The 72,089-nt window shown below is 39.3% G+C and overlaps 2 protein-coding genes across 2 annotated transcripts; both read left to right on the top strand.

Moving 5' to 3' along the window:
• The first annotated feature begins 16,788 nt into the window (after positions 1–16,788).
• LOC146002190 (odorant receptor coreceptor-like) lies at positions 16,789–20,943 on the top strand. Its single transcript, XM_083139907.1, has 4 exons — positions 16,789–16,885; positions 18,574–18,675; positions 19,703–19,858; positions 20,893–20,943. Exons 1-4 carry the CDS (start codon positions 16,790–16,792, stop codon positions 20,941–20,943), a joined length of 405 nt encoding a protein of 134 aa, XP_082996033.1. The 5' UTR covers position 16,789.
• A 4,337-nt stretch (positions 20,944–25,280) lies between these two features.
• On the top strand, positions 25,281–41,699 carry LOC146002189 (odorant receptor coreceptor-like). Its single transcript, XM_083139906.1, has 4 exons — positions 25,281–25,883; positions 31,204–31,502; positions 35,910–36,009; positions 41,655–41,699. Exons 1-4 carry the CDS (start codon positions 25,281–25,283, stop codon positions 41,697–41,699), a joined length of 1,047 nt encoding a protein of 348 aa, XP_082996032.1.
• Positions 41,700–72,089: the final 30,390 nt, after the last annotated feature.

Raw genomic sequence — 72,089 nt, 5'->3', positions numbered from 1 at the left:
AATAAAGTGTGATGTTTCACAATTTAATAAGAATTTTGAAGAAAACGCTTCTTACTTTAAAAAATAGGAAATGTGTAACACTACTAATAAAGTACAGTCTTGGTTTTGGATACAATATCTAATTCTATTTATTATATATTGTTGCTTATTGTGTTTGTATCACGTGTTGACATTTGTAATTGACCATGTTGGAAAATAAATTTTATTTCCGCAAATTGAAATGCATGTTTCTTACGCCACAGACATTAAAACTAATGTGAGACCTATGTTGCCAAATACAGTGGTGTGGTGGTTAATTCGACGCTGTGAGAAGTTTGTCAACGCAGGTTGTGCTTGCCTGAAGTGTATTGGAGCTTAGGTTACTACCTCCTGAGGACAGCTGCAGCAGCAGTGTTATTGTTCCCAGTTTTAACTCCCTCCCTTTCTTATTCTTTACAAGATAAACCATACAGGTACATGTTTTCTGTAAATTATCAATAGGTAAAATTTAATTCACTACTTTAAATCTTCAAATTGTGCAGATCTATTATATTCTATGGTTATGGCCAGAATATCCCATTGTCGAATAAGCATTCAGTAATTCCTGGGGCTGTTTACCCACTGTAGTACCTCGAGAATTACGTCGAATGTTCTTTTAATCGATATATTTCATTGTTTTACGTAATGTAAAAGTGGTTCAAGCTTTAGGAAAGCACAAAAACGGAGATATTTCCTGCCAAAGAATGACCCAAGTAAGTTAAAACCTGCAATTTCAGAGTATTTTGTGGCTTTTTATTAGTAAAAAAATGTTTGTATGCACCCTAAAATAGCGAGAGAACACGTCGAAAATAACTACCAGTACCAAACCTAACAACGTAAAATTATAGCTGCTGTAGTGGAACGTCGTTTGGGTGCTATATTCACTTGCGCTAAGCCTTTGGGCTGTTCTGCTTCACAGTAAAGTAACATGCTAAGGTAACAGATGTACTTTACTTCACAATAACACATTTTCGAGAGCTAAAATTAAATGATAACGTTCATAAACAACAAAATCTTCATAAACCATGCAAGATATTTCACTTTCTCTAGGGGTACAGAGGGTCAATGGTACCCTTTATTTTATCGTATACGATGATTAGGAGTTATGTCCTATTGTTGCGAACGTCTTTGTGGCAGATTTACAAAACGCGAATCTTGATTTCTTCCTGCACTTCACTTATTGGAGCGGAAATTGAAGACTAAAATTGGTAAACGCTGTAAGTGCCACAATAATTCAAACACCGTTTTCCACCTTAAAATGTGCAATGTGCCATGCTTTATAATGTGGTAAACCTGAAAATTGTCTGGTAGTCCTCTAAGTAGTTCAAACGGCGTGTAAAGAGATCACTAGTGTGAACGTTCTTACGGGCTGATGTGCGGAACGATGCGATTTCCCAACACTGTCGCTTTTGGCACTTAGTTTTCAATTCCTTACCTCATGGTCGTGGCCACAGCAACCTGCTATATTACGGTGCCTTTTTTCCTCAGCCTGCGGTTATCCACAAAATCACCTTAAACTGGTTTCGAATGTCTAAAGTGTCCAATAGGTATTCCGGATCATGGAGAACTAACTTTCACCATGATTTTTCGCCGGAACACGTGCAAACAAACACAAAATATTTTCGCTCCGGTTTCGATCACCAGCAACGTCTACAATCCAACTTTTAGATAACTAGATGTCCTTGGTATGCGCCGTCCTTTCTACGATCGAACTTCCGCCAGCACCAAGACACGTAACCGAAGTTAACACCTAACCGTTACAAATTCTTACAGGAGTGTGTGTCAAGAAGTGATTATCTACGCATTATGCACCACTTTTATTACTTTCTAGCTCAATATACTCAATGGCAGCACAAATAATCTGATGCTTTTTCAACCACTCCACACATGGAAATTTTAACACAACCATTCCCTTGGAATCCGTTAACATGTCCCTTATTACGCGTTATTCTTATAAGATTATTCGCACTGTTTACAAAACAAAAGTTTTATTACTCTCAAGTTTTCTACGAAAATAACTGAGAAAAAAGTAAAAAAGTAAAGTGTTCCCCTGTGCTTAGCACCACGCCATGAAGGCGTATAGGGGGTGTGGGGGTGACTGAAAAGTTTATAATAAATATGAAGATTCCAATTATTAAATTAATGAAGATTTCCTCCTTCCCTTATGTTTACTTAAACAGAGACATCTAGTGTGTAAATTTGACATCATACATTTGCGAATCTCATTGTGCTCGTAAGCTATTGTGCCCTAGCGTAATTGTTTGAACTACGCGTGCGTTAAGACAACGGACGAGCAAACCCAAATCACTAAAAGGCCTCCCCGATGGCGCAGTGGTAGCGTCGTCGCCTTGTAATCAATGGGTACCAGCGGAGGCACATAGAGGTTCGGATCCCATTTTAAGCTGTAGAACCAGTCCCGATTAGCCTTACTATGCATAAATTGGACTTAAAAACACCTAATCAACCAACCAATCAAATCACTAAATCAGTTCGCCAACAGTTGCTCATTATTTTGTCTACTAAATAGTACTTGAACATTAAAGGAAGTTTTTATTTCTGGAGTAATTATGACCAAGTCCATCATATCGGCTTGAAATTCAGCCACTCATTTATTTAGTTAATAAATTGAATGCATTTGGAAGAGTGATGACAATTTTATCAGAACTAACAAATTCTCTGTAGAGTGAAGCAAGATGGATAGGCGATAGGTCAACAATTCCTGTAGAAATATGGAAATTATAATTAGATCTGTTATTTTTCTTCGCAAATATATTGAATACATTTTTATAAATAACAAAAATTAATCAAAACAAATTAGAAATAACGATATTCAACCGATCTGGAGAGATATCGATTTGAAATTGAAAAATGGTCGGGATCGTGTGAAGTTAACTTCACCCATTTAATCTATTTTCTTAATAATATCCATGTATTGTACAGAACCACCGAAACGTTTTCCAGCTATAGAAAAGTACGAAGAGCTAACGACCTATACTCCGTCCCAGCTAACTGTGGAGCAGGGGAACGAAAATAAGTCTCTGCGCAAGTAGTGACGCGAGACGGCTCCACCAATAAACACTTGAGAGGAACGGAATTGCGTGGAGAGGGAGAAAGCGACTGAAGTTACCAGAATTCCCATCAGTGTATACTGCTTCTCTCTGGCCAATAGATTTCCTTCGCTTCTCTTTTGCGCAGCCTTGCTTCACAGTTAGCTGGGACAGGGTATAGCTAATTTTGGGGTGAGGAACGAAAATGTATCCAGCCATCTTCACACAGGTCACTTAATAGATTTCCCGAAATAATCTGTTGGAAAAGATGTGATTTCTAATGAATGAAATACATTCAATATTGACATGCGGGTTCTTGTATTTAATTATTTATGGTCCGGCCTCTATCTGTAATTTTTCTTTGAAAGATGAAACATAGGTACTCTAAAACTAACAAGCATTATATTACATGCTATTCATTCATGTTAACATTTAAACTTACACTGATTACGGTGCGGAACTTGCTATGAGATTTAACATCGACCCCCTTCCCTTCCACTCATTTCACAGCCTTTGTGTAATTTCAGTCTAAAAGAATGTGGTAGTTCCAAAGGAATTTCTGATAAAAGATTTTTCGCTTTGCATTTTAAATAACACATTTGCAAATTCTTTTGTCCGATCCATAATCGCTACTTACGAAAAGGAAACACGGCCTTTGCTGTGATTTCGAAGTAAAACAATGAATTTTTCAACAGTGTACTTTCCAAGGCCTATGAGGAGACGAGACATATCTCATTCTTGCGACTGTGTAATTCTTCAACTTGCTAAGGATGGATGCCAAGTTTAAGCCACGAGGTCTGGTAGCCATACTATGGCCAAGTATTAGAGTTATGCAGCTATGTGGATATCTTATATTGGATTTTTACACCAACAATAGCTCTTTCAGAGTAACAATGCGCGTAATTTTCTCTGTTGTCCATATGGCAATTGCTATACTCCAGTGTTTGTCCAGTGTTGCTGCTGCATTCTTGAACACTGAAGATTTTAGGGAGTTTGTTTTCGTCATATCATTGTCAATTTACAATATAAACACTGTTATCAAACTTTTGTCCATATCTTTGAGGAGGATGAATTTCTACAAATCTCTGACCTTGTGGGACGATATGGAGTTTCATCCTTTGTTTAAGGAGTCTGATGAAAGGTCTCGTAATAAGACGTATTCGGTAAACAAGAAACTTCTCGTGCTTTTCAACGCCATGGCAGTAGTGGATGGTCTTATATGGTGTGCATGGATACAAATCTATCCAGATATGAAGGAAATTGAAGATGGAAATTCTACCATTGTTGTAACATATCGAAGACTAATTATTGTTGGATGGTATCCCTGGAACATACACACCACGATAGGATATATAGCTGCGTTTAGCTTTCAGGTAAGAAAGCCATTGCTCTTGTCTGGTCTTTCGTCGGGCGGACTTTATGCTGGTAAGGGAAGTGGGGAGCAAGTAGACAACAGCTGTGGCGTTGAGAGTTACGACGTTCCGCGCATGTCGTTCTACAGGCTTCTGCGTTTCTTATCGCGCTGGATTGATCGCTTCCCCGCTCCTCACTTCCCTTACCAGCATGTAGGACGCCTGCAGTAAGACTGGACAAGAGCCATATTATATAATCTTCTTTCCACTTCATCTCTCTATTACTTACAGATATGTACTGGGTTTTCTGGATACGTACACAGCGACGACGTCAGTTAAATTCGATCGAGTGGTTTTACGGATAGAGGGATCCGTCTTTCGAGCTTGCTTTTCAATAATGTGGTTCCTAGAGAAAAGCTCTTCCATTTTCGTAGTATATCGTACAGGAGCACATCTTCTGAATTTCTGGGTAGAATTTGGTACGCGGCAGCTGTACCAATCAAAACCCTGTAATCTAACATGTACATGTAATGTAGCATGTATACATTACTAACATTTTTAGGTAAATATTGCGTTACACCCTCATGTGAAACAATAATGTTATGTTTAAAATATTACATATAAAACAATAGTTTTGTCATATTATGAAGTCAAATTTATTTGCATGCAATTTTGTAATTCAGTGGAATGTTTAAAACTTTCTGTTCTTGTTGTTTGGAGAAGTTAGTTCATTATTTTGTAGATGATGTAGTGAGGTCTTGCGGATAATTTATAGCTACTCGAGGAAATACAGTATCGCAATATAACATACACATAAACGCCTAGTACAATTGAGACAAACCAAATCACAACATATTGTAACAACATAAGAGCTGAAAGGACAACGTTCAAATTTAAAATCAAATTTTCTTTAACATTAAGCGCCAAACCTCATTTCACAAATTTATTGTCGAGGGCTGGGTGTTTCTGGAGACAAATGTTAGTGTGTATAATATTAATACACGCGGTTCCCTGAAAAAAAAAATATTAGAACGTTATGAGGCCATGTGCATCAAAATTATACACATTGATTTTATTTAGAATTACTTAATTTGCTTTCATTTTTTAAATTTTTATTAAGCAAAATTATACAACATGTAGTAAACAGTATATACTGGTATTTTATAATAGTCTACTGATAGTAATAGATTAACAAAATTCAATGTAAAACATATATAGTTTACATGTATGGTTGTGGGAAAAGTATGTTTTTATAAACAGTGCAAAAGAATGATAAAATCAAATGTCAAATATCAAACTTACAAAATAATATCATAAATGTATTTAAGTTCAGCACCTTGACGTAGTCACCTGCTTTAAGAAGAAACAGTCCAAACACATGAATTTCTCCTCCACACAGCCAGCACAGTTTGTGGTAACTTGCTTTGAATTTCTTGCTGCATATGCTCATCCATTAGTTTCAGCAAACATCTTGTAGCATGCAGATCCGCGTCCTCTTTTACTTCCAGCTTTCTTCAATACATGTGCACGTCCAGGAGAACTTCTCAGGTAATTGTTTCAGATTTTTGTGTGACGCCATAAATCAACAGAAGTGCCAAATTTTTACGGAAGTCTGTTATTTGTTCAATGCCTCCTGCTATCTTCTTGATAGTGGCCATTTACAACCGCTTTGTTGGTAGTTCAAATACAACTTTACTATACCACTTCACACTCTTTCTTATTGTTCTTGCGTAAGATGACATCTGATCTGATATATCAATAAACGATTTTGCTGTATTATATTCCAAAAATGTTGATGGTTTTCTGGTTATTCCTCGTTTGGTGGCCATCTCCATCATTTTTGGAACATCTTTAATAGTAAGGAAAAACATGTCTCTTTTGTCCCTCCATTTCCCAACAATAACTTTTGTGTTGCTTTCCAAAACTCTCGTTTCACCCTTTTTCAATTCCGCTTGCACAACTGCTTTCGGATTTATTTTTCTGGACTTTCTCAATGTTCATCTCTTTGTAGTTTGTTTGCCTGATTAGAAAAATTACCTATATCGGTTTCTACCTCATTAACACTTGGGGAAACACATTGTTCAATTGCTGTATCAAATTCAGAACTCACTTCACGTTTTCTTTTTCTGCCTGTAACATAAGTAAGCATATTATCAGAAGTGTCATTGTCACTACTTGGTATGTACTCAGAATCATCACCGTCACTAAGAGCACCCAGAACACTAGGTTCACTGATGGAGTTTTCTTCAGTTTCGATTCATCGTCGTATGTCATCGGAATTTGCCATTTTTCTTCAAAAAACAAATTTCTAGCTACAAAACAGCAAAGGCAAAACGACCAGTTACACAATGCTAATCAAATGAACAAAATTCTGAGATTCCCAGCATGAACTCCTGCCACCTGTATTGAAAATTACCGGACCATTGTTATAATTATATGCTTTCTTTAGGGCCAGAGGAAACTAAATCTGCATTCATATCCCTGTTATTTGTGCATATAAGTGATACACAGGGCCTGGAAAACGGACTTAAACCGTGTATCATTTTGATGCATGCAGCCTGGTGGTAAATTTTGCTACGTCCCACCTACACAAAATTACCACCTCTAAACACTTCAATTAGGAGGACGGCAAAAGTCTACCCATAAATGCTAACTTCTTACCAGTCGTTGAACACAGATTCTAGATATCTCAGGGCTTGCTGGGTAAAACGTGAACAACAGCTTTATATGTATATATATGTTTATTATAAACTTATAGTAAGAAAGTCTGTTAGCACACTAGTCTTTAACCTTTATCACTTAAGTGCATTTACATTTACCATACACGTGCATTCACCACTTCTGGATTCAATAGGGGGGAAGGGACCATTCAATTTATTCCTCGCAGTGAGGCGCCAGGGGGAGTATAGGGACCTAATTTTATTTAGGGCGCTGTTCGCTGCTGACGTCACGGGATCCCCTGTAAGAGAAAGTAGTATGTGCGCGGTACCCCCAACCACAGCTAGGAACTGGCCGTAGCCAGCCGGCACCTCCGACAAGCGGGCGCTGGGTAAAGGATTAAAGGATGCCGCGACACCCCCGGCGTTAGCTAGGAATCGGCAAGCCGACCGGTGTCTCCTGTAAAAGGGCGGCAGGTTAGGAAGGAGGTATAGGTGCTCCTAGACAAGCCAGGCAGGTAGAACCTGGCACCTAGACCGGGTAGTTAGGTTGCTGCTAGGCTCTTCTTCTTCTTTCTTCCTCCTTCCTTCTGGGATGGCTGCTAGGCTTCTGGCTGGATGGCCGGGTTTTCCCAGGATGTTTGCCAGTTGACATCCGGGAGCCAACTGAGCTCCGGTCTCGCTGCGCTGGGTTTTATAGTCGCGGTGGCGCATGGGTGGTGAAAATTTTAACTACAAATACGCGTTGCTAACTCATTTTTTTTACATATTGCAAACTTCGTACTGAGGAATATCAAGGTTTTGACATTGAGAAATCACTAGTGGGAAAATCACTAGATGCACGTGACAATATAAACTAAAACTGTGTGCATTCAGACAATACAATGGACATTTCCACTCATTTTTTTTACAACAATTGTAAAAACTACACCCTGGAAAAATGACCCCTGCAAGTTCTCGCGTTTCTCTGCGTCCAGTTTTAGGCAGAAACGAGACTTCCAATGTTGCGAGGCTAGCGTTGCGCTGAAAACACGCCGCCGCCATGTTAATACGTCACGCCTTAGAGAGGGCTCGTTTGTCGTCTGCTTCGAGAGTCCAGTTCCGGATGGGTAGCCCACGGTGAGCGAACACGTGCAGCAGTTTTACAAATCTGTACCGATTTAAATAATGGAAGAAGGAGCGATAGGAGAAAGGAAAACTATGCTTTGTAATGATCATTCTTCTATGAAATATCAGTGCTGCTCACGTGCAAGATAAATGAAAGGGTTCAGCTGCGTGTGTATTCTCAGGCCATGCGAAAAATATTGCTTATAAAATCGGTTGCTGATCAGACACTCAAAAATATTTTTTAAACTTATATTTATCGAAATTTACAGTAACCTATGTAGCGCAAAATAAGAATTTTCACATTCTTCACTTTATTTATAAAGCCTATTTAACTTTCTTTTCCATAAAGCAATTTCAGTTTGTGTTCCATTTCTGTTGCGCAAATTATGATCAAATATTTTTGTGCAGATAAGAGAAAATACACTGAGAAGATTACATTAGTTGCACAGTACATATCTATACTTAGTTTATGTATAATTATTACAAGGAAATAATATGTATAACCATGGGCGTATTTAAGGGGGATTCAACAGGTCCAACCCCCCTCTTTTTTTGTTCAATAAAATTACCAGATTTACCTGTTCTATCCGCTTGTTCATAGAAATTTCTTCGTACTTATTTCATTCTCTTAAATTAGAGACGAATAGGACGGGATACGGATGGGAAGGAAATTTCGTAATTCCACACACCAGATGGGACTGCAAACCAATGTCTGCAATTTCCTGAAAGTTTCGTAATTTCTGCGATAAGAAACTGCATTGAGACTGTCAAATCAGTAATTTTTCCCCCCTCGAGTCATCTTAAAGATATTTGGTTTTTAAAAACGCAGTGACACAAGATGAACAGAAAAGTATCAATACTAGCGTGACTTCGAGACTACATACACACAACTTTGTCGAGTCCAGCACCCCCTGCTCCCCAACAAGCTTCCAACCAGCAGTGTCCTGGATTTTTACTTACGAAATAAAGCAACCCTAATCATATCAAAAGTTGATCTAAGTTGCAATATATATTAACTGAAGAAAACTGTCATTTACTGCAGGAAATTAAAAAACACCGTACCTTTTTATACCGTATCACCTCTTATATTGCAGAAATTGGCGTGTAAACCAGTGTTCTGAAAGTATTATCTTAAAATTTGCGAAGAAAATATTATGACGAAAATAATTGTAATTCCAGAAAAGGCATTCCTATAACATTAAGTTCTTGCCAGTCAGAACCAACCTATGTATTCGCAATGGACAAGGCTGTTCACGTGTTCAGCCATTGACTGTTACAAGGTTTGCGTTGTCATCCTAATGGGAAAACCCTCTACCGAATGGCTGAATTATAGTAAATACTGCTATACTGCTAGGGCATAATTCATCTCCAAGAAATGGAGCACAGGTTTTTGCACTGGAAGTTGCAAGATACTTGTTTTACACAGTAACAAGTGAGTTTGCCGTCGCTTCCGCGGCTCATGCTTTGTAAGTTGACGGGACGAGCAGAAGCATAGGCAGAAGCTCTGCCTGCACGCATTTCTATGTGATGACGTCAGAGGACCTCGTGTCTGTGGAGATGACGTTTTCAAATCCGTGACGTAGGAGGTGAATTTCAGCGGTGTTTGAAGGCGTGTTTCTCGAGAACCAAAACAAATATCGCCGAAATATTTTGCACATCCCATGTTTGTGTCATTATCTGTACAATGAATGGATTTAAAACGTTTTTCATGTCAAAGTGGAAATGTCCATTAATAATGAGCCTCACAGGACTCTGCTATTCTAAACAACACGTTGAACAATGTAAATGACAATAATTGATAACATTAAAAAGAATATAGCGACCACGCAGGGTCTAATAATGAGTGAAGCTATTAAACATAGAGGTGGAACCGTTAACGTTTCCAGAATACATTTAAACTAAAAGCGTACGCCTCGCAGGGACATTCCGCTTAACTCTTTCATCCGATTAAAAAGAATATAGCGACCACGCAATGTCTAATAATAATTAAATGGCGACCAAGCAGGGTCGTTACAATTTATTCACGTATTAAAGCGCGAAGTTCAGCCTGTGGCTGTTCTCCCACCTAACCCAGTTTATATGTTAATCTCCTGTACATAAACCAAATAGAAGATAGAAAGATTGTTACATAGACAAATTTAAAATAAAGAAACACAAAGAGAGAAAAAAACACATTTAAGCACACGAACTTATACATACATACTAAACATTTCTGAACATTAGATTCACGACCCCATTAAATGTACGAATTAGATAATGTAATTGAAGAAAAGTTTCAAGATTAAATTTAGTTTTTTCTCTCCAGAATCCGTGTTTTCTTTGTGAGTATAGATTGTACTCATATAAGGAATTAACATAATTGGAAATTGAATGGAGTGCTGATGGACAATTTATGAAAAATTCTAAAGTATACTCCAAGTCTGAGGAGGCCTTATAGTAGACTTGAAATGTCCGTTCTTCCCCAATAAAGAATTTGAATTGGTTTGTTTCTTGTTTTAAGTTCACTTTATGCAGAGATAGGTTAATCGGGTCTGGACCTACAGTTTGTAGTGAGATCCAAACCACTTTGTGCCTCCAACGGGTATCGAACCTGGACCCCTTGATTACAAGGAAATGTTCTCCTGTAAGGAATAATGGTAAGTTTTACTATGATAAAAACAGGACAACGTAACAATTGTATACATTCTGTCTAGTGTTGGATTAGGCAACCTGTCACGCAGGACAGATGATTTTCTTTTTGACTGTCGACTAAAGTTTAATATACTTGTACTTACGTAACCACAAAAGTATTGAAAATATCTAGATACCAGCAATATGAAACACACGAAAATTCACGTCAGCTCTAGACGAAATTCTAAGCTGATGTAATTTTTCAAATTTGTAATATTACAGCTTTTTTTCGAAACGAGTGGAAAAATTGATAACATACCTTGCTAATATCAATTGTATGCGACAAAAATAACTTGAATGACTCAGGGTCTCTGTTTTGTGTGGGGCTGGAGGGGGCATCACAAAAACTTTTCACATCAGAAATGTAAAATATGGTGAATTTTTAAGGCAGAAATAATTCAACCTTGGCTCCATATGAATATATCGAGTTGTATGTTAGGAAACAGTTGTTACATAGATAAATCTACTACAAACACTAAAGTAATCGATAACTCTTAGACACAGATAGGTGAAATTTAAACGACTGAAATATCTACGTCGTTTGTCATAACTCAGTCTTAGTAACATCAACTAGTGCATGGGACTGTCAATGGAAATGAAACAATACAGGGTCAAATATTGGAATATCTTATCGTTCAGAATGTACAACAAAAGTTGCAAATATATAAAATTGGTGAGTGAAAAATGCCTAAAAATATGAACGTTACTCAACATATATTTTTTCGATTAACACTTTGCATTTGTTGAATTCAACAATAAAACCTACGGATTTCCCAGAAAGTATCATAGAAACAAAGATAATATATAGTATAGTTAACTATCACAGAATGTAACAAACAAATTAACCTTCTTGTCAATTCGTTCAAAATCTCCTTCATTAATAAAGTATCAACAAGTCGGTTCTAATGAATGCCCATGAAGTGTAACGTGGTATCAGTATTTTAACTCTCAGCGTTTTTCAACTACTCTTTTTTATTTTCAGTTATACTGGATGTTGTTCGTCATTTTGCAAATGACGACATTCGACATCACGCTGTGCTCATGCCTTAACCATATTTGCAACCAAATACGTCACTTGAAGGAGATTGTGGCGGAAGTGGTGGAATTAGGGAGTGATCAGATTGAACCAAAGGAAATTCTAGAACGTAATGATTATAGGGAATCAAGTGTGAGCGAAGTTTATGCAGTGGCATTGTACAACCCCAACACTCCACTGGATAGGAAATATCTCGTCCAATCAGCGATAGCATATTGGACCAAAAGACATCGAGAGACCATACGGTAGGTATGCATATTTGGTATTAAAGGGTTTAATGTATTTAGCATATTGTTAAAGTTATTTGAAGAAATAGTCAAAGTATCAATTTCAAGCACTAGCATATATTGTGTTTAGCGTACAAGAATATTACAGAATAGAGAAAATCGTACAAGAAAAATCAACGTCCATGCAGTCTAGACTGCTAACAAAGAATACTCGGTGATTTACCACACATACTATTCACCAACATTGATAAGTTCTACACTCAGCCACCAGTTGGCAGTACCAAACAAATACACATCATAGAATGCAGTGTTTCTATTATTCTTAACACTTCCTTCAAAACTGCATTGACAAAATCAACACACAAGAAAATAATCAGTTACATACACCAATTCCCTTTCTTAACATATTAAAGCGAACACGTTCTAATGGTTTTGTTAGCAGGTCAGCTAACTGTTCTTTTCTACTGATATGTTCTAGCTTAATGTCACAATTTAGCAGCCTTTCCGGTACATAAAAATGTATGACTTCTATGTGTTTTGACCTTTTATGATATTCTGGATTTTTAGGCAACTTCACTACACTAGCATTATCAACATAGAGGGTTGGCGGAGGATCCAACTCCGAAAGCTGTGACAGTTCTAATAAAAGTTGCTTCAACCACACCAATTCTTTTGCTCCTTCACTTTCATCAACTATTTCAGCTTCAGTTGTAGAAAGTGCCATCAACTTCTGCAATTGACTTGTCCAAGAAACTGCTCCACCAGCAAATGTAGCAACAATACCTGTTGTTGAACGTCTTGTCCTTTTGTCACCGGCGAAATCAGCATCACTGAAGACCTTCAGTTGTGAATTTCCTTTTTTGTATGTTATGCTAAAATCCACTGTTCCTTTCAAATATCTCAAAATACGCTATACATTGCTCCAATCCCAAGAAGAAGGTTTTCCTGAACTCTTGCTGCCTTATTAACTGCGAACGCAATATCAGGACGAGTTGCAGCAGCTAAATAAGTAAGACATCCTACTGCTTCACGATACGGAACCTTCCTCGTAACTTCTTCAGTATCTTCTACTTCTTCACGGCCTACTGGAGTTGACACAGCATTAGACTCAGCCATCTGGAATTGTGCCAGAATCCTTTTTTGTGCAAGCCTCCTGGCTTAAGGTAATCGAGCCATCTTCATTGAATTGTATTCTCATTCCCAAGAAATTTTCCAGTGATCCTACGGATATCTTAAATTCTCGTTGCAAATCATTTATGAAAGTTTCAACTTCATTTTCATTGCTTCCAATAACCAGTCCATCATCAACATAAATTGCTACATACAGTACATTCTCACTGTGTTTTTGATAAAAGAGACATGGATCAGCTGAACTGTTTTTGAGACCAGTTTTCTTCATAAATTGCATGAATCTCTTATTCAAACAACGTGGAGCTTGTTTTAAGCCATACAAACTTCGTTTCAAACAACAAACACGCCCACTTGCATCATCAAATACTTCTGGCTGTTCCATATACAAATTTTCCTCAAGTATACCATTTAAAAATGCAGTCTTTACATCAAACTGTTTTAATTTCATTTGTTTTGAAGCAGCCAAAGCCAACATCATTCGAATTGTATCATAGCGAGCTACAGGACTGGAAGTTTCACTGTAGTCAATTCCTTGTTTCTGCACAAACCCTTTAGCCACTAATCTAGCTTTGAAACGAGAAGAAACCTTCACTTGAAGCCTTAACACGAAAAACCCAACGATATTTCAGTATCAACAAGATATCAAGATATCAAGTTTCATTTTCTTTTAATGAATCTAATTCTTCATGCATAGCTTTCATCCATTTCTTGTGATTGTTTGATTCACCAGCTTCGGAATATGAATTTGGGTCTGTACCATTGTCATTTTTCGCATCAGTCATACATGCAAATTCATCACCTTCCATCCAAGCTGGTTTCTTTTTACTGCGTTCACTTTTCTTTCATCAGTGTGTACTGGTTGAACTTCACTTCCTTCGGATGTCAATATGGTATATTCTTCTTCTGAAGATCTGTTGTCAAATGGTACTTCCTTCTATCCTTCCATACATTCAGTCACAGTAATACTAATGTTCTTGCTAGAATTTTGAAGTTCCTTATCATCTTCTGATATGGTAGTTTCATGGTGCAATTTACAGGTAATTTCAACCTTGAATTTTAAATCATGACTAAGTACTACTTTCCTTTGCGAAGGAATCGAAACCAGATAGCCATCCATGTCATTAACATAACCAACAACAAACCCAAAAATAGCCTTATTGTCAAATTTGGAACGGAAATTCTTGTTCACATGAACATAACACTGTGTTCTAAAAATAAGTAAATGCTCAAGCTTACCAATTTCTCGTCGTTATCAGAGTTCGTAAGTTGCCTTACCATAAACTGGCGATTTTCCTGTACGATTCAAGATATACACTGCAGTATTACAAGCTTCAGCATATAAAGCCTTTGGTAAATTTGTAGGATCTAGCATTGAACGAGCTGCTTCAACAATAGTGAGGTTTTCTTGTTCAGCAGCACCATTTTGCTCAGGAGTATATAGAGGAGTAATACAGTACGCAATACTACGACAGCCTAACAATTCTGCAATTTTCTTGTTATAAAAAAAAAACAAAAAAAACTTAATATGCTGACCAAGGCAGTAATTTATTTTATTATAAAACATAAACTAAACTTAACATTTCAACCTTCTATCAATGTCTTCTTCAGACTCTGCACCAAGGAGTCTGAAGAAGATCTTGATAGAAGGTTGAAACGTTACGTTTAGTTTATGTTTTATAATAAAATAAATTACTGCCATCGTCAGCATATTGAGTTTTTTATATCATAGAAACAAGGCTTAATCTTGTTATCAAATTCTTTTCCACCATCACACCTGAAAGTTTTTATGACATGACCATTAGTGTTTGCTTCATTCTTTGTAGTCAAAGGAGCACGCCTCCCATAAAATCTCTCTCTCTTTCTATCTCACTCTTCTATCTCTTTCTTCTGTTTCTCTATGCTTTTCGATCTATATTTCTCTCTTTCCCCGTGATTCTCTAACACTTTCCTCTTCTTCTGCATCTTTCCCTTTTTTAGCAGGTGTGGGTACCCAAAACCCTTTCTGCGACTACAAAAAATGACCACTTCTTAGGCGATATAGTGTTCCTAAACTTCTTGTTCTCATTGGCCTGTAATTCAATCATTGTCTAGGTAAACGACTATCGCACATCCTGAGAACATGTTGATTCCACTTTAACTGATATATTTGAATTTCTTCCACCACTGCTGCATCTTTCCGTTTATTTTGGATTTCTTCGCTTCTAATTTTGTCTATTACGGTTACTCCCTTTAAATACAGCGAAAATCATCTCATTTCTGAACAATTTGTTCTGGTTTTATCATCTTGACGAAGAGTAGATATTAGCTACCATATAGAAGAGCTGGTTTTTAAATTATGTTATGGTATCTCATTTGAATTTCTTTTCCCATTTGTATTACAACATTTCTTTTCAAAAATTACATTTAATATATTATATTTTACAAATATTTCCCAACATCTTCTTTATATTCGAAATATGAAATATGGGTTTCCAAATATGCAAATTTGTTGGCTCTTTAATTATTTTATCGTTTATCGCTATTTTTATTGTAGAAATTATTTTATCATTTATTACCAATGACTTAGTTTAATGCTCTTAAATGTTCATGATATGATTTATAAAAATGTATTTTCTCTTTTTATATATCTATTTCCTCCTCCGTTTTCTATGACTTCCTATTACATTCTCTCGATATATATATTTGTCATTCTCTTTCTCCCTCCCTCTCTATGATATTTCTCCTCTCATAAGTGATTCCCATGTAGGATATTTGCGTGAGCAGAAAGCGTCTAAACCCATTTCAAAATGGGCAAAACTGCACCTTTGCCCGTTTCTAAAATATTATCCATGTGTCACGGAATGCTTCTTCAAATGTTAATTCCTTGGGAGAGAGATGTACTTAAATGCCTACGTATCGTGTGTTTCACAAAACACTTTTCAGTAGAAAAAATATTCAGTACATCACAATTAATCTTTAGACAGTTCTGAGAAATGTCAGTTTCCCTTATTAAACAGTTGTTTGAAATCTGAGAAATGTCATACGTTATGTAATTAGCATTACATATTATCAAAGAAATGGTTTTAAGATGACACAGACAGTGATCATATCCAGGGGATTCGCACTATATGTTAGTCGAAGTGTATCGTCAGCAATATTCAAACTGGGTTCTTTACAAATACGTATTTAATTGTGTCATTTTCTTTGGGAACACCCTCTGGTTCGCTTTAACACCAACGTTTGTTTTAGTGTACGATAATATCTGACGTAAATCAGTGTTACAAAGTAGGAGAAAGAAGATGTATGCAGGAAACTAATTTTATGAAAATAATAATAATAATAATAATAATAATAGTAATAATAATAATAGTAATAATAATATTGAGTAAAATTCACAGCTCGGATCACTCAGTGTATTATTAATCAGACAAGTTGTTCCTAGTTTTATTTAATCCGTTTTGTAAATACTAGAATGTCTCGACATTACACAGATATATATGTTGTGTGTGTGTCACTGAATATGACAAAATTCAAAATATATTTTTTTTCAATATTTTGTAGGTTCATGGGTGCCGTGGACAACGTTTTTGGATTTCCACTGATGCTGTATATGCTTCTGGAAATGATTGCGGCTACGTTGGTTGTCTTTGAAGCAAGTAAGGTGAGTTTCCAGAATTCACAGACGATCTTGTTTTGAAGTATATTCGAGGCATACGGATGCTAGTAGTAGATTCAATGTTTGGTAGATTTTGTAAATATCACTTCCTTACATGAAAGGGTGGCTGAGTGGTAAGTTGCAAGACCAAAATCTCTAACTCTAAACCTGGATGAGGGCCTAATTTCCCAAAACTGATCCTTTTACTGAATGTTCATATTGGAACCGATTCAGTCCGAACTTTTACTCGCCCGTGATCAGGTAACGATGTAGTGCTCAGATTGCAACTGAAAAATCGTTATTTTGCTTCGAGGGTTAGATGCGCAGAATATATCAAAACTGCAGAGATAATATTACTGTTGGAAAATGTGTCATTGAAGATATTAAATTATAGGGTGAGAGAGGTGAATTAACGAGTTTTTAGACAAGAGGGATGATTATGGTGGCACGTCTTATTTTCATATCCCTGGAACAATTCTCGCTTGTCTGCCCATCCGGCTATCCGCGTCGATGAGGATGAATAATGATAATTGCATGCTTTGATGAAGGACAAAGAAGCACTCACACACACACGTCCACACCTAGTTCAGGAATCATAAGATGGATATTTCTAACGGTCACACATTTATTGTGCATATACATATATACATGATTGATTGATTTTGATATCAGCATATTTGGCCGTTTTGACTGTCACGCAGTAAGGGCAAAAGTAAAAAAAAACAGATAAAAACTAAAAAAAATAAGGGCGGAACTCTAACAAGAAAATAAAACATCTCTGTTATAAACTACTGTAATCAACTTGTAAAACTAATTCATGAATTCAAAGCTTAACAGTGAGTGAGTTTTACTTTTGGGTGCCTTACTAGAAGGTCACCCCTTACAACACACACACACACACACACACAATCCCCCCCCACACACACAGCTTAAATTCAGAGCATATTAACATCTGAGGCTTTAAAGTGGCGCTAAGCACACAGAAGAACTTACAGAGGAAACAGTGACCTACTGGCCGTAGGTGCAGACGCCAGAGTCTCGTTGGCAGCTTGGCAATAGCCGTACAATATTAAGCCACAGTATCCTTGCTCTCACCTATTTATATTCTTGATTGGTGTCTTCCTCAACGGTATAGGTTCGCCATTCAACTCAAAACTTTCTATGGTCCACGTTTAACATTCACAAGTGAATGTCGTAAAGTGTTGTTTAAAGATAGCCCAGCAGTACATCTCTTGTGTATTGAGCCTAAAGAAAAACAAATGATGTGGTTCCAATGCTGAGGACGGTGAAACACGACTTTGCACACTACCTCTGCCCCAGTCTGCAAGCCTTCATTTATTTACATGGTGTTGTTTGTGGAGCCGTTTTCAACCCTGTACTCCAGTATAAATGTTCGATCGAAACAGGCTTCAATGTGATCATATCTATCCTTATTTCATCAATTCACCCTTAATCCCAGTTGTAATCATTACATTTATGGAAGTGTAAAATAGGCGTAAAATAGTAAAATTATTAATGTAAATACCAGGAAATTATCAACGAATCTTTGATACAATTTCAAATGCTCATTTATGTGTAGATATAAACAAATTTAAGTATAAACTAACACCTTTCAAAAACAGATTTTTGTTGTTTGGAATCGTTACTTTGAATTACCTAGAATGTTAATCTGATCAATGCTTCATTTTTTTCAGGACAAACAGATGACTTTCATTGCAAATGTCCATGGATACATAATTCTCATCTTCTCTGGAGTTTTCCTTTTCTGTTATTTTGGTCAAAAAGTTATTGACGAGGTACGTAAATATTTAACTACAGTTAGCTCTTAGCGAACCATCAGGCATTCTGTAATGCTACACACGCACACTATTGTCAACGCCAACTATGCAGGCGGTTATTAGAGAGTGTGCGGAAAGCAGTCAATAGCAGTGTTCAGTCAGTTACAATGTCGCCAAATCATCATTCCCATGCTTATGGTGGCTGAGAAAGGAAGAACAAAACCACCATAATCACATTCCTTGCTGGTTTCCGTCTAAGTATAGTGGACAAAATCTGGCAGTTGTCATTTTAGATTTGAAGACTAAAATTGGTCAACACTGTAAGTGCCACAAGAATTCAAACACCGTTTTCCACGTTAAACTGTGAAATGTGCCATGCTTTATAATGTGGTAAACGTGGAAAGTGGCTGGTAGGCCTCTAAGTAGTTCAAAGGGTGTGTAAAAAGGCACTAGTGTGAACGTTCGTACGGGCTGATGTGCTGAACGATGCGATTTCCCAACACTTCGCTTTTGGCACTTACAACGTTTACCAGATTTAGGCCTCGTTCGTTGACAACGCTACCGCTCTCCAATCATAAGACAGAAGATTTACTCGCCTTTTTAGCTTATGGGTACATTAAATGTTTGTGAGAAAATTTTGTATTATTGCTTAAAATACTATTTAGCCCTCATTTGCGATCTAAAAGAGGAACCAAAAGTGTGATGTAAATTTTTCATATCTGCAAAGGATGACACACTAGAAAAATGGCATACTAGAAAATAACAACAATTAATAATAATAATAATATAATAATAATATTGTATATCCTTCGCATAAATGCATTATTGCCAAAATTATCAATGGAGTAATTGTTTTACTAGTAACTCATAAATTTGTTTCTCATGAGTGTTTCATGATATTCTACGTCAGTGATTAAAAAACATTAATTTCTACTTGCAGCCAGTGTTCTCTTCGCTGATAGAGAAGAATGCACAATGCAAGTCTAAAATTGGTAATCTAATTTACAGTGTCGTTATGACTAAGCGTGATATTACTTCCTTTCAGAGTACTTCATTGCTAAGAACTCTGTATGACACCCCGTGGTATGATACATCGGAAGAAGTCCAAGTCTTTCTCAAGATTGTCACGGAGCAATGCAAGAAGCCTTTGGCCTTCTCTGGAGGGATGTTCTTCAAACTATCTTATGACTTCTTCTCTGCGGTGAGTCTGAATTAAAATGTATTCGATTTTCAATAAAAAATTATACTCTTCAATCATAGTCGTAGCTAAATTCCTGCGCTATGTGTTGAGTACTTCATGAAAAGAGCCGTTGATGAAAAAAGTACGGTACAGTACAAAGTCTGCGGGTAACAGAATTTCTTCAGTGGTTGACTGCCTTTTCTTTGGGAAGTTCTCGTGTTGACTTCAATCCACATTTAAAACCTTGCGCCCCTGGAAGCATTTAAGTTTCGAAGTACAGTCTGTGTAACTGTATGAAATGCAAAAAATTCTTCCGCCGTTTCAGTGTCATGTTACTTCATACTTTCCACTGCATGCAATAGGAATCTCAGCTGAACATTTTTCGCAGTGAACATCACTATACGTTTTCCCTCGCTTAGAGAATGGATAAAGAGATTTCAATTCTGAATTAAAACCACATTTCCTCCGAGGAGATATCTCTACCACAAAACGTTTCAATATAAGACATAGCCTACACTTCAGGAAAGACACTTCCACTCCACGCAACCCGGCAACAGGCAACAACTGACCCTTCTGTTCGCAACTGTCCGCTACTCTGTAGCTAAGCATTATTTGCCTAGCACATATTTATTCCCGGCAACACGACAATTCAAAAGTTCGAGAAACAAAACTCGTATGTTTCATGAACTGTTGACATAAAAAAAGAAAAGAAAATAGAAATATATATATAAAAAAATATATTTGGATTTCGGTGTAGAAAGTAGCACATGTCGCAGAACATATTTAAAAAAGGACATATCCTAATTTTCTACATGTATTCGCATTCTTCAGGACAGCCCATTAAAAAAAATGGACTGTACTTAGAAAATCAGGAAGAATAGTCATACTAGTATTAGAAAAAGTAAATACAAAAGCTCTGGACAATGGATCATGTCCAAAGTGCTTTTCCGAGTTATTATAATAGCTAAAAAAAGCTCTAGACTCTTTTAGCCGTAAGCTTAGAATACAATATATTTTTCATTTTTTAATTAAATATTTATTTATATTTATTTCAGTTGCTGGGTTCAGTTGCTACATACTACATGTTTCTGGTGCAGATCAAGTGAATTCGACATAATTCCGTGTTGTATTTGTTGCAAAAAATCATGTGGTTTACATTGAATTAATGTGTAATTCCAATATGTACTAAATACGTTACAACATAACCCTGTGTTAGTAAATATATACTCGTATGTATTGTTGATGTAGTTTGTTCTTGTTTCACTGTATTTAATTTTTTATGTGAATGAACAAAATGTACACGTGCTTGCATTACGTAAGCAAATATAATAGAATGTGAAGTTTTCCACTTTTATAAGCATTTGGAAGAAAGCACAAGTTAGTATTATAATTGTGAAACTGAACAGCACTGCTTACGAACAGGGGTCTTGCTTGTCGTAATAAACTCTATTTATTATTGTTATTATATATTGTTACTGGTTCGGTCCGTACGAAGTGTACAAATTTGTGTACAAATTTGTAGCTGAACTTGGGAAAATAAATTTCACTAAATTGAAATTGAATGTTTTGTTACAAACATTTGCACTAATGTGGATCCGTGTCGCCAATCACCTAGATGTGGTGTAGTAGTGGTTAGTCCGCCGCTGTGAGAAGCTTGGGTTGGATTACCGAGGAAAACTGAATGGGTATAGCAGGCCCTTAACGAGGTCATCAAGTACAGTGAGTACTTCCCGAGATAAATATACTGTTCAAAAGAATTCATATCTTTTCTGCCGTTATTAAAATACACTATACTGCTCATCATGAATCAGATGACGAGAGGTTTCCCACCGAACGAAAGCCACCACCGAACGAACGCCACCGACGAAGCCTCTTCACTCTATCCTTTACGATCATTATACGATTCCACATTACCGCTGCTCTTTATTAATTTCATAAATGGCTACAAGCGTCCTCAGTCAAAAATGCCGTGAGAAGACCACGCCTGATGTAAAGTGCAATTTGAAAAATATATATTTGGCTGAAAATATTCATAAAACCATAAATTATTAAGTCATGTGGAAATTGTGGCATCTGCATGGAAAGATAGTTAGTTATATTCCGATTTCAGATTGAGAATAGCAAACTAGTAATGTCTCCTCTTCAGTAACGGGACTGAGCTGTAACTTAAGAGCCCGCCCTGCTACCACCTCTGCCCAGACAACAAGTAAAACTAGGCACTTAAATATTCTTTTAAAGCTAATATACAGGGGTTGGACAAAAATATGGAAACACCTGGTATAAAACAGGTAGCCATTTCAAACACGATTTGCGTCTGAATGGTAGGTGGCGCTGTGGTCACTGGCACTTCCTGCGAGGTATACACCCTGGCCAACCTGACAGATGGGCCAGTTACAGTTCAGCGACCGGTCCGTGCAGGTTATCGTGAATCATGTCTGAGCTGACAGATTTTCAAAGAGGGCAAATTGTGTGTGCGCGTATGGTGGGAGCTTTCGTGACGAAAGTAGCGGAAATGTTTTGTGTATCAAGAGGCACAGTCTCGAATATCATGACTGCCTACGAAACTTCCGGAAAAACCGCATCAGCGAAACAGTGTGTGTTGCGTGACAGAGACACACGCACATTGGGTAGGATTGTGACCAAGCAGAAGATCACCACGGCTCCAAAGGTCACTGCTGAGCTGAATACAGTGCTTACAAACCCTGTTAGCGTCAAAACAGTCAGAACAGAACTCCACAAGCAATGTATTCATGGCAGATCTGCAATTCCCAAACCACTAGTGACTGTTGACCATGCCGCTAGATGGAGACAGTGGTGCAACGCCCATAAAAACTGGACAATGGAGCAGTGGAAGAGTGTAATCTGGTCTGATGAGTCATCCTTTACATTGTTTCCAACTGCTGGCCGAGTGTACGTATGGAGAACGCCAGCAGAAGCGTACGATACAGACTGTCTGTTACCGAGAGTGAAGCATGGCGGTGGTTCAGTGATGATTTGGGCAGCCATCTCCTGGTATTCTGCCGGACCCATCATCACCCTGCATGGACATGTCACTGCCAGGGACTACGTAACCATTTTGAGTGACCAGCTGCATCCCATGGTGCAAACTTTGTTCCCAGATGGTGATGCCGTGTTTCAAGATGACAGACCCCCTGTTCATACAGCTCACATCGTCCAGGACTGGTTTGATGAGCACGAAGATGAAGTGTCACATTTCCCATGGCCTCCACAATCGCCAGATCTCAATTTTATTGAGCTCCTGTGGTCGGTTTTGGATACCAAGGTGCGAGCCCGCTACCCACCACCATCGTCTCTACAACAACTTGCAGCTGCTTTGCAGGAAGAATGATACAACATCCCTTTGACAACCATAAGCAACCTGTATTTGTCCATTCCACGTCGATTGCAGGCCGTTCTGCGTGCCAAAGGTGGTCCTACTCGATATTAATAAAGGTAATGTGCATTTCTGCAGGTGTTTCTATATTTTTGTCCAACCCCTGTATATTCTCTGTTTTGTATACTACATGTAACTGCCCGCAATAAAATATCCCTCTGCCTAAACACTTGTGTCTTTCTGGTGCCCACAGTCTTCATGTCGTAGTTCTCCAAAATGCCATCTCAGCGCAAAACTATAGGAAACATGAAATTGCTGATTCCAGGCAGCGCACGAGTCATTCATCTAATGATCATTTATCCACAACATTTAGGGGAAGTGACACGGGAACACGTGATCTTCCTAAATGTGAATACTAAATGTCATTTAAAGTATTGATATTATTGTACCCCAACAAACAATAAATTGTTCGAACAACCTTCGGACTTTCAGACAACCAAAGAACAAAATGAAATTTAGCACAAACGTAGTATTGTAGTCCTTCTTCAAGCTCTGAGAACTGCAGATATTGTCGATCAGATAGATATCGTATAACACCCATATATTTTATTAAAACAGAAAAACAATGTATCTCGATTCTTGGCTATCAGAATCCCAGTCAGGAAACAGACACTGGAATCCAAGTAATGCTGCGTAATGTATTTACATCAATCTTGATGGTTACTCTGCACAATAAACAAATACAAGGAAGTTAACCGGTGGATCGACCCCGAATTGACGGCAGTAATCCTTGGAGGATAAAGAGTGGGGATTCTGAAAGTCCGGGGTCATTCTTCATTCGTCATTCTTTCAGTTAACACAGCAGACAGAAGAGCTGTGTAGCGTCTACAATCGGTCATTCTACGCGTCGAGACGCCGTTGCGGAAAGCTTTATCACGAACCAACTACTGAGAACTTCGATAGCCCAGAATTATCCTAATTTCACCTTAATACTAGATCAAGAAACCACCATTTCTCATTCTCAAGGTGTTCCAGAAATATTACAGGGTTACGAAAGAATAGAAGATTGCAAATTCATTATTATTGGAACTCTGTAAAAGATAAAAACATGTGCTATATGTCATCGGGGAAGGTAAGGCCGTAAGTATGATGCACTCAATATGAGGACCGTGTGTGATGCGACAAACGTCCAACCTCTAATACATTTCGGTCCGTACGAAGTGTACAAAACTGGTTGAAACTGGTTTTCATTTATGAGATCCACAGCCATGGTGACGTTATCATAACAACGGATATCGTTGTGATAGTGTGGTGTCGCCCCGCCGTGCATAAAAATGAAGTCCTCTTGAAGTTTACGAAAGAAGCAGTCTGTAATATGCCAAGATAGGACATTCACGTGGTCCTTGGCGCAGCAAAAACTTGTCTTGGGTAGTCGCCACGTTTCTTGTTCCATCTTCAAGCAAGTCCCCTCACATTTTGCCCCCGCACTATGCTAAACCTTACCTAAAAAGGGAAATATACTGTCACTGCCCCCCACCCCAGTTTTGGCACCTTGCCCCCCGGTTTTGAAACCCAACCGCTGCCAATGTAAGCGATGCTTTATAAGAAGCCAATATGGACAACACAAAAATCAAAAGAACCTGCAGTATGAGGTTTGAAATTAAATGTTGCCCATTTTTTTTTCTTAAATAAATTGGACGCAGTTGAAAAAGTGACAGAACATTTATAAGTACCAATCAGTACTGTCTGTCACACACCGTGGCCGTGCGGTGTAAGGTGAGAGATTTGGGCTCGGACAAAGGTACGTGCGGCGCAGGTTCGAGTCTCCTCCCTCTGGCGTCACTCCATTTTTTATGATTTTACTTAAAAAAGAAAATTACAGTTCCAAAGGAATTTCTGACAAAGGACTTCTTGCTTTGAATTTTAAATAACGCGTTTTTGAATTCTTTTGTCACTGCAATGGATCATAATTGCTATTTAAAGAAAGGAAAGATTGGCCACTGCCGTGATTTCAAAGTAATATAATAAAATTTTAAACAGTCTACTTTGTAATGACTGAAGACACGGGACGTATAACATTACTTCTTCTGTAATCTTCCGCTGCTAAGGATGGACGCCAAGTTCAAGCCAAGAGGTCTTGTGGCCATTCTCTGGCCAAGCATTAGAATTATGCAGCTGTGTGGATATCTTATATTAGATTTCTACACCAACAATAGCCGCTTCAGAGTAACAATGCGTGTTATATTCTCTGTCCTCCACATAACGATTGCTACGCTTCAGGGTGCGTCCTCCGTTGCAGCTATATTCGTGCAGAGTGAAGATTTCAGGGAGTTTGTTTTTGTTATGGCAGTATCAATTTACGCGATGAACAGTGTTATCAAACTTGTGTCCATTTCTTTGAAGAGAAAAGCCTTCTTTGAATCTCTGGCTTTGTGGGACGAAATGGAGTCTCATCCGTTGTTCAAGGAGTCTGACGAAAGGGCTCGTCGTAAGACTCATTCACTAAACAAAAAACTTCTCTTGGCATTCAACGGGATAACAATCGTGGATGCGATGACATGGTGTATATGGGTACTAGTCAAACCAGATGTGAAGGAAATTCAAGAGGGAAATTCCACCATTGTTATAACATATCGCAGACCAATTATTGCGGGATGGTATCCTTGGGACACGCAAACCACGATCGGATATGCAACTATGTTTTGTTTTCAGGTAACAAAGCTAGTATTATTTTTATTCTTTATTTGATCTTTCGGTTAATTATAGATATGTTTTAAAGTACATGCATTTTTCTGTTTAGTTTTGACTACACAGCCCTGCAGTGTTGAAAAAAAATCCTGTTTTCAAATCAAAGTGATTCTAGAAGTATTTTGAATGCTGATTACGCACATTACATAAATTCTTGATTTAATCATTCTAATAATATCTGGACATGATTACAAATTATGTAGTTCTAAATTATGCAACCTTCTCCACTCACCTGTCTCCTCATTCCTTTTAGGTCCAAAGATTTTCCTAAGGATCTTATTTTCAAATACTCTCAATTTATGTTCCTCTTTCAATTTAAGGGACCAAGTTTCGCATACATATAATAATACAGGTAAAATTACTGTTTTGTATATTTTAACTTTTAGATTTCTTAGATATTAAACGAGAAGACAAAAGTTTATGAATAGAAAAGTAACATGCTTTTCATTTCCTCTTGAATCTCATTTTTATTTGTTAGTATTACTCTTAAGTACTTGAATTTGAAAACTTGTACAAACGAGTTGATATCAATAATTAGATTTTGATTATTACTTAACACTTGGTTTCGACCTGTGAACATATATTTACTTTTCTCTTCGAAAACTTCCAAACCTATCTCTTTAGCTTCATTGAAAAATATTTTGGCATTATTCTTAATTGTATTTATATCATCCCCAAATAAGTCTACATCATCTGCATATGCTAACAGTTGAGTCACACCGTTTAAATTTAGTCCTTCTTTAGTTTCTTTTACCTTCCTAACAGCGTATTCTAAGGCAAAATTAAAGAGCAATGGAGATAATGCACCTCCTTGTTTTAACCCATCATGAATTGTAAATTTGTCAGACATATTAAGATCCACACGAATTTTACTTTCTGTTTTACTGGTGCATTTTTTTATCATATTAACAAGCTTCTTAGGTATTCCAAACTCGCTTAATATATTATATAATTTATCTCTTTAGACTGAATAATATGCTTTTTTGAAATCAATGAATAGGTGATGGACATTTTGATTATATTCCCACTTTTTCTCAAGTGTCTGTCTGATGTGAAAAAAAAATGATCTGTTGTTGATCTTTTACGTTTAAATCCACATTGATAATCACCTATAATTTCATTAGCACATGGGGTTAGTCTCGTTAAAGAATGTTAGACAATATCTTATATGTTGTTGAGAGTAGAGAAATTCCACGGTAATTATTGCAGTTCATTTTATCACCTTTTTTAAACACAGGAACAATTATGGATTCTTTCCACTGTTGAGAGATTTCTTCTTTATTCCATATTAAACAAATTAATTTATGAATTTGACATATTAACGAATTTCTACCGTATTTAATTAACTCAGCTGGTATTAAATCAATGCCAGGTGCTTTGTTATTCTTTAGCCCTTTTATTGGAATCTTTAATTTCAGTCAAGTTAGGGTCTGGAACTAAAGGTTATGCTGTGTGCACTTCATTTACTTCTGATTTATCTCCTACATGAACAATTAAAAGGTCATTAGAGTAGTTCTTCCATCTATCTAGAATATCGCTTGGGTCAGCTAGAAAATCACCGTCTTTATCTTTTATCAAGTTTACTTTAGGTTGCCACCCCTTTCTAAACTCATTTACACCTTTGTATAAATCTCTGATATTTTTGTTTTTTCTGTTTGTTTCAATTTCGTTAATTTTGCTTTTCAAGTAATATCTTTTTTTTTTTTACTTCTAAACGTGCGGTTAACGTCTCACTTTATTCTATTATAATTGTTTAGATTTGTATCATGAGAGTTATTTTACCACCTAAGTCTAGCCTGATTTCTTATTTCTATTACATTTTGACATTCATTATCAAACCATGGCTTACTTTTTCTTGTTTTATGGTATCCTATACTTTCTTAAGCTGCTGATTATACTACATTATGTATGTGATCCCAATTCTCATTTACGTCTGTTTCATTTATATTTTCGTCATCATTTAAATCCTGGAAAACATCAAATCTATTTGACAGTTTAATTTGGTAATCTTATTTAATTCTTTCATCGGTAAATTTTACTGTATTAAATTTTAGAATTTTTAGATCTTGTTGCTTATGATTTATCACTGCGAGTCTTTATCTTAATTTAGCAATTACTAAATAATGGTCACTGGCACAGTCAGCACCTCTATGTGAGCGAACATCAATTATACTTGTATGCCTTCTCTTATCATTGAGAATATGATCTATCTGGTTATAAATTTTACCATTTGGAGAAGACCAGGTATATTTATGGATATCTTTGTGTTTAAAAGTGGTACTTTTCACATTCAAATTCTTTTACGTTGCAAAAGTAATTAGTCTTATACCATTATCATTACTTAATTCATGAAGACTTTCTTTACCAATCGTGGGTTTAAATATCTCTTCTTTGCCAATCTGTGCATTACAGTCACCTAATAGAATTGTCATATCATACTGGGAAAATTTATCAAAGACCTGTTCTAACTCTGTAGAAAAAACGTCTTTACTATTATCATCTTTATCTTCCGTTGGTGCATGTATGTTTATGAAAATAATTCTACACCACCTACTCTGTAAAACTGCATATGATATCCTATCATTAATAAATTCTACTGTTTTAAGAACAGAGATAATTCTATTATATATGAAGAAGCCTGTTCCAAAATTATGATTTTTAGTACCACCATAGAAAGAAAATTGTAATTTTCAGTTTCACAAATCCTTTATCCTGGTCACATAACTTCCTGGACAGCTACTACATCTAATTTATACTTAACTATCTCATTAACTGTACACTGAAATGCCCCAGGCCCGTAAAGCCTCAGAACATTCCGGGTGCCTAATTTAATATCCTTATTCCTAATGTACATGTTATCCTTAGTCCATGAACGTCCCAAAGTAGTCCCCACCCGGAGATCTGAAGGGGGAGACTATTTTACCTTTGGAATATTTTACCTTGGGAACATCCATGGCCTCATATTGCTGCTTCTTGACATGTGTTTTTACAGTGCAGAGTTGTCAGATCTACACCTAACCCCCAATATGAATGGAGGACCGCACCTGTCGTTGGTCAGCGGATCCCTCGGATCTAGCCTGGAGGATCACATAGTAGTCCACCAACCGTACCCCACTTCTGCCAATTGTGGGACTCTCATAGAGGTATGACAGGACAGCTCTGTAAAACCTAACAGAGCAACACTCTGTTGGTTGGCTAACTGCAGTGAACAAGCCACTGGGCGATGAGGTCGTCACATCCCTACGCCGATGGGCAAAAATGGATTTCATTTTTGGAATCAGCATGCTGAACTTATATATTCTGAGACAAGTCATCTGCGAGACACGAAAACCCATGCAGACCGCTGTTATATTTGTGCTTGTGTTTGTGGATATATACAGTGACACGTCATCAATGCAGTTGGTTCAAAGGGGGAGTAGATATTTTCAAGTGGAGTTACGGGGTTGTCTCTTATTTCCTTACCATTTCTCTATCTTAATATCGCTTTCTCTTCGTTGTCTCGAGCGGTGGCTCAGTCGGTAACGCGTCTGACTACCATGCTAAAGGTCCCGGGTTCGATCCCCGGCCGGTTCAAATCCGGGAACTTTTCTAACGGTGGAAGCGGCCCCGGCGCCTACCCAGCGTCGAATAACATGGGTACCTGGGGGAAACCCTGGGGGGTAAAGGCGGTCAGGGGCGTGATGCTGATCACATCACCCCCACTCACGACTGGATCAAGAAAGTGTCGGGCGTTACCCTCACACCCCCTATACGCCTTCATGGCGTGGTGCTATGCACAGGGGAACACTTTACCTTTACCTTTTATATGTACACCACAGACAGTTGTATTCTTTGTTGACCAACGATCTGGTGTAAGTTGAGATTACAGGAGGAAATGCAATGCTACATGAATAGAGTAGGAGGGAGAATTTCAGTTTGTTTGTGCCCCAGGTCGGTCGACCTTGTTTCAATTGTCCGTATTTATAATTTTGACCCGCAACCTAGAATGTGGGGTAGATATTAGAGAGCTGCGTGGGCGGCTCTGACTCAATCGGTGAACATTTTTCTGTTCAACTGACGTGCAACTTCTCGGCACCAAAATCTCTATGCCCCAGTGCAGCTTGGATGAAACCTGGCTAGCGTCATCACGCTATGCTTGCTTCCTGGGCGGGACCCACACATTTTCGGGCGGGAGCAGCGGTGCAGACGCGGGTATTTCACGGTTCGTTCGAGATCTGTAACGTAAGTATCCTTATAAAGACGACAGAGGTTACGAAGTTTGTAGAAGATTTACGTGTTGGCCTGCAGGTGTGACTGTCTGGTCTCCAAATAATGTATGGTATTGAATAAAATTGGTGTGGAAATTTAATGGTTGTTACATAGTTATACAGTTTAAAATCTTTCTTCTTCTTCTTCTTCCTGTGACATTACAGCTCTAGTAGTATAGCCTTAACCTTCTCAACAATGCCGGTCCATTCTTGCCGATCTTTCGCCTTTTGTCTTCGTCTTATTATCCCCTAGTGTTCTGATGTCTCTCTCCACATCATCTATCCATTATATCCTAGGTCGCCCTCTTCTTCGCCTGCCTTCAGGTTTTACTGAGAATACTTTTTTACTACTCTGACATAAATCAGTCTAATAAAATGTCCTGTCCAGCTCAATCTCCTTGCCTTGATTTGAGCTATAAAATCAGGAGATTTATATAATTTCTTCACTTCAAAACTATGAAGTATTCTCCCTCCTTCATCATATTTTGGTCCGTATATTTATATACGTAGTATTTTACTTTCACAAGTTCTCAGCATTAAAAACGATCTCTCCGGCATTACCCAGGTTTCACTTCCATATAATCTCTATTTACAGCATTTATTGCAAACATGCTTATTCATCTCTAATGGATAGTCAGATACTTAATTGGACTTACGCCGGCTCCCGTAGGGGAGTGGTCTGTACATCTCGTTACGAACCCAGCGGTCCCGGGTTCGAATCTCGCTAAGAGTATGGGTATTTGTGATTGTCCATTCATCAATTTCATCATGTTATCACTCACCCCATCTTCACAAATTAGCCAAGACTGGCACAAGAAACGAAGTAAAATGAAAAAGTAAATCAATCGATCAAATTAATTGGACTTTTGGAGATGGGGTAAGCGGAGGGAGATTTCCACGTGTACGTATTAATATTTTTTAAAGTCGTTATAAACCAATTAATCAACATTTCTGGTTCTGAATAGTGGACATGGAGCATATAGTAATATCAGTGACGTAGCTCTCAGTGTGTTTCAACGATTCTAATTTATTTTCAGTGGTACTGGATGTCGTTCGTCATTTTTCAATCAACGACATTCGACGTCACCCTGTGCTCAAGCCTTAACCATGTTTGCAACCAAATACGCCACTTGAAGGATATTGTGGCGGACGTTGTGGAACTGGGGCGTGATCAGACGGAACTAAAGGAAATTCTAAAAAATTATGTTAGTAAGGAACCAAGATTGGATGAAGTTAATGCAATGACATTGTACGATCACAATTCTGAAGTAACTAGAAAACTTCTCGTTCAATCAGCAATAGCATATTGGACGAGAAGACATGGAGAGATCATAAGGTAGGTGTGCATATTCAATGTTAAAATTGTTTCGTGTACTTAACGTTCCTTTAGGTCTGTTAGATCTAGCATTATTTTACGCTACCCGTTCAATATTATCACAATAGCTTATGTGTTATTTAAAAAAAAAAGTTGCGGATCCATGAAACCCATTGCCCAAGGTATTTCTGTGGAAATTACAATATTTGTGCATACATATTGTATCATAATAAGATCAGTGGCATTGCCAGAGAATTATGTTTTATGTGGTCTCAAGTGTGGACAAACTATTTTGGGTGGGGCCGGTTTTTCTTTATTTCTCTTTATATCCTGCTTTTCAATCTCTTCTGTTTCTCTATGTTTTTCGTTCCACATTGCTTTCTTACCCTGACTCTATAACATTTCTTCTCTATTTATACCGAGTGTTTCAATAAAAAATGTATACACTTTTCAAAACATCATAAGAAATTCGTATTCCAAGATGGGGTGATGAAATACTGTAGAAATGTAGTGTGATGTTTGCTCAATAGATGGCAGCATGTATCAGGGAGCTAGCGCCACTACGCGGTCAGTGGCGAGTGATTAATATCAATATGGCGGAAGTACGGTTGAACATTGAAGAGCGTAAAAATTTGTTAAAGTGGTACTGGATATTTGAGAATGTGGTTAAAGGATACGTAAAGGATAAAGTAAATAATAATATGTACCACAGGAAACCAGATAGTCTGGACACACTTTGGGACGAGATTAAAGCAGCGTCTGCATAAATCCCATTGCAAACTTTGGTGAGTGTTACTGAAGCAGCATTACTCAGAGATGTAATGATGTTGGAGGTCATCAGTTTGTGCATTTATTGTAAACTTTTAGCCCAGAAAGTGCATTAAGATCTTCAAACTGACTTGCAACCTTACTTTCAGGTAAATACAAAACTTTGTATGAAGACGTTTTAACATTTTTTTCTTGTCCTGAAGTGTGAATACATTTTTTTGAAGCACTCTGTATATATCTTTCTTCCTCCGTTATTCTATATTTTTCTGTAATTTCTCTCGATTTAGTCTCTCTTTCTATCCTCCCTCCATTTTATTTCTTCTACTATAATTGATTTTCATGCATTTTATTTTGGTGGAAAGAAAGATATGTTAAAACTATTCAAGGTAGGCAATAGTCCACACCACACACCTGCTGGCGACCCAACTGGATAACAAAAATATTAACCCTAGACAGCATTGGTGGGGTATACTCGTACAGTACCCCACTGCGTAATCAAACCGTTGGCGCATGCACAGTTTGGATGACAGACACTAGCGCCTCCACGTAAATTCATTTTTCACCGAGATCTTGCCGAGGTAGGTTGTGCAAACAGCTAGCTCTCTTCAATCACGTGATTTGGTATGCTTGGGGTTCCGTGTACTTCACCTATACTGGTATTGAACTGAATTAGTCTAGTGCACTATTCTCCCAATGGATGGTTGAAGCAATCGTAGAACGGAACTGAGGTTATGCTGAGAGCAGATGATGAGAGTGACGATATTTCCGTGGCCGAAAGTGATGTGAGTGATGAGGATGCAAAGGGAATAAGATCATGCCTCCGACAGTGACGAGGTTGTGGACGTGGGTTCATCATCATCATCATCATCCACGGGACAAATCTTATAAAGACGCTATGGATATTGCTGGTCAACCAAACGTCCTTCCAGAACATTTCGATCTGTTGCCAGAAATGAAGTTACCTCCCGTTTTAGATTCAACGGCGCAGCTCAGAATTGAAAAACCGGCTTAGATGCTTGAAATATTTGATTTACAGATGACATCATCGATGAAATTACACTGGGCAGAAATGAACACATCACATTGCGCGCAGACAAGTATAGGGTAGGAACTGGAAACATTTCAGCAACAAATAATTTAGAAGTGAAATCGTATATCGGATTGCTGTACTTGGCGGGCTCGTTGAAAGACAGCCATGTGAATTTTGAAGAACTATGGTCAGAAAGTTATGGACCGCCCGTGTTTCGTGGTACCATGTCTCTTCCTTGGTTCAAATTCTTGACCCTATGCATACGATTCGACGACAAGTAAACCCGTGAAGCTCGCAAAGCAAATGATAAGCTGGCTCCAATGAGTAAAATTTGGGAAATGTTTATTAGGAATTGCACTGCTTACTATTCACCATCGCCTTACTACACAGTTGATGAGCAACACTTGGGATTCAGAGGTCGGTGTGGGTTCCGAATTTATATGAAGAGTAAGCCAGGTAAGTATGGGCTAAAGATTATGAATCTTTGTGATGCCGAAACGTACTACATGATAAATGTCATGTCCTACACCGGAAAAGTAGAAAAGCCTGCTGATCAATCTGTTCCAGCGTATTATGTGCGAAAGCTTAGAGAGCCAATTCATGGTACATATATAAATATTACCATGGACAATTGGTTTACATCCATCCCGCTTGCTAAAGAAATGCTTGCTGAAGGCAAGCTCACCATGGTTGAAAAAAAAAAAGCGAGAACTGTCGCCTTCGTTTATCAACGTAAAAGGACGTGAGATTGTCACTTCGTCCTAGGCCTTTGACAAAGAGCTGACAGTCTCCTACGTTCCAAAAAAATATATAACAGTAGTTCTTTTCTCTATCTGTAAAGAATCTGTCAAGCCTCAATAATAACCTTTTACAATAAAACTAAGAGAGGAGTTTGTGCTATTATGAACTTTACCACACTTACACCACGGCAAGAAAAAACAGAAGATGGCCACTTCGATTCTTCTTTGGAATGCTTGACCAAACGGGAGTAAATGTTCTGGTTTGTTAGGAATTCCAAACCAGGAGTGCACCAACAACCCAAGCAACACTACACGCCGTTTCCGTAAGAGTTGAGTATGGGATTAGTGAAGCCACATATCTTGAAAAGGCATTAAAAAGAGATAGAGCTCAAGATGAATATAGCTAAGATTGTTGGAGACGCAGCAGCTCCTCGGCCACCAGCGCAGCAGCCACCTCAACCTGGAGGAAGCAAAAGGAGCTGATCGTTCTGTTCGAGAGCAAGGAATAAGAAAACTGCCTTGCAGTGTGCCAGTTGCCTCAACCCATGTTTCCAGACCACCGAGTAATGATATGCTTCCAATGTCATCACGATGACTAAAAAGTGGTCTATGAGTGGTTAGTGACAAGAGGAAAAATATAAAACTGAAAAGAAAGAAATATTTTCACATCTTTAATGAATATTTGCAGAAGTAAAGTTCAATTTATGTGTTATTCAGCTCGTTGAAGATTAAAGCTTCTTTGTACCCCACCTATACTGATAAGTTTTATTTTCCCGCATATCCTGTCTATGGTTAATAATACAAACGCTGGGTGTAAAAATTGTTTTTGTAATAAACAGAGTTAATCGGATAAAGAGACATTGGATCATTACGACGAGATAGCTCAAAAAATTAACAAATTTCGTTACTTTGTACGCGATAGGACAGTACTGCCGCAGGTACATCGACCAGGAACATCCCCATTTCTAAATCATTATCAATATACTCGTATGAGGAAAATGCTTTAAATTCTTCAAATGTTAAATAACTGGGGAAGAGGTTTAAGTAAATGCCGACGTAAGATGTGTACCCAAACACTTTTCAATAACAAATATTCAGTACATCACAATTAACCCTTGGCCAGTTCTCGATTGATTGATTGAATTGGTGTTTTAAGTCCACTTTATGCACAGTAAGGCTAATCGGGACTGGACCTACCACCGGGTATCGAACACGGTTCCCTTGATTACAAGGCGACGACACTACACTGTGCCATCGGAGAGATCCTGGTCAGTTCTCGAGAAATATCATTTTGCTTTACTGTTGCTACTCACAAAAAACCACCTTGTTTCTGTAAGGTTTTCTCTTATTAAAAATGTTTGAAATTAGTAAGCAATATATATTGTTTCCGCACTGTAAAACATTTAGCGTTAAAGTGACACAGACAGTGTTTGCGTCGAGGACATCCGCACTATCGTAACATACCCCATCGGTACGAATAGACTCTCTCCTATAAGTGTTACCCCTTTCAGCGATGACAATCAAAGACCCCTCGCTTCCTAGTTTCCCTGGTTTCGTTCATGTTGGTCCGACCTTTAGTCACCTTTCAGCAGATGAGCCAGGGTAACTTCCTGTGTAAAACTTCTTTCTCGGCAAAATCTAGAAGCAGGTTCTGACAAGTCTGGACGAGATTCTACTCGTACCGAAGGGGTACGTTAAGCTCTATGTTAGTTAAGTTAACCCCAGTGATGGTCAATTGGTGTCACTGACAACTGCATATTTACCTATGCTATTGTAACGCCGAAGAAGTTAAGCGTTGACCATCTGCCATCTGGTATTGGACCACACTCTGTGAATTTTCTTTAAAAAACAAAAATAAAATATTAATGTGATTTATGCAATATATTGTAGGTTTATAGGAGCCGTTGACAACGTTTTTGGACTTCCAATGATGCTGCATATGCTGCTGGAAATGATCGCCGTTACGTTGCTTGCCTTTGAGGCAAGTAAGGTAAGCCGTGGAATTTCCACACGTTCTCGTTATCAAATATGTTCCGGGCATGTGGATTTAATAGAAGTTTCATTGTTTGGAGGATGTTATAGAATCCAAGAGCAGCACTCAATCACTCGCTTACATGAAAGCGTGTATGAGTGTTTAGTGCAGCTCCTTGGGAGACCAATCAAAATTCTCATATTCGCCATTCTATTACGCCTATTACAGAACACAATAAAATGAACTTTAACAAGGGCCATTTCGGTTGTTTACACACCAATAGGTGATTCTGAAAGTATTTTGAATGCTGATAACGGATATGACATAAATCTCTTCCCATCATGTCAGGATTTTTCCCTAGATCAGGATTTTTCCCACGTCATTAAGTTCAATCAACAAACTACATTTTAACATTGAGTTTTTGACATTTTGTGAAGGAAACTTTTATGAGGGATTTCGAAAATGGAATTTACGTAAGCAAAGTTTGCAATTTTCTTTTCAATGTGTCTTGTAAAGATAGAAGGTGGATTAATATTTACTATTCTATGTGCCTTTGTAGTTCAAAATTGGAGGATTTGTATTGAAGAAATCCAATATTTTACCATAATCTAAACAGAGCCATCTATTTAGGAAATGATAGAAATCTGGAATTAAGGCTGTTCATATACAGGGTGTCCGGCTTAGACCTATAATTTTGCAGAGAAACCCAATTTTATTACCAAAATTTACATTTTGGTAGAAAAACTCATGCATTTTTTTGTCCCAGCACCAGCACTTCACACAACCTCGATATGAGCCCCCCACCCCCCCTGCGACGGCAGATGTCGAACCGATATTCCAATTCCGTTCAGGTATTCACTAGCGTTTGAGCGGTCACATTGTTAATTGCCTGACCAATTCTGTTACGCAGATCATCCAAGTTCTCGACGGCCATACTGTAGACTTTGTCCTTGATGAACACCCAAAAGAAAAAGTCTTGGGGGGGAAGATCCGGCAAGCGCGGAGGCCAAGTAAGTGGTTTAGATCCTCTTCCTATAAATCTTCTAGGAAAATGCTCATCGAGAAATTCTCGTACAATGATATCAAAATGTGCCGGGGCTTCGTCTTGTTGGAAAATGGTTTCTGGAGGCATTTAAGGCACAGCGTAATGCTGAAGCATGTCTAAATAATTCGTTCCTCTCACTGTTAATTCAGCAAAGAAGAACGGGCCTATTATCTTCTCTTTCATTAAACCACACCACACATTAACTTTTGGCGAGTTTCTCATAATTTCACGAAACTCATGAGGATTGTCACTTCTCCAAATACGGCAATTTTGTGTGTTAACTTTGCTACACGTATGGAATGCAGCTTCATTAGAAAAGCACACCTTGTCCAGAAAAGGATTCTTGTTCTCAATTTCGGTTAAAATTTTGCCCGAAAACGTCTGTCTTTTAGGCTTATCATTAGGATCAATTCCTTGATGTAACTGGATCTTGTACGCCCGTAGACGTAACCTTTTGTGCACAATGTCATGGAATGTTGAGCTCTAAACTTGCACGTGTTATTAATTTTCTTGGACTTCTTGTGAATGCAGTGCGAATCACTTCAATGTTTTCTCTTACATTTTCCTCTTCTCGTACTTCACGGCCACTGACACAACACATCCAGTTTCTCTTAGTTGTTTATCCCACTCAGCAATACTCAAATAGGAAGAAACATTGTCGTGACGTTGAAGATTGAATTCACGTCGAAAAGCACGTTCAACAAACTTCACAGATTTGTTTTCTGCCAGTGAAAGAACGCAGAACACTTTCTGCTGAACCGTCAACTCCGCCATCTTGGAATTTATGAGTTACACGAGCATGCGCGTCACGTCAACTCGAAGTACTGGTGATTCTCGCAAATGGCCACAGTTGCCAGTCCCAAAGAAACAATAAGTTTCATTCGAAATTGAATGTAACTAAAGTTATACTGTTTTGTAATGTTAAAGGTCTAAGCCGGACACCCTGTATTGCTATTTTATGGAAGGAAAAAAATCTACACGTAATGGATAAAAATGGATTTCATTTTTGGAATCAGCATGCTGAAATTATTCGGAGACGACAGTCATTTGCGAGTCATCTAAACCCATGCAGACCGCTGTTGTTATTTGTGCGTATTTTTATTTGTTCACGAAGAAAATATATTTAGGGCCTTGTATAAACCCTGCAATATTAAGTGACAGTATCCTTGTTCTCACTTATACTATTTCTTCATTAGAGTCTCCCAAGTCAAAACGTTTTATGGTTCACTATTTTTAACCAAAGAACGCATGAAGTAAAAGCGCCCTACACTTGAGGTGTATTCGTTGAAGAAAGAGCGACAAACATGATTTCGTTTCATTCAGCGGTCTTGAAACACCACCGGTGTGACAGCAAGCATTTATTTACATGGTGTTGTTTGTTCTGCAGTTTTCAGTCGTGTACTACGACGGCCACTATTTATATTTTGAGCCTTGGCAACACTGATTAAAGTTAGGCGCGATTTGACGTTTGCACGGAATCGTCTGGTATTATTGACCACAACGTACTTCAAATGTTTTGTCAATAGCTTGATTTGAGTTGTTTATGTTGCCTTGGAGATTGCGCGACAACAATAAAATGGAATTAACTCGTGAACATTTTCGAGCGATGATTTTTTACGATTTTCGACGTGGATTATCAAGACAAGAGTGCATCGATCAACTTACTTCCACATTTGGCGATGAAGCCCCATCCATTGCCACTGTGAAACGCTGGTATAACGAATTTAATCGTGGCCACCATTCGCTCACCGACGAGATTCGCGAAGGTCGTCCAAAATCAGTTGTTGTTCAAGAAAACATTGATGCTGTGGAAGGAAAAAAATCTACACGTAATGGATAAAAATGGATTTCATTTTTGGAATCAGCATGCTGAAATTATTCGGAGACGACAGTCATTTGCGAGTCATCTAAACCCATGCAGACCGCTGTTGTTATTTGTGCGTATTTTTATTTGTTCACGAAGAAAATATATTTAGGGCCTTGTATAAACCCTGCAATATTAAGTGACAGTATCCTTGTTCTCACTTATACTATTTCTTCATTAGAGTCTCCCAAGTCAAAACGTTTTATGGTTCACTATTTTTAACCAAAGAACGCATGAAGTAAAAGCGCCCTACACTTGAGGTGTATTCGTTGAAGAAAGAGCGACAAACATGATTTCGTTTCATTCAGCGGTCTTGAAACACCACCGGTGTGACAGCAAGCATTTATTTACATGGTGTTGTTTGTTCTGCAGTTTTCAGTCGTGTACTACGACGGCCACTATTTATATTTTGAGCCTTGGCAACACTGATTAAAGTTAGGCGCGATTTGACGTTTGCACGGAATCGTCTGGTATTATTGACCACAACGTACTTCAAATGTTTTGTCAATAGCTTGATTTGAGTTGTTTATGTTGCCTTGGAGATTGCGCGACAACAATAAAATGGAATTAACTCGTGAACATTTTCGAGCGATGATTTTTTACGATTTTCGACGTGGATTATCAAGACAAGAGTGCATCGATCAACTTACTTCCACATTTGGCGATGAAGCCCCATCCATTGCCACTGTGAAACGCTGGTATAACGAATTTAATCGTGGCCACCATTCGCTCACCGACGAGATTCGCGAAGGTCGTCCAAAATCAGTTGTTGTTCAAGAAAACATTGATGCTGTGCAAAACCTAATACTGCAAGATCGTCATGTGACATACTGTGAGATTGAGGCAACCATAGGCATTAGTTCCACCAGCATATAAAAAATATTACATGATCATTTAGCTGTGAGAAGGGTATGTTCTCGTTGGATCCCACACAATTTGACAAAAACTCAAAAAGACGCTCGCGTCAATTGGTGCAAACAAATGCTCAATAAATACAATCGTGGTGCTTCAAAAGACGTATATAAGATTGTGACAGGTGACGAATCATGGATATATCCATATGAGCCGGAACGTAAACAGCAGTCGACTGTATGGGTGTTTCAAGATGAACCCAAGCCAACAAAAGTTGTTCGCGCTCGAAGCACATCGAAACAAATGGTCGCCTGTTTTTTCGGGAAAACTGGTCATGTGGCAACTGTGCCTTTAGAGGAACGTAGAACGGTCAACTCTGAATGGTACACAACAATTTGTTTGCCAGAGGTCTTCGGTCAAATACGGAAAACAAACAAACGCCGTCGGATCATTCTTCATCAAGACAATGCCAGCTGTCACACATCTCGTCTAACAACCGACTTTATGAATAGTCAAAAAATCGAATTGATGGGTCATCCGCCTTACAGTCCTGATTTGGCACCCAATGACTTCTTCTTGTTCCCGAATGTCAAGAATAAATTGCGTGGACAACGATTTTCGTCGGCGGAAGACGCCGTTGATGCGTTCAAAAACCATATTATGGAGGTGTCTCAAGAAGATTGGAAAAACTGCTTTAACAAATGGTTCGAACGAATGCAAAAGTGTATTGACCATAAAGGAGAATACTTCGAAAGACAGTAAAGCAGTTTTCAATGCCAAATACCTGTTTTTTCATTGTTAGGCTCAAAATATAAATAGTGACCGTCGTACAGTGCAAAAGTTCTGCCGAATGTGATCATACCGGTGTATATTTCATCAATTCATGCTTCATCCCCATAGATACAATTATTTGAGGGAGATGGGAGCGGGGCAAATGATATTAAAACTCTTATGCAAATACCAGCAAATCATTACGACGTACTTTAATACTACAGCAAATGCTCATTTAGGTGTAAAAATAAAAACATTTAAGTACAAGGTAGCACCTTTATAAAACATAAATTAGGTGTTGGAAATAGTTTACTTGTAGCTATTACCTTTTAACCTAATGAATATTTCAATTTATTTTAGAAAGAAGAGATGACTTTCATTGCAAATGTCCATGGGTATATAATTCTCATCTTCTTTGGAGTTTTCCTCTTCTCTTATTTTGGTCAAAAAGTTATTGACGAGGTAGGTAGCCTAAATATTTAAGTACAGTTATTTAATAACGAACAATCAGGCATTCTGTAATGATACACACACACACTACTGTCAAGGTCAACTAGGAAGGCGGTTATTAGAGAGCGTGTAGAAAGCAGTCAATAGCAGTCACCGATCAGTTACAATGTTGCCAAATCATCTCTATGCCTTTGGTGGAAAAGGAAGGAAGAACATAAACACCAGAATCAAGTTATTCGCTTGTGTCCAGAGCTAAGAACATTTGTTTACTTGTTGTGGACTTACCGATCCGGCATTTGTTGTTATTTTACATTTAGCAACAGCACGATTGTTCTCTGATAAGAGGACAGAAAATATATCAGCCTTTCTAGCTTGCGGAGGCATTAATTATTTATGATAATTTTTTTTTCGTTTGTAATACTAGGTAGTATTCATCATTTGCGGTATAATAAAAGAAAAATAAATGTGATGTAACTTATTAAAAGATGCAAATAATGATGATGTGCAAGAGGTATTAGTACAACAATTAATAATAATAGTAACATTATTGTGTTCTTCAGTTAAATGCATTACTGCCTAAATTATCAATATAGTGAATATTTTACTAGGAACTCAGAAATTTGTTTCTCAAAAGTGTTTCTAATAATATTTTGTATTAGTGACTATTTGTTTTATTTACAGCCAGTGTCCCCTTTGCTTACAGAGAAAAATGTACAAATAGATTAGCTTTAAATTAGCAATTGAATTTCGTGTATCATTATGACAAAATGAAAAAGTGCTTTGTGTTTCCAGAGTTCTTCATTGCTAAGGACTGTGTATGATACCCCGTGGTATGATACATCGGAAGACATCCAAGTCTTTCTCAAGATTGTCACTGAACAATGCAAGAAGCCTTTGGCCTTCTCTGGAGGGATGTTTTTCACACTATCTTATGACTTCTTCTCTGCGGTGAGTCTGTATTAACATATATTTGACAGTTAATCCGTCAATCATCATCGTTGCTGAATTCCCACACTGCATGTTAGAATATCTTACAGGGCCATTCCATACCAAAACATCTCAAAAAATGTACTTTTCAACTCGACCATCTCAGATTTTTATGAAATTTGGTATGATCGTAGAGGACAAGAAATTACATCTTTAAACATCTGTAAACTTTTAGTCCTCAGTGATACATTCTGTACGTACACCAGTCTACTAAAAATAATATCGCCTGTGTAACTAATTGAAGCATATAGGAAACCAACTGCATATATAGTAAACAAAATATGGCGAGTTCGATTTTGAAGAGCTTACCCCTGTATACCTGTAGATTTGCGCCATCTTCAAAAAGTGGCACCAAAAATTTACCTCGAAAAGTTAGAAGTTAATATCTCAAAAAAGGTAAAGTGTACACAAAAAGCTACTCAATCAAAAATAAAAGAGCAGAAAAGGTGTTAAACTATGGTTTCTGTTTGATAGAGCTAATTTCAATCTTAACTGAATTAGATTGCTACAATTATTTACTTTAATTTGGGGAATTTGCGTGATAGATGGTTTCTGACAGAAACAACAGCAAATATTTAAGAGACTATGTAATTTACGTACTAAAGACACTGAACCAAATTTATAGCTCATAAATTCTCCTGGAGAATGTTTTTGGTATCGTGCCGGAAGATTAAGGGGTTGAGGAGATATGTAGTTTAGCAAAACAAAGCAGCAGGTAACAAACTCAAGTGTCGGAAGCACGGCAGAGAAAAGTATATTAAGTTTTCACCAAAATCGCAATAAATGAAATACGTAAACTGCAGGGAAATACATTACCTTGTTTTAAACTTTTTTGTTTTTCTATTAAATATGTATTAACATTTATTTCAGTTGCTGGGTTCAGTCGCAACGTACTACATGTTTCTGGTGCAGGTCAAGTGAATATGACACAATTGTTGTAATCCACAACAAAACCATGTGGATTACATTGTATTAATATGTAATTGTAATGTACAACATATAACAGTGTATGTAATAATATATGTATTGTTGAAGTATATTGTTCTTACATATATCACTGTATTCAATTTGTTATGTAAATCAATAAATGGAAATTAACTGCACGCCCTGACATTCCATAATCAACCAACAGAATGTGACTTATCGCACTTTTTGTCTGGATGAATATAATTGTGAAACTATACAACACTGCTTACAAACCTTGTCGTTACTGATTGTGTTTGTTTCAAGTAAACTAAGTGTTAAAGTAAATTTTATTTGCAGAAAATTGAAATGCGTTTCTTACTCCATACACATTAAAACTTATGTGAGTTCCGTGTTGCAAATCATCATGCTGTGGTGCTTTCATCAACGGTGTGAAAAGCTTTTGTTAGATAACTGGGAAAAACTGAGGAGAATTGAATAGGTAAAGCAACTCTTACGTAGTAGAGCGATCGCTTCGTGTGGTCCGTGGGGACTATAATACTCGTATAAAGGGTGGGGCATAACTCATCATCCTATTTGAACTGACCTTTATTTTGACATCTTGTTGTTTATATAAGTAGTGTTTTGTCAGTTAAATAGAAGATATTCACGAAGTTTATTGTGTGCGAAAATTAATAAGTATACCCTACAAGAATGTGGAAAAATTTTGACAATTTTGCGTGACACGTTTCCGGGCAGAGTAATATCCCGTTTTGGTGATTTGACAAGGCCGGCCAGGTTCCCCGATTTAACCGCTACAAATGTATTCCTTTGGAGATCTTTTTCTAGAAACCTACTGCTAATAGAAATCTTATCCATAATTTAACTTCCGACTGTCCCACATTTGTATCCATACACGCCATATAAGAGCATCCACTAATGCCATGCAGTTGAAAAACACGAGAAGTTTCTTGTTAACCGAATAAGTCTTGTTACGAGCCCTTTCATCAGACTCCTTAAACAAAGGATGAAACTCCATATCGTCCCACAAGGTCAGAGATTTGTAGAAAGCCTTCCTCCTCAAAGATATGGACAAAAGTTTGATAACTGTGTTCAAGCAGTAAATTGATAATGATATGACGAAAACAAACTCCCTAAAGTCATTCTTCAAGAATGCATCAACAACAGTGGACACACACTGGAGAATAGCAATTGCAATATGGACAACAGAAAAAATTACACGCATTGTTACTCTGAAAGGGCTATTGTGGGTGTAGAAATCCAATATAAGATATCCACATCATAGGCGTAGCTAGAACTTTATATTTGGGTGTGCACAAAGAAAAAATGAGATCTTGTACCTTCTTATAAGCATATTTTGTAACACAATCACTTGGCTCTTTAACGCACTGATGTTTGTAAAGGAATATAAATTCACTAAATGACAGTGCTGAAAATTTATGAATATATGTATTTTTTTGTCTAGAAATTAATTCGTGCGGTTGTTATACACACATTGAAGCTGTAGTTCAAACACAGCATACATAAATACCTTAAGAAAAATATTGTCCATCGCGAGCCACCACTTTCGCCCATCTGTCAGGCAAGTTACGGATTCCGTGGCGAAAGAAGTCCTCATCCTTTGAAGCGGTTCAGGCAGAGACCCATTTTTCGATATCTTCTGAAGAAGTGAACCGCTGTCCAATCAAATCGTTATTCATGCAATCGATCAAGTAGTAGTCTGGTGAATACGGCAGGTGGGGTAAAACTTCCCATCCGACATTTTCTAAATAGGTTTTGACCGGTTTTGCGACATGTGGGCGAGCGTTATCATGTTGAAAAATAAGTTTATCATGTCTGTTCTCCCATTCTGGTCGTTTCCTGGCCAGAGCTTGCTTTAAACGCGTTAATTGTCGTCGATAACTTTCTCCATTAATAGTTTCACCCGGTTGCAGCAGCTCATAGTACACCACACGTTTCATATCCCACCATATGCACAGCATAACCTTTGCACAGTGAATATCTCGTTTCGGTTGTGATGGACCTGGTTCACCTGGCTTCACCCAGGCCTTTTTTCGTTTCGGGTTCTCGTAATGGATCCACTTCTCATCGCCAGTAACGATGCGATGCAAAAACCCCTTTCTTTTCTGTCTTTGAAGCAGCAATTTTCAAATGGTTACTCGTCTTTCAACGTCTCTGTCTTTCAATTCATGTGGAACCCAATGTGACATCTTTTGAATCATTCCCATGGCTTTGAGGCGTTTGGAAACTGTTGTTTGATCAACGCCTAATGCTTCTGCAAGTTCTTCCTGCGTTTGACACGAATCCTGATCGAGCAATGCTCTCAATTCTTCGTCTTCAACTTTTTTGGCTGTCCAGGTCGCTCTTGGTCTTCCAGGCCGAAATCACCACTTCTAAACCGTGCAAACCACTTCTGACACGTTCGCTCAGCTAGCGTATGGTCACCATACACTTCCACCAAAATACGATGACTTTCGGTAGTAGTTTTCTGCATGTTAAAGTAATGAAGCAGAACACCCCGCAAAAACACTTTATCTGCACGAACTGCGCCATGTTCAGTTGACTACAAAATGCTGTTGTTGACGCATCAATCAACTGCCCTATACTACGAACGATGCGCGCTGACAGGAGTTTTCAACGCATGTGTGGCTAAACGGAACTGTGGGACGATACGCTCGTTACACCATCTCTTGTCCAGGCGCACGAATTAATTCCTAGACCAAAATAGTAGAAAAAAATCAAATTGCATAGAAATTACACACACACAAAATGTTCATAAATGTTACAAACAAATACATCAAAATACACGTCATCTATAACAAGAGACATCTCTCAAAAGGTACAATGTTCTTAAACTCATCACTAACTTCATTTACATCAATAGACGAAGCTTTTTCCTGTTCCACAAATAGCAAGAGCAGGGCTTCCAATCTATCCTGCTTCTGAGTTGCTCTTAATTTAGTTTTAACTTGGGTCAGTTTGGAGAAAGCTCTCTCACCCGTGCAGCTTGTGACAGGTATAAAGAAAGTCGCTGAAGTACAGTATAGAATGCAGTAAATATCTTATTTCTCCAATGACATCAAAAAATCGAAAAACTATAGACACTCGTTTCATCAGCGATAATCACACGTTTGATCCAAGTAATGACATTTTCAACTTCTTACAAACTGCTGCTTGTTTTCTCTCTTATTGAAATATCTGTTTTTAATTCTCTTTGATAAAGCTGCCCATTAGGGTGTACCTAGGCACACCCGGCACACCCCGTAGCTACGCCTATGATCCACATAACTGCATAACTCTAATGTTTGGCCATAGTATGGCTACCAAACCTCGTGGCTTAAACTTGGCGTCCATCCTTAGCAAGTGGAAGAATTACACAGTCTCACGAATGAGATATGTCTCGTCTCCTCATAGGCCTTGGAAAGTACACTGTTCAAAAATACATTGTTTTACTTCGAAATCACAGCAACGGCAGTCTTTCCTTTTCGTAAGTAGCGATTATGAATCGGACAAAAGAATTTGCAAATGTGTTATTTAAAATGCAAAACGAAAAATCTTTTATCAGAAATTCCTTTGGATCTACCACGTTCTTGTACACTGAAATCACACAAAGGCTGTAAAATGAGTAGACGGGAGGTGGGTCGATGTTGAATCTCATAGCAAGTTCCGCACCGAAATCAGTGTAAGTTTCAATGTTAACATGAATGAATAGCATGTAAAATAATGCTTGTTAGTTTTCGAGTACTTATGCTTCATCATTTAAATAAAAATATAGATAGAGATGTGACGACAAATAATTAAATACAAGAACCAGCATGTCAGTATTGAGTGCAGTAAGAAATCACATCATCTGCAAAAGATTCATTCTGGATATCGCCTAACTTACCCCTGTGAAAATGGCCCGACATATTTTCGTTACTCGTTCCAAAATTAGCTACGTCGTTAGTTCTCCGTACATACCGATAGCTGGAAACCCTTTCGTTGGTACTGTACAATACATGGATATTATTAAGGAATTAATTTTAATGGTTGAAGTTAACTTTCGTTATTTCTTATTGGTTCTTATAATTTTTGTGTTATTTTTAAAGAATTTTTAATATATTTGTGAAGAAAAATAACAGAACTAATTGCAATTTTACTATTTCTAAAACAATTGTTGACCTAGAGACTGTCAATATTGCTGGAATCTACAGAGAATTGACTTTATTTTGTCATCTTGTAGTTTATATAAGTAGTGTTTTGTCAGTTACTTTTCCAAAGGCATTCCATTTATTCACGAAATAAATGGGTGGCTGAAATTCAAGCCGATATGATGGACTTTGGTCATAATTACTCTAGAAATAAAAATTTTCTTCAATGTTCAAGTATTTGGTATACAAGTTAATTAAAAACTGTTGGCGATCTGATTTAGTGATTTGATTGGTTGTTGATTTGGTGGTTTTAAGTCCACTTTATGCACAGTAAGGCTAATCAGGACTGGACATACAGCTTAAAATGAGATCCGAACTACTATGTGCCTCCACCGGGACCCATTGATTACAAAGCAACGACACTACCACTGCGACACTGGGGAGGTATTTTAGTGATTTGGTTTTGTTTTGTAAACAGTGCGAATTATCTTATAAGAATAACGCGTAATGACGGGCATGTTAACGGATTCTAAGGAAATGGTTGTGTTAAAATTTCCATGTGTGGAGTGGATGAAAAAGCATCCGATCATTTGTGCTGCCATTGAGTATGTTTAACTAGAAGTAATAAAAGTGTTGTATAAAGCGTAGATAATCACTTCTTGACACACACTCCTGTAAGAATTTGTAACGGTTTGGTATTAACTTGGGTTACGTGTCTTGGTGCTGGCGGAAGTTCGATCGTGGAAAGGACGGCGCAGACCAAGGACATCCGGGTAACTAAAGGTTGGAGGCAAGACCTTGCTGGTGATCGAAACCGGAGCGAAAGTATCTTGTGTTGGTTTGCATGTGTTCCGGCAAAAAATCATGGTGAAAGTTAGTTCTCCATGATCCAGAATACCTATTGGACACTTTGGACACTCGAATCCAGTGAGGGGTGATTTTATGGATAATCGAGAGATTCAGGAAAAAAATACTCGAATCCAGTGAGGGGTGATTTTATGGATAATCGAGAGAGTAGTGCAGGTGCACGGGTTCAACGCCATCAAGTGGTGAGCTGAAGTGGTGAGCTTGCCTTAATGGATTTCTCTTGTAAGGCACGAGCTCTATTTGATGGCGCAGTGTTGCTAGCTTCTTACTTGAAAAAATCACCAAGGTTTTTGGGGTAACCTAACCTAAAACAAGGAGCTGGCAACCTTTTTCTCGCAGTGTTGTCAACTCCTCACTCGAAAAATCACCAAGGTTTTTTTCTTGGTCTAACGTAACCTAAAGCAAGGAGCTGGCAACCTTGCTTGAGGCTTGCCTTACAGTGCATAAAGCAAGGTTGCCAACCCACTGGTACTTTTGCCATAGCCTTTTACAAGAAAAAAAAGAGAGAGGGAAGAGTTAAACAACCGACAGCTTACCCACAGCTTTTTTTACTCTAACCTAACCTAAAGCAAGGGGCTGGCAATTTTGCTTGTGCAATCAACCCGGTTGACCGCCCTCAAATAAAAATCAGCGTTGCCAACTCCTCACTCGAAAAAAAAAAGCACCAAGGTTTTTTTTGCTCTAACCTAACCTAAAGCAAGGAGCTGGCAACTTTGCTTGTGCAATCAACCCGGTTGACCGCCCCTCAAGTAAAAATCAACGTTGCCAACTCCTCACTCGAAAAAAAATCACCAAGATTTTTTTTTTGGTCTAACCTAACCTAAAGCAAGGAGCTGACAACTTTGCTTGTGCAATCAACCCGGTTGACCGTCCTCAAGTAAAAATCAGCATTGCCAACTCCTCACTCGAAAAAAAAATCACCAAGGTTTTTTTGGTCTAACCTAGCCTAAAGCAAGGAGCTGACAACTTTGCTTGTGCAATCAACCCGGTTGACCGCCCTCAAGTGGAGATCAGCATTGCCAACCTACACACACTAAACAAGGAGAGCCGACAACAAATATGTACTGCCGTAAAAGAGAGAGAGATGGGTGGATGGTAATATAGTATGTGTGTGCGTGTGCGCGTATAATATGTAGCATTATTAACTAGAGTGTGTTGGCAATTTACTTACAACTAAAAAAAAAAATAGAGATGCCAACTTTGCTGTAAGATGAAGAGAGAGAGAGAGATTTATGGCTGGCAACAGTAATGAGCGAATGCGCCATATCGTAATTTTCCAACTCCGTATATCGTGACCTTTGTAAACCTCTCTCGGGGGAACATTGTGATGCAAACAAACAAACAAAATAATAATTGTTGTTTTTAGGATGCCTGGCCCCTATAACCTCGCCAGGGTGCGTGGTGCCCAACCAAAAATGTAAAAGTTTTCTAATGGCTGCGGTTATAGATTACCGCACCTCTGTAGAGTTTCACGTGTTTTTTTTTTCTATCTACAATCATATTTTTCTTATATATATTTTTTTTAATTTTTTTACAGAGTTGATTAAAGCACATATTTGAGGAAAACAACGCCACCCATATATAAATAAACCCCTCAAACTAACACTAATTAGAATTAGCCTACAAAATTTTTCTCGTAAGGCATTTTTTTGTAAACACTCTACCACCAACAGATCACATATAAATAAACATACCCCCCCAAAAAAAATGCAATCTGAGAAAAGTTGCCCTGTGTGCAAGATAACCATATCAAGCGCACATTTTGCAAGACATTGTCGTACCTGCACACCTGGTAAGCGTGTAACCGCTAAAAAATCATGTCCCAGGTGCGGTATACCTATTACTATTCATAATTTGAAGAGGCATATAACATCATGCAAAATTGTCGTCGGAGCACCTGTTCCCCAACCGTCGACCAGCTCGACCAAGAGGAAGGCAGAAGCAGCCTCCATCAATGCACCACCCACGAAACGCGTCAAGCCTGTGGCGAAAGCGAACCAGTCTGCTTTCCAGCAGTTGTTAGAGGATTTTGTCATCACTTCGGAGGGCTCATGCGACGTGCGTAGCTTTTTGGAGAACGTGCGAGCCGAAATTATTTCCATCCTCGGCGATGCGCTTGCAATGCACTCCACCAAATTCTACGCATCGCTACGTTGCCAGTACAAGAAGCCGTCCGACGAAATTTACAGCTTCTGCCACAACACCAAGGCGAAGACGCTGCATCTGGCGGATATCGACAACCTCGAGGTCATCTACAACCAGTTTACCGATGAGCTGGTGGCGAAACAGGAGGAACATCAAGCTAAAGGCTCGGGGGGTTCGCTGTGTGGCGAGCCTCACGAACTGTGCGTCAAACTTTGCAAGTTCATACCTCTCTCCGCCTCCAGCTACGTCCCCTTACCACCTACCATTGCGGCAAAAAGGGCCGTCCTGAACATTCAGAACAGTGACGCCAAGTGCTTCGTATGGTCGGTGCTTGCAGCATTACACCCTGTCCACTGGAAAAACCATCCACACCGGGTTAACCACTACCTACCCTACGAACCAGAGCTGGAAGTTGCGATGGCTGGGATCGACTACCCGGTAGAGGTCCCGGATATTCGAAAGTTTGAGGCCCGTACGCGGTTGGCCATCAATATTTACGGTCTCACTGACGAAAATACGGTGTACCCCATCCGGGTGAGCGACGTAGAGGACGATGGTGCTCGAGAAATCCATCTCCTACTTATCAAGGACGAGACCCATCACCACTACACTCTTATCCGTTCCCTCTCCCGGTTGGTGTCGAGCCAGCGGAGCAAAGACAAAACCCACGTCGAGGTGTGTCGCAGGTGCTTGTCAACTTTTGGCAATCAAAAACAGCAGGACTACCAGCGCATCAGAGGTCCCAACATCGCTGCAGAGAAGCTCGCCAGCCACAAGATCTACTGCAATGCCAACGAGCCAGGTGTGGCAGTCTTGCCCAAACCTGGCACCGTGGAGCGTTTCCACATGCACGGTGCCATGGTGGAGCACCCCGCTATCATCATCGCGGATTTCGAGGCCTTCCTCAAACCCCTGTCCACCTGCGATCCCGACCCTGAAGTTTCCTCCACCACCCCTTACCAACTCCACGAGGCTTCGAGTTATGCATACGTTGTGGTGCGACGTGACCAGCACATTGCCCCCGAGCCCTACGTGTATCGCGGTCCCGACGCAGCCAAACACTTCCTCGAGAGGATGGTTGTCGAGGCCAACGAGATAGGGAAGGTACTGTTGGCCCCCAAGTCTATGCTCCCACTGTCCCCCGATGATCAACGTAGACACGACGAGGCCATCGCTTGCCCTGTCTGCGTCAAGGAGTACACTGCCAACAATCGTAAAGTCCAACACCATGATCACTTTGACGGTAGGTATGTTGGTCCTTGGTGCAACGGATGCAACCTCATGGCCCGGGACCCGCGATTTATCCCTGTGTTTTTTCACAATGGCTCGGGATACGACTTCCACCACCTCGTCAAGCATCTTGGGTACGACGACATGCGAATCAACATCCTGGCGCAGAACGAGGAGCGTTACATCAGTGTGAGCAAGTGGGTGCGAATTTCAGGATCACACTCCACCGTCGAGCTTCGCTTCCTCGACTCCCTGAGGTTCCTCCCGGCCAGCCTCGATGCTCTCGCAGGGAAGCTTAGCGACGAGCAAATGCTTATTACCTCCGCGAACTTTCCGAACTTGGACGCCGGCCTCTTCAAGCGTAAGGGAGTCTATCCCTACGAATACGTCACAGACCCTTCCAAGTTCGCGGAGACGACGCTACCTCCCCAGGCGAAGTTCTACAGTCAGCTGCGAGGGTCGAACATCACCGACGAGGAATATCACCACGCCCAGTCCATGTGGCGCGAGCTGGGCTGTCGAACTCTCGGGGACTACCACGACGTCTACCTCAGACTTGACGTGACGCTCCTCGCAGACGTGTTCCAGACGTTCCGTGCGACCGCAATGAAGATCTACAAGCTGGACCCCGCCTACTTCTACAGTCTCCCCGGACTGGCGTGGTCAGCCATGTTTCTGGTGACGAAGATCAAGCTGGAGCTTCTTTCGAACGTGGACATGATGCTGTTTGTGGAACGCGCCGTGCGGGGTGGAATGGTCCAGGTGTCGCAGCGACACTCGCGCGCCAACAATCACCACATGACCACTGGCTACGACCCCTCACAACCGTCCAGCTACATCATGTACACGGACGTCAATAACCTCTACGGACACTCCATGATGCAGCCACTCCCTTTTAGAGGCTTCGAGTGGGCTGACCCTTCCAACTTCGACGTCGAAAGCTTCGACGATTCGGAACATGGGTTCTTCGCCGAGGTGGATCTTGAGTTCTCCGAGAAGCTGCAGGATTTGTTCTGCGATCTTCCCCCTACACCCGAGTTCAAGTGTCCACCCGATTCCAACCAGAAGAAGCTCGTCATGGATTTCGAGCCCAAAGAGCGTTATGTCCTGCACTACCAGAATCTCCGGTGGTTGATGCAGCGAGGGGTCACGGTCTGCGCAGTTCACCGCATCCTCAAGTTCGAGCATTCTCCATGGTTGAAGCCATATATTGAAGTCAACACCAAACACCGCACTGCAGCCACGTCCGAGCTTGATAAGGATTTCTTCAAGCTTATGAACAATGCGGTGTTTGGCAAAACTATGGAGAATGTACGGAATCGCATGGACATAAAATTGGTAACGAGGAAAGCACAATGTCGCAGGCTCGTAGCGAATCCGTTATTCAAATCGAGGACTATTTATAATGAGCAGCTTGCTCTGGTGCATATGAGGAAGAGTGAGGTAAAACTCGACAAGCCAATTTATGTTGGTGCCTCAGTATTAGACCTGAGCAAGCTGCACATGTTCGAGACGTACTACGACATATTACGTCCACAATATAGCCACAACATCTCGCTTCTCTACACGGACACGGACAGCTTGGTGTACCACGTCCACTCAGCCGATGCATACGGGGATATAGTCACGGTACCAGCTTTGCTTAACCTCTTCGACACCTCGGGCTATCCCCAGCCGAACCAGTACGGCATCCTGCCCCGAAACAAAAAAGTGCCTGGCAAACTCAAAGACGAGAAGGACGGTGATGTAATTCTCGAGTTTGCAGGTCTTCGCGCCAAGGCCTATGCCATCAAAGCCGAGGGCAGCGTTACCAAGAAGGCCAAGGGTGTCGGCAGACAGGTGGTTCGGGAGCATCTCGCATTCGAGGACTTCGTCGATTGCCTCAAGACCAGGTCGTCGGTTCTAAGAGAAGAACAGCGCATCCAGAGCGTCGACCATATCATCACCACAAACAAAGTTAGAAAAATTGCCCTGGATCCCAACGACGATAAGAGGTGCGTCCTCGAGTGTGGTATTCACACATTGCCGTGGGGGCACTATCGCTTAGCAGAAAGCAAAACCTGCAACATATGTCCATCTTCAACAGAAGATTCATAAAACAAAACAAAACAAAAAAAAACACTTTGACTGCCATTACAAAAAACTTTGACCGTATTCTTAAATAACCAGCATGCCTATGAATTTGTTCGGTTTCAAAAAACAGATCATTATGGAAACCATACCAGATCATGAAGTCTTACCTTCCGTGTTACCTAAACTCAACGGTCTGTTGATCATTCATCTCAACAGCATTTGGACGAAACTGAATGACGATGTGGGCAAGATGTTTTATGTTTTTAATAACAATTTACATTTCTACGAAATTCCGATCGACGGGAAACTTCAAATCATCGTGAATCCGGAAAACGCAGGCGAAATCAAAATTTCTACCGGCAAGAACATTTTTCGAATCAAGCACGACAAGATGCTTTCTAACATTACGTACGATGTGTCTGCAGGAGATTATCTTTACATGGAACTCCTCGGAGATTACGACAAACTTATTCCTCTCTTCGTAGAATTACGAATCGTCTATCCTATTATAAATAACCGTTAACAAAATGCCTAACGACATTTTCGGCAACACCAAGCGTGTGGACCACGCAGAAGAGATTCTCATGTTGGACATTCGAGTTAAGAAGTTGAGGACCGATTTGATCGCTTTGCAGGAGACCTTAAACAAAAGTTTAGAGTCGGAAATCGCTACGCTCCAAACGCAATGTCTCGACCCCATTCTGAAAATCGATTCCGAACTGAAAACGCTCATAAAAAATTATGTCGACGTACCTTCTTACGACAGCGTTCAAAATATACAGTTGAGCGTGGATTCGCTTCAAAATGATTTGGCCAAATTACAGCAAATTCAATCGAAAAATGAAGATTTGGAAAAATTGAAACTCGAAATCGAAGAACGAACTTCCGCAATAGAAAAAAATTTCTCCGAACTTCAAACCGTGGTGAACGATATAGACGCAGAACGCTTGCATGTCGTCGTTTCCAAATTACAAGAAGAATTCACCAGCACGTTGGAAGAAATTAAATCCAAGTTGCAGACTTTGGAAGATACAATGACGAACCTACCATCGTCGGACGAACTGCAGGTCATCGGTAAAAGCGTCGCGAACATAAAAATTCAATTGGAGGCCTATCAAGATTTCGAACACATTCAAACCACCATCGCCACGCTTCAGGCGTCCTTGGAATTGATCAACGAAGAAATTAAAAATATTCACGCTGAAGCAAGTATGTTGACGAGCATTCAAGACACGTTAAGCACGGTTCAGCAGAAGATCGAATATTTAGAAAATTTAAACGTCGAATCCAATCTTGCTCATTTTCATCACGTACTGGACAACATACAGGGTGACTTGGAATCGTTACGAACGAGCGTGCCTTCGAGCGAAGATTTGGAAAAATTGAAAGCGGCGGTGACGGCACTATCCGATTCGAGTGACATCAAAAGTTCGTTGAGCGATCTCGAGAGTAAAGTGGCCAATCTCCCTACCTCCAAAGAATTACACGCTTTGAAAAGGAACATATCACGTATGCTGAAACGACTAGAAACGGAAACGACGAACGTGGAACAGATTCGAGACGAACTTGCTTCGCTGGTGTCGACGCTACCCACTTCGCAGAGCGTCGCCGACCTTCACACGCAGTTTACAGAGATGCGAATCATCGTGAACGATCTTACCGAGAAGAGCTCGAAATTGAATCAAGTCGAGAACCTTCAGAACATTGTCGTCAACATCAGAGATCAAGTTGGAGTGCTGGAATCAACGCAGGAATCAACGCTGACCTCTTTCGGTGCCAAGTTGCAGGAACTCAATGAAAGCTACAAGCAGTTGAACGTGGAAGTGAAAATCAAACCGTCATTTTCTACAGTAACGGATACCATAGTCGAACATTTGTTGCCCGTACAAAACACGCTGGGTCAGCTTCACAGCAACCTCGTTAGCGTTGATACTAAATTCGCTAAACTGCATTCTCTGCAAGCCATCGAAATCAACAGCATACCCAATCAACAGAGAATCTCCACGTTCGTCGAAGGTAACAAACTGTACATGTTGCATCCTTATCATCCGTACTACAAGTTTCTCCTCGATGGCACGATTCAGATAAACGAATTTTCGTACTGGTCTCACGGTAGAAAAGCTAGCGTTCCCACCATGACTTTGATATCGAATCGTGGTGTCCAGAAAGCAGGAAACATTCCTCTGGCACGTTGGAACGAAACGCGCAACATATATGAAATACACGAAGACGAAGATCTCACCGTTTTCGACGTGAGTGCCGGCGATAAGCTGATCATTCAAAACACGAGCGAAGTGCCACCCTCTTTGAATCCCATCACGCTTGTGCTTCTTTTGAAACGTAATCTCTAAAAAAATGTCTAGGCAAGCCATCGTCGAAGAATTGCATAAACCTGCACGCCGCAACTACGAACGTTTGGCTGTGGTAACCAAGGGCATCGACGACCTCTGGCAAAGTGACCTCGTGGAGATGAGTAGCGGCAATTTGAAAAACGTACATAAATTGAACAAGGGCAACAAGTACCTTCTCACCGTCATAGACACGTTTTCGAAATTCGCATGGGCTCTACCTTTGAAGGCGAAAACGGGAACGTGCGTCACGGAAGCATTCAAATTAATTTTTCGCGAAAGCGGTGGCAGACGACCACGGTTTCTGCAAACGGACAACGGTAAAGAATTTTACAATGCCGTATTCCAAAAGTTTATTCAAAAACACAAGATTCGACATTATTCGAGCTTCAGTCACATCAAAGCCAGCATCGTGGAAAGATTCAATCGAACCTTGAAAACACACATGTGGAAACGATTCACGCTTCGGGGAAATTACAAATGGGTCGACATCCTGCCGGAACTCGTCGACACCTATAATGATACGCTACACAGAACGATAGGCATGAAGCCAGCCGACGTTACCAAGTCCGACGAGCAGCGTTTAATTTCTACAGTTTACTGTCCAAAGTACACACCCACGACAAAAAAAGCTAAATACAAAATTAGAGACCAGGTGAGGATCAGCAAATTCAAACGCACCTTCGAGAAGGGGTTCACAAAAAATTGGAGCACGGAACTCTTTACGGTGGTTCGAGTTCTACCTGGAAACCGACACACGTATATAATAAAAGATAGTAGCGGCGAGATTTTGAAAGGAAGATTTTACGAAGAGGAACTCTCTAAAACGAAACACCCCGACACGTACCTCATCGAGAAAGTATTGCGTAGGAAAGGTGACAAACTGTTTGTCAAATGGCTGGGACTTCCGGAAAAGAGTTGGATCGACGCGAACGAAGTGATCTTGTGAGTACGTGGAACGTGGTGAAGCGTCTACCGGATCCGGAAAGTCAAACGAAGAAAAAGAACGGCGAGTTGCTTCCCGACAGCATCCGCTGTCTGATCGTAGGTCCTTCGGGGTGTGGGAAAACGACACTGCTCGTGGACAATTTTCTCCTCGCACCGAATTGGTTAAATTGGAAGAACAGGCACCTGTACGTGTTCTCGAAAAGTTTGGAGCAATCCAAATACCAGCAACTGATGAAACTGTACGATGGTCTGGACATTGCAACGTTCGCCTCGGAAATAAAACCACTCGACGATTGTCGCGAAAATTCAGTCGTTGTGTTCGACGACGCCATCCTGGAAAATCAAAATGAAATTCGCAACTTTTTCACGCAAGGTCGTCACAAAGGAATGGATTGTTTTTACCTAGCTCAAACGTTTTCCAAAATTCCAAAACAGTTAGTACGCGACAACGCTAATTTCATATGTTTGTTTCGTCAAGATCACACCAACCTCAAGCACGCGTACGATGACTACGTAGGCGGAGACATGAACTACAATCAATTTTCGGAAGGCTGCTCTACTTGCTGGAACGGTGACGATTTCGGATTCGTGACGATCGACATGACGAGGAAACCCAACGACGGAAAATACAGAAACAAAATCAACGACTTTCTAAACGTTGCAACGTTGTGAGAAACGACGTATATAAATAACGTCATGACGAAACGAAAAATCGAAGACGAAAATCTCAAGCTTCGCGATTACCTCGCGAAACGCTTCAAAGGTTGGAAATCCGAGAATCGCGGATTCTACGAAGAGAAGAAACGTCAGGATCAACCTGTGATCGATGCCATCAGCAGTCTAGGTAAAGAAATTAAAAGTGTCAAGGAACAAAATAAAAATTTGATTAATGAACTCGTACCGCTCGCAGCTAAAAGTTACGCCGTACCCACACCCATTTCGAGCATTCCTTCGACACCGTTCGAACTGAAGGATGCACCGGCACGACGTCGAGCCATAGGCAGCACGTCGTCGTCTTCGGATAAAATCGAGTTGGGACCTTTGGCACGAGACTACCTGAGCACGGGGAAATTCGACAAGGATGAAGTGTTCGGATTGTATCCCAGCATGGAAACCAGCGAAGGCGGCGGTGTGGTGTGGAAGATTGGGAAATCGAAGGTGACCTTCGAAGGCAACGACATTAAAGTCAATTTAGGCGACAAGGATAGTTGGAACAGGTATCCGGGTACGGTTGGACTGTGGGAACTCGTCGCCAAAAAGCAGCCGAAAGATTACACCGACGAAGATTACCAGAGTTACAAGGAAATTCTGATCATGACGGATGCCTTGTACCAGAACAACGACGCCTCGCAGAATAGGGTGAAATCGAGCAGCGGCGAGAAGTACAGGAATCTCATCAAACCGATTTGGAACCAGGTCAAAACAGGCAGCGGCGTCAAACGCTACAACACGCTACCCAAAGAATTCGTTTGGGTGGACGACGTTAGGAAACTCGTGGACCGATTGTTGGTGATAGCCGGCGAAGAGAATGCAGGCAACCGTAATTTCTACAACGAGAAGGTTGGCATCGTGGACATGATCAGCACGAAACTTTCCAACTTTATCGTGAACGACGACAAGGGCATAGGTTACCTGATCAAAATCATCAACACGCTGCCTCCGAAATTCTGGAACGTGGCCGAAGGAAAGGGACTCGTGAACGACATCATCAACAAGTTACCTTTCGAGATGCATCTACCTGGCTACCAGTACTGCGGACCGGGTACCAAACTCGAGAAAAGATTGGAGAGAGGAGACAAGGGGGTGAATCCGTTGGACGCCGCATGCAAAGATCACGACATCGCTTACAACACCACGCAGACGGATCTGGATGCACGTCACGAAGCAGATAGAAAGTTAGAGCACGCAGCTTTCGAAAGGTTCGTGAGCAGAGACGCATCGCTGGGTGAACGGGTCGCCGCACTAGGCACCACCATCGCCATGAACACGAAACAAAAATTGGGGTGGGGTATATAAATAACATACAGTAAAAAAAACAACATGGCTTGCATAACTGATTTGCCACCCGAGCTACTATGTAAAATATTCAAAAAAGTAGTAAACGGAGATGTTAATAAACTTGTAATCATAGCAAAAACGATGCCGGAATTTCGCATCCCTTGTGAAATGGTTCTCAAGGACCTTCTTCGGGAGATCAGCGGCCTGAGGTGCAGTGATCTCAACATTCTGCTTTCGGCTGCAGGGGAGAAATTGGACGATAGGTCGGACGAACTGAACGAGGCGATGCAGGGAAGAAGACGGTATACTGATGATTGGTACAAGTCTATGCAGGAGAAGGATGATATCACTACGCTCATCCTCGCGTTTTCCAAAGCACGAACTTTCTTCCTCTGTTAAAAAAATAATAATATATATACGTGCCAAAAAAACTTGATATATAAATAACACACATCGTAAAAAAATAATCTTCGGTATATATATATATAAATAACACACATCGTGAAAAAAAACAATTAAATTTCTCTCTAACACTTTGAAATTTTTTTTGATATGACGACCGAAAAAATGAGTGATCTCCAAGCATTAAAACAAATGCTAAATTTGTCATTTGAGTATGTAAAAATTCGGGAATTGGAAGTCGACAAATCTTACACGATAACTTCCGGTTCAATCGTTTCTACCCAGTATGGTCCCAAGGTACGCCTGTTGCTCAACGCACAATACAGTCTATTTTTACCAGATCGATACGCTAACATGTTATCCGACGAGAAGCTATCTATTTTAATCGAGAACAAAACTCGAATCGTGTACAAGGGGACAAAGGAACTTCTTGGCAAGAAAACGAAGCACGTAATAGAATTTGTGTAACGACTGCGAGGCCTTGAAAATATATAAATAACATACCGTAAAAAACTACACAAGAAAAAATCTCAGAATATATATATAAATAACATACCGTGAAAATAACACATAGAGCATCAACATGAAGCCCAAGGGTGTCGTGTACCAGATACCATATTCGAATCTAAAAAATCTAGGTGCTCTCGATGGGTTACTCACCAAGAAACAACGCGAGAAGAAACGTTCTTGCTTGTCGAAAGGACACGGAATGAAATTGCTGCTCAGCACACCTCAATTGAAAAGATTGCAGCGTTCGCGGAAACAGCAAAAAATCGGAGGTTTCATATTCAGCATCCCGGCCATCCTGGCAGCATTGGGGGCCGTTGGAAGTTTGGCCGGCGGAAGTGCCGCCATTGCGAAAACCGTCATCGACTCGAAGAAGAACAAGGCGGAATTGGAAGAACAGAAACGTCACAACCTGGCCATGGAGAAGAAGGGGAAAGGTATAACCAAAAAACAAAAAAGCAACCTCGATGCTTTGAAGAAATATAAAAAAAAGAAACAGAAGCACTCACCAACCGAGACATTGAATCTCTGATCGAACCGTTACAAATCAAACACTTCAGAGGAGTTTTCATGTCCGACTCGTTACCTTCAAGCGTTAAAAGAAGAGAATGCGGAGTAGTCAACTTGGACGGTCAAGAAAATCCAGGCACGCATTGGATATGTTACCACAAAAACGACAATGATAAAGCATTCGTTTTCGATTCTTTCGGAGGTGTTCCACCTACAAATTTAATTCATTATCTGAAAACGAACAAAACCTCTATATACTACAACGACGAACGCATTCAAGATTTCGGAGACGTGAACTGCGGTCATCTCTGCCTCTCCATGCTCGCGTTTCTCTCTAAAATAAATAACCCTACGATCGAAGATTTCCAGAAAGCATTGTGGAACCTCAAACAGCATCACTAGGATGGGCGTGTTCCATCTCACGAGCGAATCTTCGATCTTGAAACTCACGCTGCACGACGACATCGTCTATCCTAAATCCGTGGCTCTGCGTGCATTCTACAGCATGTACCTCATACCCAATGTTACGCAGCACAACAACAAAATTAGCGTCGGAAGCGAACACATCGTCGTCACGCCAGGACAATACAATCTTTCCACTTTGCAAGCTCAATTACCCAAAGGCACGTACCTTTCTCAAAATTCGGTCACGCACAGAGTGGAAATCCTATCCGCGACAGAGACCGTGGACCTGGGCACCATGGGAGAACTTTTAGGTTTCGAGAACGACACCAAACTCGAAGCTGGCATCAAGCACGTAGCAACCAACATTCCTAAATTCTTGGCCATAGAGACTCTGAACGTACACTGTAACGTGGCCGAAGGTATGATCACGAAATCTTCGGACGGATTGCTGGGAAGTCACAAGCAGACGGGAATCATAGCCACTTTCAAACCAAGTTCCGAGTTCATGGAACCGATCATCTACACGCCCTCTTCGCCGATCTATTTTCCAGTATGTCGCAACCGCATAGACGACATAGAGTTGGTGGTGACGAACGAGAAAGGAGACGTGGTGGATTTCGCAGGTGCAACAACTACTGCCATCGTGGAGATCAACGTATAATAAATAACCATACATGTAAAATGGAGCAAATCGAAAGTTACGAATTGCAATCTTTCCCTCCCAACCGTCGCACGTTCGCCAATCTCAACGAGGCGAACAGGGAGATCGAATACGACGTTGACGTAGGCGATGGGTTCATTCATCCTCACAGAGCGGACCTCTACCTTCAATTCGACGTGGTGAAGAAAGAAAGCGGAGACACGTTTCCCGCAGCAGCAAACTTGATACTCGTAGACAACTTCGTGCCTCACCTGTTCTCGCAGGTGGAGGTGAGGAAACACAACACCGTCATCGACAGAATAGATTATCCAGGCATCACGTCGACGGCAGTGGGAACTTTGAAATTATCCAAAACGGATGCAGCATACTACCAGGCCGGGGGATTCGAAGCCGGGACCAAAATATCGACGAGAAGTCACACGGTGCTCTTTCCCATGCGTCTGCTGCCTGGTTTCTTCTCGGACTACAAGGAGATCATGTGGAAGGGAGGACTGAGAGTAACATTTCGAAGAGCAGCCAACGACAACGACGCACTGATGCGATACGCTACTTTGGGTCCGGACGGCACCACGCCGATAGCCAACACTTTACCCGAAGCGGCGAAATGCGTCATCCGGAGCATGGAATTGAGAATGCCGGTGGTGGAATACGAAACGAACTACGCCCTCAAGTACAAAGCGGAGATCTTGAAAAGTCCGCAGGTGTTGATTCACTTTCACGGTTACCAGTGCGTGCAGAAGTTGGCGTCGGGAAGTCACATGGAATTCGACGTGACGACGCAGTTCAACAACATACAGTTCGACATGCCAGATTTCGTCGTAGTGCTTTTTCAGACCGGGAGGGACAAAAATCAGGAGAAAGATTCCAGCAAGTTCGACGACTGCAAAATCAAGAACGTTTATCTGAAGAACGGTCGCAACGAAGTGTTTCCGCGCGAGAATTACAACCTCGACGTGACCAAAAACGATTACCTCAAACTTTACGAAGCGTTTTCGGCTTACAAACGCGTGACCGAGGGAAGCGTGGACATGTACTACACGCCCAGCGAATTCAAAGCCCGGAGACCCATGACCGTCATCAACACATCTAAGAGGAAGAAGGTTGTGGTCAACGATCGAACCAACATCAAGGTCGTCTGCGAGTTCCACGATGCCTTGCCCGAGGATACCCTATGCAGTGTCATCCTGATTGCAGAGAAGTCCTTCGCCTACGACGTGAAGAACGAGAGGGTCACAGAGCAGTTTTAACAAGTTTTTTAACATCTATTTTCTTGCACAATAAGTAATTTTTTGTACTAGCACAATCAGTTACAATAGCACAATACGAATTTCACTAGTTCAGATCAGTTACAAATGTCAATTTCATTAGTTATCAGTCACAATATCTTTTTTGCACTATAGCACGAGAGACAATCAGAAAATTTGCACAAAAAAATTTGTTGTTGTTTTTTACACGTGAAAATTAACAATAAAATTTCTTTTTTTATCGTTTCACATGGTGTCGAAACATCAAAAACACATACACACACACTAGAAAAAAAGCATGCAACTTTATTTGTAACACACACATACATTCTCCATCTTCATCAAGAAAATATTATAATAAACATAATCATTTTTTATCTATATCTCACAATAAAACTCTATATCCAAAAATATCACAACATCAAATAACACTAGAGTCGTTAGTACACGTTGCATGCATTACGGAGGTCCTCTGTAGGGTTTCATGGAAGTTTGGGGGAAAAAAAAACACGTGAAACTCTACAGAGGTGCGGTAATCTATAACCGCAGCCATTAGAAAACTTTTACATTTTTGGTTGGGCACCACGCACCCTGGCGAGGTTATAGGGGCCAGGCATCCTAAAAACAACAATTATTATTTTGTTTGTTTGTTTGCATCACAATGTTCCCCCGAGAGAGGTTTACAAAGGTCACGATATACGGAGTTGGAAAATTACGATATGGCGCATTCGCTCATTACTGTTGCCAGCCATAAATCTCTCTCTCTCTCTTCATCTTACAGCAAAGTTGGCATCTCTATTTTTTTTTTTAGTTGTAAGTAAATTGCCAACACACTCTAGTTAATAATGCTACATATTATACGCGCACACGCACACACATACTATATTACCATCCACCCATCTCTCTCTCTTTTACGGCAGTACATATTTGTTGTCGGCTCTCCTTGTTTAGTGTGTGTAGGTTGGCAATGCTGATCTCCACTTGAGGGCGGTCAACCGGGTTGATTGCACAAGCAAAGTTGTCAGCTCCTTGCTTTAGGCTAGGTTAGACCAAAAAAACCTTGGTGATTTTTTTTTCGAGTGAGGAGTTGGCAATGCTGATTTTTACTTGAGGACGGTCAACCGGGTTGATTGCACAAGCAAAGTTGTCAGCTCCTTGCTTTAGGTTAGGTTAGACCAAAAAAAAAATCTTGGTGATTTTTTTTCGAGTGAGGAGTTGGCAACGTTGATTTTTACTTGAGGGGCGGTCAACCGGGTTGATTGCACAAGCAAAGTTGCCAGCTCCTTGCTTTAGGTTAGGTTAGAGCAAAAAAAACCTTGGTGCTTTTTTTTTTCGAGTGAGGAGTTGGCAACGCTGATTTTTATTTGAGGGCGGTCAACCGGGTTGATTGCACAAGCAAAATTGCCAGCCCCTTGCTTTAGGTTAGGTTAGAGTAAAAAAAGCTGTGGGTAAGCTGTCGGTTGTTTAACTCTTCCCTCTCTCTTTTTTTTCTTGTAAAAGGCTATGGCAAAAGTACCAGTGGGTTGGCAACCTTGCTTTATGCACTGTAAGGCAAGCCTCAAGCAAGGTTGCCAGCTCCTTGCTTTAGGTTACGTTAGACCAAGAAAAAAACCTTGGTGATTTTTCGAGTGAGGAGTTGACAACACTGCGAGAAAAAGGTTGCCAGCTCCTTGTTTTAGGTTAGGTTACCCCAAAAACCTTGGTGATTTTTTCAAGTAAGAAGCTAGCAACACTGCGCCATCAAATAGAGCTCGTGCCTTACAAGAGAAATCCATTAAGGCAAGCTCACCACTTCAGCTCACCACTTGATGGCGTTGAACCCGTGCACCTGCACTACTCGAGAGATTCAGGAAAAAAATGTTTGCCATAGACACGACCATGAGGTAAGGAATTTCCGCTTTCAATAAGTGAAGTGCAGGAAGAAATCAAAATTCGCATCTTGTAAATCTACCACAAAGACGTTCGCAACAATAGGACATAACTCGTAATCATCGTATATGATAAAATAAAGCACTATACATAACTCGTAAATATCGAGTTCAGTGAAATAAATTGCTGTGCATGGCATATAATCGAGTGACGGGTATAGGTGTAGTATGTCTCCACACTGGAAGTAGAAGAAAGACAATAAGTTTAGTATCTCTCAACATTTTCGTATGTTTTTTTTTATTTTACTTTCACATAGGTTAGGTTAGGTTAGGAGTGTTCATTGAACACTGCAAATCAGAAAAATTACTCAATCAGGACTTTTAGAAGAATGATGAAAATGTTTGCAAAGAACATGAATAATTATCACCAGTGACACACTCCTAACTTAACTTAACCTAACCTTACCTACGTGAAAGCAAAATAAAGAAAACATACAATGGATCAGTCCTTCCGATTTTCGTATGTCGAGATTGTGGATACGTACTGCCATGATTAAATGTGGAGACATAGTACACCTATACCCGAGTGACGTACTGTACGTGGTTCAGGCAGCCATCTTGGGGGGAAAAAACACTTTTCCGCAAACAAGATATTGATGCCATAAAAGTAGGCAACTGCGTGAACAACGGTTGTTCGAATGTTCGATCGGACAACGTCACGTGACTGAATCATCGTGTAGTTCGAATGTATGAAAAAGGTCACTAGCGTTACCGGGTTGAGATCTCTTCCAATGTACGGACAAGGTATTTTTGAAGGATAATAAGTTACACGAGAAACCTGAAAAATATTTGATTTAATTTTACCGGTGTTGTAAAACTAACACGAGAAAATTTTCAGTAACTTCGAATGTGTCATATTACACGATGGTAATTGTTGACGTCGATGTAATAATTATAAACTTATGCACTCAGTATGAATGTAATATACACCAGCTCGTTTAATGGTTTCGTGCAGGAATCTTGAACTGACACTGACTCAATCTATTCACTGTGGTTCATACAATTTGAATTGCCACTAGGCAGTGGCATGCATACAATGTAAGCTACAGACGAATTGCTTTGGAATGCAATAACATAACAATATATTTGGTCGTTATAATCACACGATTATTCAATAACATCTAGATAAAACCGTTCCATTTCCTCGGTACACATAGATCAAATACCAGCCTCTGCAGGCCTGCACTGAGAAGACGAAGCGATCTCCTCTCGCATCGGTTCAGCAGTGACAGACAGTTGCACGCGCAACTCAAGGTCACGAGCCGTGAATTTCTGCTACAAACAAAGCTAGCATCAGACAGGGAGTTCGTTTACTCTATACAGAGACAGAGAGTGTATCGGAGTGTTTCAACTCTTATTGTTTTTGGTTTTCCTCAGTTTTCGGGTTTAATTTGCCGAATGTATATGAAAATGTGTGAAGGTACAAGTTAGTATCTATGTAGTAATATAGAACAATGTGTGCTATAAAAGAGCTTTTGTCCAAGACGTTTTCTGCCTGTTCTTCCTCAGAAAAAGTTAGATAATTAAAAATGGACGGCCAACACCAGAACTAACTAACTTGGTTCGAAAGACTAGTATATTCACTACACATTTTTAGTGTAACATGTATACTAAATGTGACTGGTTAGCCAGTAGAGCTGAGCTAAATGCGGTGTTTTTCGAAGATGGGGATGAGTGATGATATGATGAAGTTGATGAATAGACAGTCACAGTATCTTCCCCTCTTATTTGAAAAAGAGCGCACACGATTTTTGGGAATTGCATAGAAGCACTTTAGAAGAATCTGTATATATGGCAAAGTGAATGGAGCTGACATGTATGTACTACAGCTTACCACCCACAGACGAATGGTAAGGTAGAGAGATGTCAATTCTTGATGTTGATTTGTAATTTTCTTCAAGACTAAAATGTTTATGACTTCTACAATTACTTTTCATGAAGATTTAGCATTACTTAGGCATTTTATGGCTGATTTAAGACTTCTTCCAACTTGGCTTTAAGCTCTGAGAGATTCAATGCTACGTTAGCACAAATGCTAAGTAAATACGTAGAACATCATCAAAAGGATTGGAGTGATTATTTGAGATTGTGTGTTTTCGCGTACAACTGTTCAAAGGTAGATCAGATTGGTTTCTCGCCTTTTTAACTAGTGTACGGTAGAAAACCGGTATTCCCTTTGGAAACAATGGGAATAGAATCACTTAAGACACAAGATCCCACCGTGCATACGACGCACCTATCTCAACATTTGGAAGACATACGCCAAATAGCAAGAAAAAGACATGAACAGAGACAGGTATATGATAAGAAAAGACATGATGAAAAAGTTAAAGACGTACAATTCGTCGCAGGGGATTTGGTTTTGGTATACCAACCTGCACACAAAATTGGATTAACAGAAAAGTTAAGACGAAAATGGAACGGACCATGCGAAATCATCAAATATTTGGGAAATAATGTATTCCATGTAAGAAAGTTAGTAGGACGAAAGGAAATGAACGTCAACGTTAGGCGTTTGAAGAGATACTATTCGCCGAACCAATGGTAATTACATTTTGTTTTTGAAATGTAAATCAGTAAAGACCAAAATCACAAATAATTCAAAAAAAGAAAGAAACTCATCTTAACCACACGTAATTTTGTTCCTTTGTTTAAAGAAGGATCGAACTAGTGTTTAAAAGAAAAGATAATCCAAGAAACTCATATTTTAGTTATGCGTAAAAGAAGAATGTATATACATTTTCTTTCAATATGTATCTCATTATCATTACCATCTTCTCGTCAATTGAATGAACTGGCCATTCATTTAAGAGACAATCATTTCAGTATCATCTTTTTCATTTATTACTTCGTCGATTAATACAATGACGAAAATATACATTTGTATAATATAGGCGAAAACATCCCTATATCAGGATTTATCTTTAACAGGTTCTACTTAAAGATTGACCTAGTGGATATCTTCACTTAAGAATAGAATCGACCTCCTGTTTCTTCTCACGAAGAACAGTTAGCCGTTAGGTGAGTTAAGAAATTTTATGAGTTATATCACGAAGAATAGAGTGTGTGTATGACCTCTTTTTTTTGTTGTTTCAAAGTGTTTTTCTGATTTAATGTCTGAATCTGCATCCGAAGAAATATTAAGTAAATTAAAGATTTTTGAAGTATTGGTAGTTCCTGAAGCTATTAGAAGAAGAATACAGGAAACCATAGATGAAATTTTGATCGAGACGTTTGTTGGTTATAATTTAAACGACGTTACCAGAGCAATAGGACCAAATGCCATTGTATTTTTAGCGCAAACTTTTAGTGCCTATTATTTGGTATTTGCAAATTATAAAGTAGATCCATCAGTCAGTGGAGGAATCCTAGAGATTCCATATTTAGAGTGGAATAGACTATTACTCAACGTAAAAAGAAACGCCATAATAGTTTTGTCAGAGTGGAGAAAGAGATACGGGTTTTACTGGAAATTGAAAGTTACAGCCGATTCTCAAGGACATATAAGGCTAGCACGAATACCACATCCCGCTAAGAAAAGCTCAGACCACTGAGAGTCAATGTCATTACACTATACAAAGAAATATCCTCATATTCCATTGGAATTAGACGATAGAAAGGTTAAGTATAGAGAATTCTTACTCTATTTCTTTGATACAAAAAAGTATACGGTAGATCAAGTCTTAGAAAACCAGAGCATTGCTAGATTCGAGTATGTGTTAAATGATATACTTGCTAAGGTTACCATAATAAACTTCGCCGATGTATATTATGTACTAATAAAAGGTGATTGTTTGAATTGTGTACGCCATACGGTCCACCGCCGTTAGTAACTATACAAACAATAAAGGGAACAGAACCAAACCAGTTAGATACTTTGTCTAAACCATTTAAGAAAAGAAAGTTAAATCAATGAGTCTTCAACCTCTAGCCATTCTACACGATAGAAATAAGATATATTGTCCTTATTGTGAGAGACAAGAATTAGCCGAATTCCATGATTTTGGGCATAATCGCCTGTATTGCATCAATATGCTTTGTCGAAAATATAGATATTATGTCTTAAAACAAGAGAAGGATTACTTGTTTAAAGCACCATATATATTAAGATTACCTAGAAGCTATTTTTGTAGATTTTTGTAAATAGTTTTGTTATAAAAGTGTTCAGCAACATACAACTTGCATACGGTTTAATGACGAAAGACCTTGTTCTTTTGAAAAATGAAGAACTCTGTACCCAGCAACATGATTGAAGCTATGAGGAACATATTACCTCCTCGATATTGGAAAAATAAATGTAGTACTTTAATAGTCCATGTAGGTAGATTTTCTGTGCCATATTTTTGTTATCCACCAGATCATCAATCAATAATTTATACTACAAAGCGACATTTCACTTTCCCTTATGAACCTCTAATTAGAGCAACGAAGGTCATACAAGACTATGGAGAAAATTTACATAAAGACCTGTATGTTTATGAATTACGAAATTTACAGCATGAGGACGAAGTTAATGTAGTCCAGTCTTTTAAGGATCTTGTCAACGATGTCTTATCTGAACAACATCCTACTTTGGTATTGCACCAACCTGGAAACTCTGTTGATGATATTTGCTTGTTTATCAGGGACTATAATGATAAAGCCCCAAAATTGAAACTTTTTCCATTTAGTAAAGTAAAAGGAAACCTTATGTATACCTGGTAATGTTATATTTTCTTCCTCCCCAGACACAAGCCAGGGAACCCACAAGATTTTGATGGCTTTGGATCTTACCAAACCCGACTTATGGACTTGGATTCTAAAGAACGTATACGCTCTGTTTGACGTACAACATTTGCTATTTCGAGGAAATTTTATGATCAAAGAAGGAACATTGTTTGAATGGAAACAATTCTTAGATGCTAATGTAGAGTTTGCCATTATACATGATATGGACATAAATGTTTTTCTTCAGAAAGTTGCAAGTGATACGAAGAAGTTTATATAAGATAATTTCCAGAAATATGGTAGTAAATGGTTATTTACGTCTACTTTTGATAGGGAAACAAACACTATCAAATTGATAGCGTATATCAACCCAGAGAAAAACATTCCAACCTCAAAGTAAACAGTAGTAGTACTATAGAATTGTGTTGTAAGGTATAGGGAAAAAAATGGCTGAAAGTATTAAGGATACTCCCATTGAACAACTACTGAAACAATACGCCCAAAAAGAATTAGAGAAATTACACCAAGAAACTATAACTCTTAGTGATTCTAGTACAGACTCTAGTGTAAGTATAGTTAATGAAACTTTACCCTGAAATATTACTTATAGTATGTTTGAAAGGGATTTACCATTAGTAACTTCTAGCCCAAAGACATCTGTGAATAGGGAAATGATAACGATATCAGATCATGATACCATTATAAATATTTTAGATTCATCATGCATTGAGAAATCTTTGGATAGAGGGACTATCACTATCAGCAGTGATGACCCCTCTTCCAAAGAGACAATTACAAGTTCTTCCGAAGAAGAGAGCGATATTGTCGAAGTCACATCCAGATGTTCGACAATGTCTATCAGTACACTATCTTCAGAATTTTCTGATTATTTTGACTTAGGAAGAGCCCATAGTTCAATTGAACTAAGACAAACCCAATTAGAGAGTAAAGAAAGTAAGGAGAATGTTGATACGATATGTTAGAAATAGCTAGCCTTGCACATAAGTTTATGAAGGGTCCTTTTAAGAAATGTTTCATAGCCAGAGAAAATAAACATATTCCGTATGGAACCAATGTTTTACCTTTAATAACATCTAATCCATTTCAAGGAAAATCTACGATTGAAGAACATTATATGAGTTATATTCGTTTTGGTTTAAGATTGAGACCAAATAAAGTAGATAGAGAGATATTGGTTAAGCAAAATGCCTATCAATTAGACGCCAATATACAACGTTGCATATGGATGTATGGTGATCAATGGAAATTTAATTGCCAATTTGATCCAACCATAGCTAGGCTAGGACTTGTTAGCCTGCCTATAGAACCACACCCTAGTCAAGGTATTCGTTGATTTTTAAGAGCCCGAAATGGATTGAAATTCCCTAATAGTAACTGAATTTCATACATGATGTACTAAATTTCTAACTCTGTAATAACTAATAAATTGTATTTTTAGTTTTCTAACCAGTTTCAGAAATCTCAGTGAACAAATTGGTATAAGTTCCAAACCTATTTCCAAAGGTACCAATCAACCGGATAGATCCAGATGAAACCGAGCCAGAAGATGACTCGCCTGTTGTTTTTGGAAATCTACTTCGGTATACTGGTAACTATCTCTTTTCAGGTTTATGGAAACCCATTAACACCCATACGTTTAGTATCCGGAGGATACTGGAATATCATTAGTGGATTAACAATGTATGAAGCCACGATCCCATTAGTATATGAAAATGTCTTAGTCAAACCTCCAGTTATAGAACCCAGTTTATGGAAAATTTCAAATTCAGAACGAAGTCATTTATGCAATGAATATGAGGAAACAGATTCACTATTTTGTTTTATAGATGAAGCCATAGGACAGTTACAAGAAGCTTTTCTTGCACATTTGAATAAATCATCATTAGAATTTCCTACAGAGGAATATTTTGAGTATGAACCAGCTAGAAAGAAAAGAGGACTTCTGCCATTCTTAGGAGATTTCCTTGGATGGTGTTGCTCAGTAGCAACAGATAAAGAAGTTCAAAGTTCTAAAGTAGAAAATCGTAAATTGAAACAAGCAATTTTAAAGATCACCAGAAGCTTAAAACATTTTGACAGAGATATAGTCACCATTAGATATGGATTAAAAGATATGGCTAAACAGATAAACAGATCACTTGATGCAGTAGAAGGAAAATTTGAACAAATTCGATCATTAGAGAACTTTCATTTCGCTGAATTAATGAATGTGTCCCAGAATTTGCAGTATAAAGGATTATTGGAACAAATGCGAATCATGTTATTCCATAAGATAGTGCTAAATCAGGTATTAGAACAGGAATATAAAGAAATTCAAAACGCATGTTTTCATAATACTTTGCCCATGACTTCTATTAGACCGCCAACTTTAAGAGACGATTTAATGAACATAATAGAGAAAATTTCTAAGAAAGGTTTTACATTAGCAATTCCACTTAATAAACTAAGTCAATATTATAGCTTACCAATAACGCAGTGTATTTTCTCAGATACAAACGTAGTTTTTCATGTTAAAATCAGGATAGGAGAAAGAGTGTTATTAGAACGATTTCAGACAGTACCATTTAGATGGCATAATTCGACATGTATATTATTACATTCCACAAGTTACGCAGCCACTACGAGTACGAGTGTTAGAATGTTGTCAGGAACATTTCTTTCAACATGTAACCCTCATACCGATAAGTTATGTTACTTACCACGTTATGGACACGATGCTGAAATAGGCACCGGATGCCCACAGAAGATAAGAGAGGGAACTACCATAGAAGAATTAGCAAAAGTCTGTACATTCCAATGTACCCAGGGAAATCCAATAGTTATTACGGAAATTTCACCAGATAAGTATGTGATAAAAAATGCATTAGATGAAATTGAAGTTACATGTAATGAAAATACACGTAAATTTCCTACTCATGGAAACCAAACAGGAGCTAGTGAATTAAATTTACCATGCACATATTCTGCAAGGATTAGTGATGAAGTATTCCTCCCTCAAACTTTCCCTTGCTCAGATAACGCTGAATCCAATTTTCAAATATCTACAGTAATTCCAGCCAGTTGGTCTCATATACCCACCTT

Source organism: Lepisma saccharinum, chromosome 18 (genome assembly GCF_977018435.1).
Source record: "Lepisma saccharinum chromosome 18, izLepSacc3.1, whole genome shotgun sequence".
Classification (NCBI taxonomy): Eukaryota; Metazoa; Arthropoda; class Insecta; order Zygentoma; family Lepismatidae; genus Lepisma; species Lepisma saccharinum.
The sequence above is the reverse complement of the archived record's forward strand: the minus strand, read 5'-3'. Positions and strand labels throughout refer to the sequence as shown.

Excerpts from the sequence above, each read along its gene's own strand:
- LOC146002189 (XM_083139906.1), top strand. The coding sequence starts at position 25,281 with ATGGACGCCAAGTTCAAGCCAAGAGGTCTTGTGGCCATTCTCTGGCCA. Across the intron at positions 25,884-31,203 it reads CAACTATGTTTTGTTTTCAG|TGGTACTGGATGTCGTTCGT; the intron begins GTAACAAAGCTA and ends ATTTATTTTCAG. Across the intron at positions 31,503-35,909 it reads AGACATGGAGAGATCATAAG|GTTTATAGGAGCCGTTGACA; the intron begins GTAGGTGTGCAT and ends AATATATTGTAG.
- LOC146002190 (XM_083139907.1), top strand. The coding sequence starts at position 16,790 with ATGGGTGCCGTGGACAACGTTTTTGGATTTCCACTGATGCTGTATATG. Across the intron at positions 18,676-19,702 it reads GTCAAAAAGTTATTGACGAG|AGTACTTCATTGCTAAGAAC; the intron begins GTACGTAAATAT and ends ACTTCCTTTCAG. Across the intron at positions 19,859-20,892 it reads CTTATGACTTCTTCTCTGCG|TTGCTGGGTTCAGTTGCTAC; the intron begins GTGAGTCTGAAT and ends TATTTATTTCAG.